Genomic DNA, 52,097 nt, shown 5'->3' on the forward strand with positions numbered 1-52,097 from the left:
TCACAACAGGGGCACACACACAGTTTGACATAGCCATACATACATACATACAGTTGACCCCCTTGGTGACCCCATCTCTGCAAGGCTCCACCACCCCCAGCCCCCATATCTGCTCCCCTCCCTGCCTCTGCAGCACAGATGGCAGGCTCTTTCCTATGCTAACAGGAGATTTAGTCATGATTGTTCTAGCCGCCCCTCTGTGTGATGGATCTGTCTCCATGATAAAGACTTGGTCCCTGTGGTCCATTTACATGTATTAATTAAACCCATAATGAGCTGGGGTGTGCAGGTATTTGCATGCATTCTCTAGCTATTGTGTAAACTGAAAAAGAATGGTGTGTGTTTGGATTCCCCACTGTTGAGATGGGTAACTGATAGCCAGGGTGAAGGAGCAAGTACTGACACACACACACACACACACACACTCACACACACACACACACACACACTATGAGGAGTTTGAGGTGTGGTGGTTGCCTTGGGTTGTTGGCAGTTTCAGAGATTGGCCAGTAAAGGGGGGGATGAGGGGGGGGAGGGGGGGGATGAGGGGGGAAAAGGTGAGGGGACTCATAGTGATGCTAATGACAACAGAATTTGCTATTAGCTCAGATTATTCCCAATTCCATTTGAAAATGTGAAGCACAATAGACTAGAAGACAGTGGAATTACAACAACGTATTTATATTATGAACCAAATAGTAAAACAAGAACAAAAAGGTTGGAATGAATGTTCATTAAAATATTTTTTTTTCCATTGAAAAATAAGGAATTTACAGTCTCACACCCACAAGGTGTAAATAACCAAACAATTTAACAATATGTAAATATCCTCTTTTACATTTGACAAATTTCAACATTAACTTGAACTGGGACTGGAATTGGAATGATCTGGTTACTGACATCTAAGGGCGCAGCTGTGCTGTGATAGGGCTGATGACATTCCTCAAAGCATATAGACCTTCTACAAGTTTTGTGCTGCATCTACATCAAAGTTTATTTGTATAAGAGCTTGTTGTCTTTCTGTCCCCAGGCTTCAATCAGGAAAGTCTTACTGCTGTGGCTCTGGCCTCCACAACACACTAGGCAAATAAAGACTAAATGGGGAAAATGCATTTTTTTTTTCTTCTTCTTCATAATTATACCAGAAGGGAAATCCCTCTAAATAGCTTTGGGAGGGCCAGCAGTCCTGGCAGTCAGATCAAACGCTCCCAGAGCAGAAGCCATTCACCTCAGTTCAAACATCTCCTCCCCTCTCAGCTGCAGGCCCTTGATAGCCCTCCAGGAGCTCTTCCATGCTAAGCACCACCGCCAGGAACATCACACCAAGACCAGCCATGACTCCACATTTCACTCATCTGACAACACAACATGTCCGTTGTCGACTCTTCATAGTACTGTAGATCAAGGTGTGGCCCACTACATCGCGTTCTGCGGTTGACCACGGCCAGCTGTTTGTCCCTCTCCCTACACCGTAGCTCCTGAGGTCTTGCTCTTCCTCAGGTAGACCTCTGAGGTTTCATCTGGAACTAGATGGCTGAACCCAGTCCTGAAGGAAGCCAGCAGGCGCCCTGCATACACGGTAAAGGCAACACAACTTAGGTTAACTACAGCCATGCCAACACTAGAAACGATGACTTTCTCCACCCAGAGATAAAGATAAAAAAAATCTTGCTTCTCTCTGCTTTGCCTAAGGCTTCAAAACAGCATCTGTTTCAACGCCAAAGCTTTTTTTTATTTTTTTTATCAAGAGATTAAACAAGCTTTCACTGAAACCACCGCCTCAGATCTCTGAGCACGCAAACATGCCTTGGTGTCTCAACGTGTCTAAGCGTGAGATATATACAAAAAGGTTTTTCTACTGCTACTGACCTGTCCAGGTCTTGTGCTGGCTGAGGCTGAAGCTGGTGCAATGTGCCTGGGAGGAGCAGAGCAGGGCGGCCTCTCTGGAGCTCTGGACGGACAACAGGCAGCCCTGGTGACTGTAGGAGCCCCAGCACCTGTAGCCCACATCCCCTGACGTCCTCACGCCCCGCATCACACTATAATCTGCAGAGGACACAAGGAGAGGAACCAGTTAGTCAGTAAATTGGTTGGTTAGTGGTAGTCTGAGGGTTTGTCGGTCGGCAGTCAATAGTCTACTCATAATAGCGGTATGGACTGTGGGGTATAACTCATCTGGTTAGAATTAGCTCTAGCCATGAATTTGACACACAAACACACACACACACACACTGTCAGAACAGAGGTCCACTCAGCCACAGTGGTGTGGAGGTGGGAGAGTGTCACATTACACACACTGGTATTCCTACCAATCTCTACCTAAATGGCCAGGAAGTGTGTGTGTGTGTGTGTGGCGTACTAACTAATGGGAGACCAGCGCATTTGTGAACCAAACAGAGGGTGGTTCTAGAAGTAGAATGAGGCCTGTCATGGATGGAAGACAGGCCTCAGCCACTGACTGGGCCTTAACCAAAACAGAGAGGGGGAGGAAGGAAGGAGATGGGGAGAGAAAGAAAGAGACCCTTTCCTTTTTGGTTTAAATGGATGAATGTATGCATTTTCTTGTTCTGTCCTGTTATCCCTGGCTGACAGGGTGTCATCTGGGTGTAATAAATGGAATCTGATGTTGAGAGAACAGAACCCTCGGAACAGACCAGACAGAAAATCACTTTCAGCTGCTACACATCTGCACTGTGCAGATTCAAACCTGCTGAATCTTACACTGAACTGAAGTTTCTGCATTGTCAGAGCACAGCATAGCACAGCATAGATCTGCAGGGTCACGAGTGATATGGATGGCTGCTGTTCAGCCAGATTAAGTGTACAATGTACTTTTTTGAGTTGTATTTATGTGTTTTTACTGCACAGCTCCATGTTAGACTGAAACATTCCTTCTTAGCTCCAGACGAACGCTGCTCAGACCAGTCCACTACTGATTATTTATCCTATTGCTCTGTATAAACATTCCTGCAGCTGGGGCATGGAAAATACCAGAGCAGGAATTCAGCCAGTCATCTCATCATTAATATTTCATAGACCAGAGTGGAGAGGTATGGAGGGAAGTAGGTATGGAGGGAGATAAGTAGGTAGGTATGGAGGTATGGAGTGAGTGAGTGAGTGAGTGAGTGAGTGAGTGAGGGAGGGAAGGAGGGAAAGAGGGAGGACACTTTCAGCTTCCCTCTGACATCACTTTAAATGAAGCAGTATACACCAACATAGTGCTGATGTATGGGAATATTTGACTGTGTGTTCTACTACAGTGGACGGTTGAACATGGTTTACTGAAGCCAGGGTTGGTCTAGTACACACCGGAGTCTGGAGGCAGGGGAACTAGAGACCTACCTCTAAGTAAGGCAGGAGACAGGTTATCAAGGTGTGTCCCAGACTGGTAGAGTTGGAGAACTTCTTCAAAGGCTTCCAGAGTTCTGTTAATACCAGCTTGTAGCTCTCCTGTACAAACATGTATAATAGTTATTTTCATATGCTAATTGGACATTCAAAGTTGACCAGTGATGTCATGTTGCTGTGTCTTTTTCTTCACCTGTGGAGTTCATGATGCGTTCCACCAGGTGTGTGAGGGCGGATGGAGCCTGGTGAGGCAACAGGTAGGTGAAGAAATACCTGGAGGTAGGGAAATACACACACAAACATGTGGGTCAGATAGACACCTGGTAAAAACACACTCTAGGGTGTTGGAGCATGTTGAAAACCTGTCTGAATCTAACCGGAAAGGGTCCCCTCCCCCCTCCCCTCCCCTCCCGCCCCCCTCCCCTCTCCTCCTCCTCCGCCTCCCCCTCCCGCCCCCCTCTCCTCCCCTCCTCCCCTCCTTCCTCCCTCCCTCCCTCCCTCCTCTCCTCTCCTCTCCTCTCCTCTCCTCTCCTCTCCTCTCCTCTCCTCTCCTCTCCTCTCCTCTCCTCTCCTCTCCTCTCCTTTTTTAATAGTACAGTAGTGTTACCTGTATGCGTTGTAGAGGTTTCTTCTCTCGTTGTGGCCCTCACACAGGCCTTGGGGGGAGCAGGACAGGTTGAAGGTCCTGAGGGGGAACTGAAGCACACAGTCCTGGTCGCTCCGGCACTTTGGCTCCCTCACGCTAGCGTCATCCAGGTCGGTTAGCTTCAGCTCTCCAGAGACCAGGACAAACTGGCGTGGCTGGAAGTCCAGCAGTACCACAGAACCCAGCGGAGAGACCGACAGGTAGTGGAGCAGACGTGCCAGGCCCAGACACACCTGGAGAACAACAAAAACTGCGTTTTAAACAAATCAAGCAATTACAGCATTCAAAAAAAATCATGTGATATCCCACATACATATTCAATTACACATACACAACTTTCAGAACATTACTCAATTGTCAGTCATTCTAGCAGTAAGTGCTTTCTTTGAAGTTTGGACACAGGCCAATGCGGCCATCCTTCTTTGCATAGAACTCATAGAAAGATGAGAGATGAAGGGGAAAAAAGTATCAAGTTGGCATGGCAAGAAACAAAATAAAGGAGTAGCATCAGCCCTGCATTGACAGAGCATAAAATTATTCTGTCACACTGCAAACATAGCTGCAGCATTAGGTAACGCTCTGCTCTTGAAATCACCCAGTGAATTGGAAGAGCTATAAAAGCAGAGTTGGGTGTAACCCAAGCCCTCTGTGGATTAGTGTGTACCGCTGGGTCAAAGACACCAGGCCGGCAGGGAGAAATGATCTTCTGTCCTCTATCACTCTATAGAACTACACACCTCCCTAGGCAGCTGCAGAGAGAGACGCTTTGGAACAGTCAACACTGATCAGCAAGATCAGTGTTGCTACCTTGTGTCTTGATACATGCATGTTAACACGTGCACTACTGTTCAACTATAATGACATCCCTCTTTCACTTTCTAACTCCCGCTCTCTCTCACACACACACACACACACACACACACACACGCAGTGTGATTTCAGTAAGATACTAGGGGCTTAGCCCGGAGGAGGGGTGTGTGTTCAGATCCCCTTGGCTGCCCCACAGGCATCTGTCCTTCAGTGTATTTGATCAACCCTAGTTGAAATGGATATAGTGCGTGTGTGTTTGGGTCTGTAGTTAATCCACTCCAGGCTCTGAGTGTTGCCCTTCCCCCGCCACAGGTATGCTAGAGATGAACAGAACATGGGGACAGTCCTGATGAGTATGAGAGCTTATGGAGGAGGGATGGATGGTGGCTCCTACCCTGAAGCGTTCCTCCCAGGGGCTCTGCAGTAGCTGGATCATCTGGAGAGGTGAACCCTGTTCTAGAATTGCTGTGATCCTTCTTCCTCCTCCTCCACCACCCTCCTCCTCCTCACAATGGCCTTGAAGCTGTGGACACAAGTGGGCTGCCATTTGAGTTACAGTGGAATTTGAGTAGAGTACAGTAGTGCTCAGTGTGCTTGATGGAAGTTGCCTGAAGATACAGCAACTGGAGGAGAAACCTGCTCTTAATTCTATTATTGTGAGATACAGTATCTGTTTACATTTTTGGCTGCAAGTCTTAAATAATGGTTTGATTGAATAGGATCTTTATAGTTCAGACAGATGCTTCTTGTTGTCAGACACACAAAGGCTTGTTGTGTCACTTTGAGCTGCTGATAGGGGTCACGAGTGTTTAAATTTAAATTAAATCACACGATGGGTTGGTTATACCCCGCGTGACCCAATGTGGCTTTGCATCACATTTTATTCGTACATGTAACCGAACAATTGAGCCGTGACCAGACTATAGTGCCGTTGGGTTATAGTTGAAACATGGAGGTTGTTTTCAACTTACCTTAATTATGTTCCTATGCTGCAGTTTTTGCAGCAAAACTATCTCTTTTTTCAGTTTGTAGGACACGAGCTCGTGACAACCCTCTGGGTCTTTGAATTCCTCGAGACATCTGCCCATGTCGGCCCCCTGGTCATTCACAAACTTCAGTGCAACAGACTGGCCCTCGGACAGAAGCACCTTGAGAACAAGCTTGGTGTACCCAGACCCCAGGACCTCCACCGCTCTCATTTCCACAAGTTCACTGCAGCCAATTTCACCGCTATATGGAATAGATCCTTCAGAAACAGCTGCATTCTCGGAATTCCCATTCACTCTTTTAAACGTTGATGAAGGATCCCGCGATATAGATTCTTCCCAAACCATCTCGTCTTCGTTTAATATTAGAAACGGAAGAATTTCTTTTCGTCTTTCGTTAAGTTCATAAACTAACAAGCTGCGCTGCACAGCCAAGTCTGCATCAAGATTTTCCTTGGTGAACTTAGCGTCACGGGCTTTGGAATGCCAATTGTTCACTAAAAGTGTTAGAGACATTACGACAAAAGCTAACAACACAGCCGCACAAAGAGGGTTTCCAATCTTCGACATGTCTACCGGTGGAACGCAGGAGACTCATTGAAAACTGTCATTTCGGTCAGTCAAGTGCTCTGCAGGAGTCGAAGAGGGGCGGTATCTGGGGAGGGGTTAACGGATGTTTCACCAATGAAATGTAGCACGCTATCTGTCTATGACCCCCGGTTTACAGAGCTACAGGTTTTCTTAACAAATAATATGGCAGCATTTGCCTGTGGCATATATTCTCGAACCGATTTCAATTTATTTTACAAGTTCTCAGTAATATGAAGTCTGTAGAAACAAATTATTTTGATTTCTTCTGAAATTTTAGAGTGGATTTTTTTTTTTTTTTTACAGTTGAAATTACTTTAGAAAGAAACACTGTTGACGGCTAAAAACCAACTGAATACGTTTTGTAGTTCACATGAATAAATGAAATAAAGACAAGTGATCCAGGCAGATGAGTCAGGAGGTGGTGGATGGGTGCTACAGTCTCAACTGGGTTATCTGGAGCTTCACATTTACATGTATGCATTTAGCAGACGCTTTTATCGGAATCGACTTCCAAAAGAGAGCTTTACAAAAGTGCATAGGTCACTGATCATAACAACGAGAACATTGCGGGTAGCCAAAACATGAAGCATACCCAGTGAAACCAAATAAATACCAAAGGGAAGAACCATAAGAGCATGTAGTTGAACAAGTTACAATTAAACAACATGAACCTCAAAAAAGTGCAAGGGTGTACCTGTGGGGAAAAAAAGCAATCAGCAAAAAATTTATTACACAGCAAGTGCAGTAGTTTTAAATCAGTTACAACTAACCAACAAGAGCAACAAGTCTCTCAATAAGAGTCATTGTGATCCTGGAGGAAACATCAGGTCCAGCCAATCATTCGTAAGTACCTTTGTTCTCCCGGTTTACCTATTCTATCAAAGAGGGGGTGAGACTCAGGCATGTAATACAAGTGAAACGTAGTAGCTAATCACCTATTGACTGGATTTAAGTGTATGTTGTGTTTAACTGATGTGAAATAGTTGTGTAATGTTGGTGATTGGCTGATGGGCCTAAAATGTGTTTATTTTTCTCCCAAGCCTCAGTTGAATCAAACTAAATGTTTATGTTATAATATGATGCAATTAACAACGGTCAGCATGTGTGAATCCACCATTGCTGCTGTCAGCTATATTTTATTATATTATTGTAACGTCAAAATATCCAAAACTATCTTCCCCAAAAAACATTTACCCAAAATATTTTTTCCAGAATGAACAATTGAATCCTAAATTAACTGTGCTACTTAGGGAGGGAGGGTGTTGGGGTGGGCTAGGGCTGGAGTGAGGTAGGGTCTGGTGAAGGGGGTTCAGGGGGTGCTGGAGGGGTGTGGGGTCTGGTGAGGGGGGTTCAGGGGGTCCTGGAAGGGTGTGGGGTCTGGTAAAGGAGGTTCGGGGGTCCTAGAGGGGTGTGGGGTCTGGTGGATGGGGTTCAGAGGGGGTGTGACTTGGTCAGCAGGTGGGACTGATGGAAAGGCACGGAGCAGAAGACCCGGTCTGAGGCCAGCAGAGGGAGGCTACCTTGAGGGTTGGTGATCACAAACCTGTAGGACACACGACTGTTACCTCTACAGAACACCCTGTCACCAGCAGCATGTGCACCTCATCATGCTCCTGCTGTTCCATCTGTATTGTATTTTGCTATGTTCCACTGTGTTCTATTGTGTTCTAGTGGGTTGCACTGTATCCTCCTGGGTTGTGTTAATGTGTTGTTGTCCAAACCTCTTCATTAAGCGGTTTGGAGGGTCTATGAGTCGATACAAGCCGAAACAGAGGATCTCCAGGGAGTCTAGAGCCTGGATGAACAGGTCTCTGTACAACACACACTGCAGAGAGAGAGAGAGAGAGAGAGAGAGAGAGAGAGAGAGAGGGGGGGGGGGGGGGCGTTAGGCTGACAGAGAGACAGGTAGAGTGAGTGTGAGCCTATGTGTGTGTATGTGCTTGTGTTCTCAGTGTGTGTGTGTGTGTTCAAAATGTGTGTGTGTGTTCTCAGTGTGTGTGTGTGTGTGTTCTCAGTGTGTGTGTGTTCTCCTTCACCTGGAACTGACTGAGAGGTTGCTCATTCAGGGCCAGCTGGGCCAGTTTGGACCTCTGGCGGAGCGCCCATAGCTGCGGGGTCATGACCCCTTCTCTCAGCTGGTTGTCCCTGATGAGCTGGGCCTCCAGTAGGGGAGTGTCCCCGCCCGTCACCAGCGTGGACACCAGCAGTGGGACGTTGGAGTTGAAGTATGTCTGGATACATACACAACACACTCAGCTAGCATCACGTGCTGCTGTATGACATAGTGACTCAGTCCCTGACTCTAACCCTGACCACAATCCTAATCTGCCACATAAAATATGAAATGACAGTCTATGAATGTTCAGGTCTGGACTTCCTGCTGGAGAGTTTTGTAGATCGACTGTGTATGGAGCTAAATGTGTGACTGAACCCTGTGTCGATACATCCAGACTGAACCCTGTGTCCATACATCCAGACTGAACCCTGTGTCCATACATCCAGACTGAACGCTGTGTCCATACACCCAGACTGAACCCTGTGTCCATACATCCAGACTGAACCCTGTGTCCATACATCCAGACTGAACCCTGTGTCCATACATCCAGACTGAACCCTGTGTCGATACATCCAGACTGAACCCTGTGTCCATACATCCAGACTGAACCCTGTGTCCATACATCCAGACTGAACGCTGTGTCCGTACAGACTGATGAGGTCATGGGGATGAGCGCAGAGAGAGTACAGGCACTTAAGCCTCCTGGTCACTCACGGCAGCCATAAGGGAGTCGAGCACGTCCACTGAGAAGACCTTCCCCACGGAGAAGTCCTCCGTCAGAGGAAAGCTTTCTTCCTCCTCCAGACCGTCCGTGTCGTTCATGAACATAACGTTTGACGTGTCCCCTAAGGGGTGAGGCCAGGCAGGAGGGAGGAGAGGGAAGTGAGACAGGGCTTTGGAAGGACAATGACAGCGTGGTTCCCGGAGAGTGGGGTGAGAGGCGCAGTACCCAGTTCCGCCAGCAGAGGGACGGCCTGTCGGGTCAGGTTTTGGGGGTGGAGTCCCTGGGTGTCGCCGGAAGAGCTATCTGTGGTCAGGCCCTCTGTCTGCAGGCTGAGGCCGTCCAGGGTGAAGCAGGACAGGAGCGTCTCAGTGTCCCCGGTGGATCCCGTCGCGGTCAGGATCACTGTCCGTGCGCAGCGGGTCACCCCCGCCGCACACAGATCGTCCAGACACAGAGGAGAGCCCTGGGGTGGAGGGGAGGGGGGGGGAGGGGTGAAGGGGGGTTGAGTAGGGAACAGATGAAGCAACAGGACGTTGAACCAGAACCCCACCACACACACACTCCCACAACCACACACTCTCATCCAACCGCACACACAAACCCACATTCCTCCTGCCTCCACTCACAGGCAGGAAGTAGATGTGAGGGAAGTAGTGGATGTCGGGCCACTCCCTCATGAAGTAGTCTCTGTCCCCCAGGAAGACCACGGGGGGCAACTCAGGCCTGGTCAGGCTGCTGGCTCTCAGAGGCATCATGAAGGCCCGCAGGCTCTGCAGTCTGGAGCCACGGCCCCCAAAGACACAGGCCACCACGTGGTCCTGGAGGGCCAGGGCACTGGCACTGTCTCTGGTCTGGAGGGGCAGGACACACACACGCGCAAGCACGTTTGGTGTGAGTGTGTGTTTGTGTGGGTGTGTGTGTGTGGGTGCGCATCCCAGTGCATCTCACCAGGGTAATATCTTCCAGGGAGACTGGAGGACACCAGTGGAACATTCCGGTGGAGTCGAGCGTCACTTGATCTTCCGTCTCCAGCTCATTGGTCCAGTCAGCGTTCTCCTCCTGATCAGGTCTGTTGGACAGAAGAACGGCAGCACACACACACTCATGTGGACCTCATCATCACACTCATCAACGTGTCCTCTACGCTCACCGGCACTAGAGATGTTAGATCTGGAGCTCAGGTGAGAATGCAGCCCGAGACAGAGGAAGAAGATCCCTCGGATTAATTTATTTCACATGAAATCTTCTCACTAACTCATCTCATGGTGGACCTCTGTGTGTGTGTGTGTGTGTGTGTGTGCGTGTGCGTGTGCTCTCGTGTGTGTTCTTACATGATGGGAAGTACTCCCAGAGATGGGCGCCGTAAATTCGTGGCTGAGGTCAGAGTGTCGTCTGGTGGAGAGACACACACACACATGAACACACACATGCACGCACACAAGCATGCGCACACGTCCAGACAGACGACAGGAACACATTCGGCAGAAGGCAGCGGCACAGAGCAGGGCGAGGCCAGACACCAGTTGTGAGAAAACGGAGACAGGCAAGAAGCTGGTGTGAAGCCCATCCAGCTCGATCCCAGTGGGATCATCTCTCAGGGTTTGTTCTTACCCTCGTCAAACTCCGGACACTCACACGGTCTCATCCTGGACAGCTTTCTAACCCGGCTGTGACAGCGCTCACAGTAGATCCTAGCCCTGGAGAACACACACACAAACACACACAGGTGGACAGGCGTCATGGCTAACAGGATGTGAGTGAGTCCTGGGGTGAGAGCAGCTCCCAGACTGACTCTACCTCCTGGCATCGCTAGCATCGCTGGCCACCAGGAAGCCCAGAGTCCCCCGCTTGATTTTGATGCACTTCGGAGGATTCACCAGAACACTAGTGAAGTGAAGGAACAGGAAGGAATAGAGAGAGAGAGAGAGAGAGAGAGAGAGAGAGAGAGAGAGAGAGAGAGAGAGAGAGAGAGAGAGAGAGAGAGAGAGAGAGAGAGAGAGAGAGAGAGAGAGAGAGAGAGAGAGAGAGAGAGAGAGAGAGAGAGAGAGAGAGAGAGAGAGAGAGAGAAAGACAATATATTTTTTGTTAGGCATGATAACATAAGACACAACCAAAGTATCTTTCGAACAGGAAATGCACAGGGTGGAAACAGGAAGTCCCGCACCTCATCTCGTTGTCTTCGCCGTAGGTTGCTATGCCGATGAGCAGCAGGCCCAGTTTCAGGAAGCAGAGCCTGAAGTACCCAACACACACACCACACACACATATTCAACAAGCATGTTTCTGTGGGGAGAGGACTACAGTTCCCACGATGCCTCTCCCCTCTGGCTGAAGCTGGGCTGCAGTGACTCACTTGCTGGCTTGGGCGAAGGTCATGCCTCTGAAAGGATAGGAGAGGTGCTCTGTGTAGATCTCGTTGTACATGCCCTCTCTGTAGAGGTTCTTCCACGAGTCACCTTCCTGCTGCAGGTCAAAAAAAAAACACAGAGAGCCGTCAAGTCGTGTGTGTGTGCTGGGTGAACTGCAGATAAATGGATCTTTTAGGGTTCAATGAAGTTGTTTGAATCTGAATATATCTACAGAGTCTTTGACCCGTGTGTGTGTGTGCGCGCGTGTGCGTGTGTAGCCATGCAGACTTCTTACCTCCACCTCACTCTGCATTGTGAACAGATTTGCTAGCAGGCTGGACAGTCCAGGGAGCCTGCAGCTTTGTGCCATGAAACCTAGCTTCAGCTCCATGGGACACAAGGCTGCATCGCCAGACGTCCAGTTCCAGTCTGGAACCTTCTGCACCAGGACCTGGAACACACAGGGGCAGGAACACTTGACACCCTCACACACACCCTCACACACACACACAGACCAGACTGTCTGTGGAAGGTATTACCTTGCTGCTGGGCTTCAACATTTGGACGATCACCCTGGTTTTGGGATGATAGATCTTGACGGTCATCACACTAGATGGAGACGTCACAGGAGAGACCATGTTGATGTGTGGAGATCTGTGTGTGTGTGTGTTCCTTTGTATTCATGTGCACGTGTGTGTGTAGATCTCTGTGTGTGAGAGCGTGTCTGTGAGTGTGTGTGTGCGTACTTCTTCAGTGTGTCGATGTCCTGTTCATCTGGGTCGGCAGCAAAGCGGTCAGAGAGAATCACACAGGCCTCTGCGTTGCTCATCTGCCAGGGTTAGAGTGTTAGAGTTAGACACACACAGCAAGATTGGCCACTCTCCAACACTTTCACACAACATCATCTCCACCACAATATGGATATTAAATATCGTACTGACGACAGGACCAGCCAACCGAGAGCAATCAATCATGTCTTCCTTCAGAGTCTGCCTATGTTCTTAAACACACACACGGTGTGTGTGTGTGTGTGTGTGTGAACACACTTACCATGACTCTCTCCTGGTCCTGTCTGGTCTTCATCAAACCCTGATAAAACTTGATTTGCCCGGAGAGACTCACAAAAAAATCCTCCAGTGCAGTGTCGGGGCAGAAGCTGAGGGAGGAAGGGGGGGGGGGAGACAGGGAGGAAGGGAGGGGGGGGGGGGGGGGGGGGGGAGAGAGACAGGGAGGAAGGGAGGGGGGGGGGGAGAGACAGGGAGGAAGGGGGGGGGGGGGAGAGACAGGGAGGAAGGGGGGGACGACCCAGAGAGGGTGAGACCGAGAATTCAAATATAAATTTGGATGGAAAGACTGCCAGGAATCCGTGATTGGGAGCTGGACCAACAACCATTGCAGATAATCCTGAAACTGGATGTGTTTGGGGGGGTCAGATAAAGTGGTTGAAGCTGACAGAGGCTGTCAGAGCTACTCACTCCCCCAGGAAGAGAAGGTCAGTGTTCACCTCCCCCCGGTCCTCATGGAAGAATTCCCTCACAAACGGCTCAATGTTGCTCAGCGAAAGGTGTCCACACACTACCACATGTCTGTAACACACACACACACAGAACATCAGTGTGAGACACAGAAAAAGGGATGGTCTTTGAAGCACATGAGAATCTGGAGAGGGAGACTGAATAGGTCTGCCTTGTATCGACAGATGACTCACGATTTCCCCAAGACACTGGAGTATTTTCCGTTGAAGCGTTTTCTGTTTGCTAGGATCTCCTTCACCTGGGGAATGAAGCTTGCAAACATCCCCTGTAGACGACACCGTGGATGAGACAGGAACAGACATGATGGAACAGAGAGAGTGAGATGAAGGTGCAGGAAGGAAGCGGGGCGTACCAGGTAGATGAAGATGAACACGGTGATTAAAACTTGTCCTGACGTGGTGTACACTAGGACGTCACCATAACCCACTGTGGACATGGTCACCGTTAGGAAGTACACAAACAGGAAGTAGGGACGGCTCGAGGCGTTGGATTTTTCCAGCCAGGGGTCTCCGGAGCTCTCCACCTACAGCAGGGCAAACCAAGAGGAGAGACACACCTTCTGATTCTAACTTCACAAGCTTTTAACTACTAAAACACCAGTCATGTTTATGATTTGGCACGTGTTACTGGAATCAAGTCCTCACCAGGTGAATGAGGCCGGCATAAAAAAACAGGGTTCCCACGAGGACAGCCCCCAGCCGACACAACTTCACAACTTCACTGTGGTACCACAGAAGAAGAAGAAGACCAGAAGTTAAGCATCACGCCAACCTAGAACAGTTCTATGTGATCCTAACACAAGGTCTTTGGTTCCATCGGTTCCTACTTGCTGGTCAGGATGTTCAGCATGCGCAGGACGGCTGGGAGCTCCAGGATGTACAGGGCCCGCAGGAACCTGAGGCCTGCGGGAGGGGAACATCATGAGAACCAGGGAGGGAGGGAGGGAGGGAGGGAGGGAGGGAGGGAGGGAGGGAGGGAGGGAGGGAGGGAGGGAGGGAGGGAGGGAGGGAGGGAGGGAGGGAGGGAGGGAGGGAGGGAGGGAGGGAGGGAGGGAGGGAGGGAGGGAGGGAGGGAGGGAGGGAGGGAGGGAGGGAGGGAGGGAAGGAAGTGAGGAGGAGAGGAGGGAAGGAGGGAAGGAGGGAGAGTCTTACCAAGCCAGGCCCGACCGGTGTATAACGTAAAACATGATGGTGCAATTGTGAATATATCTGCTATTGTTTTGTAGTCCAACCACATGACCATCAGATCCTGTGCTGACAGAAACTGAAGAGAAGAGACACAATGTCTTCACACAGGACACACAGTAACTCATAACACCCAGAGGCCATCAGAACCTGGGAGCTCCTCATCTACAGTCGACTGTCCACCACTCAGTTCCACCTCATGCATGTAACTTAAAGATGAAAGGTATTTACGACTATTGGTGTTGTATATCAGAGGCAGTTCTTACCCTTAGCCCAAAATGTAGGAGGTAGATGCTGTTAAAAGCCAAGTCAATCAGCAGCAGGGCGTCCATTTCCTCCACGCAGTACTCAACTGGCCTGTCAGGCACAACATCATACATGAGAGACAACCTGACTCTAAAGTTCATCTGGTGACCAGGCAGAGGAGCGCGCTCTGTACTCACCTGGTGACCAGGCAGAGGAGCGCTCTCTGTACTCACTTGGTGACCAGGCAGAGGAGCGCGCTCTGTACTCACCTCGTTGTGAGGATCAGGTAGATAATAAACGATCCAAGATTTAAGACAAACATCAACACGGTCTGGACAGAGAAAAGGTGCCATTACATTATTATGGTCTGTAGGGCTGGGGGGGGGGGGGACTGGAATCCAGTGGGCTTACCAGGATCTGTCCATGTAGATACTTGCAGGATACGAGGGTTGATGCGTTTGCTGTGACATTGTCAATCAGACGGCTGAAGAATGTACCAGATGGCGGAGCGATGCACTGTTTCATAAACAAATACACAACATGGTTTGTGAATGAGATGGGTTTAACACTAGTGGCTCTTAGCATCACCTCATAATCCCTCCTCCCCTCCCTGTAAGACCTAACACCCACTACTGTAGCTCACCTTGCCATTAGCCTCGTTGCCTTTCTGGCTCAAGAACTCGTGGGATGTGAAAGCTGGCTGAGTCCACTTCTTCAAGAAGATAAGGATCACACCTTGCACCAGAGTGACGAGGCAGGAGCCCACATAGAGGTCCCATATCGGTCTTCCTCTGTGCATACAGTGGTCGTAAGATATTTCCGGGATGGATGCTCTTGGCTTATACATCGTATGTTTATGATTTACTTCACGATCTGTGTTGAAATATAAGAAAAAAATACATACTAGTTAGTTCTGACCAAGCAGTTAATTAATTAATTTAAAAGTATCTCCCTATCTGTTATCTAATTTGTTCTCAAAGGATGTGATGGCTAAATATTGTCGCCTACCTTTCGTATCGATGACTTCGCTGAAGACAGTTTGAACAGATTGCGAATGAATCAAGCTCTTATATAGTTGTCATCAACTCAAATCAAAACAAAATTAAACAAGTTGTTATCAACTCAAAACAATAGTACACGACTTTGTTAAAACTCAAATCAAAACAACAGTTAAGAAGTTGTCATCAACTCAAATCAAAACAAGATCAAAACAAGTTGTTTCCTACCTGGAAAGCGGATTGGCTGACTTTACGTTCTACAGTGTCAGTATTGTTTTGTTGATAATTTAGTTGCTAGATCTAGCAACTTCTCAGACAACAGTGGAAACAGTTGTTTTTTTTTACTTTTAGTAATTTTTGAAAAGTGACTCAAACGCAAAAATGCACGCATTATACAAAAAAAATATTATGAATGTATTAACCAATATGAATTGTTTACATTTATGCATTTAGCAGACGCTTTTATCCAAAGCGACTTCCAAGAGGGAGTTTTACAAAAGTGCATAGGTCACTGATCATAACAACGAGATGGCCCTAAACATTACAGGTAGCCAAACATGAAGCATACATTGTGAAACCAAATGAGTCCCTAAGGGAAGAACAATAAGAGCATGTAATTAGACAAGTTACAATTCAACAGCAAGAACCTCAAAAGGGCAAGAGTAAGCCTGTGGGAAAAGCAAGCATTATATTTCACAGCGAGCACAATCATTTTAAGACAGTTACAACAGACCAACAAGAGCAACAAGTCTCTCAATAAGAGTCATTAAGATCCTGGGGTCACAATCTGTCTTAACTGTGTGCTGTTGTACTCCCGGAACAAGTGTGTCTTGAGCCTTTTCTTGAAGGTGGGGAGACAATCAGTATCCCTGATGGACGTGGGGAGTTTATTCCACCATTGGGGGGCCAGACAGGAGAGCTTGTGTGTGTTTGTGTGTACTTGTGTGTGTGCGTGTGTTTACATGTATAGGCAGCACTGAGTCCTGTCTACCAAAGTTCAAAACAGCTACCCTGCGTAATCTCCCATTTAGTCATCTGTTTCGACTTGTTCAAACCTGGGTTATCTTCCTCTTGGTAGTATAATCACCTTCAACATGTTTTTGTTCTTTATTTAGGCCAAGTGAATGTTTGATTCTAAATAGTAAGTGAGAGTTCCTCTCTGTCATCGGCTTGTCTAACCTGTTGAATTGGCCACATGGTTCTGTTCTGGTGACGAGGCTAGGTTTGAGGCTGTCCACTGACTGCTAATGATGTATAGGCCTGGAGGGAGGGAAGGGCATGCATGAGGGAGGGAGGGAGGGAGGGAGGGAGGGAGGGAGGGAGGGAGGGAGGGAGGGAGGGAGGGAGGGAGGGAGGGAGGGAGGGAGGGAGGGAGGGAGGGAGGGAGGGAGGGAGGGAGGGAGGGAGGGAGGGAGGGAGGTTGTGTGGAAGAGAAGCGGACCCAGCAGACCAAAATGAGGACTGATCAGCAGAAAGAAGACAGCTCCCGCTCTTCCTCTCTTCTTCTCTCCCTATCTTCCCCCAACACCTTCCTCCGTCTTCCCATTGGATACCTTTGCATTTTGTACTTCTGGCGCATGTCACAACCCTTCAGTGACTTCTTCATTCAAATGGGAGGAGAGGAGCCTTTTCATTTCCTGAGGAGCCATGAATAACAAGAGCAGTTCCCTGCATACAGCGATGCCGAATATATGTAGGCTACAGTGCTTAGGTCAAGTTTTCCAAAATGTTGTGTTTCAGACTCATCTTAAAATTGACTCAATTCATTTGTGAATACCTCAACAATTACACACAATACAAAACAATACAGTTTGGAGTGTTTAAAAAAATGTAGCCTATAGTGGGGTGTTGTAGAAAAAAACATCATATGTGTTGTGATTATGGGTAATGAATGATCTGTGATCTTGCCCTAGGACACAACGGCATTTTGTACAGCCAGGAATCGAACCAACAACATTCTGATTAATAGCCGACTCCCTAACCGCTCAGCCATCTGACCCCCTGAATCTGTTGAAATTGTTTATTTCGCTCCATTTAATTCATTCACTCATTCGTTCCCTCGCTAGGTCTCTCTCTCCCCTCACAATCTCAGCCACTTGCTTCGCCCCTCCTCTCTCACCCTCTCTCGACGTGAATGTCTAGTGTACATGTGATGTGAATGAAGGCACCAAGAGCAGACTGTGGAAAAACAACTAATCAACAGGTGGCAGCAAAATACATTTAGGAAGTCCCCCATTACCACTGAATTCACATCTCTCTTTGGACAAATACAAAATTACGTGTCACTACTGCAACGTTCGGAGGACTTTCTTTAATTTGAGATTAACAGGAAAATTGTTATTTGTATACTGAAGCCGTTTAGTTGTATACTGAATCCGTCTAGTTGTATACTGAAGCCGTCAAGTGTACATGATAATTTGTCTGCTTGCATGACTTTATAAACCCACGCAGGCACACGTTGCCTAGGGATCTCATATCTCCTATTTCTTAGATCGCCCCTGATCCGTGAGCAGCATCCAAGCCGTAAATAACCCATTTCCCTCGCCTCACCAGTCCCCGGAGAGAGCTGCCAGCCTGCCACAGAAAATTACCATGGCTGTCGCTTTAGACCCACCCCGAGGCCCATCAGAGCTTGCACAGCGCACCGTCAGCAGAGCAAGACAACATCTTCACCACCCATTCTAGTCTTCGATTTGTATTACACACTCCTAAGCAACCCATGAACCCCCGAAATTCACCCCCCATGTCATTTCTGTTATGTATATCCTGGCATTAGATGATTCTTACTGTACATTGAGGGGATCTAGTATGTGTAACCAGAGTAAGTTTCATGCATGTGATACGTTCCTAGTCAGAGTTAGCAGGGGTGCATTGCATTCACATCAAATGGAAAACCAGGCCTGCCCTGAAATGCACCCCCATGTACTTTATGTTCTGTATATCCCAGCATCAAATTATTCTTACTGTACATTGAGGGGACTAGAATGTGTAACCAGAGTAAGTTTCATGCATGTGGCACTTTCCTAGTCAGAGTAAACAGGGGGTGCAATTCTTGGCAAGACACAAGAAATAAATCGCCAAGATTTCTGGCAAGAAACATTTCACTATTTGATAAGATTGGTTTATGCGCGCGTTTTCGCAAGGGGGTGCTTTTACAGGCGGGGAGGCATCTGGTGGCACAACACCTGAATATCAAATCCGTCATTGAAATTATATGAAATTGTTGATACGAGACACGTTTAATGTCGATGGTAATTATTGACACTGTGTTGCTGCAAATGTAAAACAGGTGGATTATTGCATCAATGATGGGCCTCCATTGTATCCATCACACATCCGCTAGCACCAACCCTGGTTGGACAGCGACCGTTCTGTTCACGCTTTGTGTTCTCAACAGCAGCGAGCTTCATCACACCGCGTTGTCCAATAGGATAAGCTTCGGGCACATTTACTCATAACATCCTTTTGGTGTAGCAGAATATAACCGATAGCCTAGTCATATTCTCGCGCACATGACTATAGTAATTTCCCATATGGCTTGGTTTTTATTATAATCGGTTACGGTTGTTGTACAGCGGATTGAGAATGGATGCCGTGTCTATCACCGGAGAGAGCTCCGATGCTATTGTAATGGATTCTCCACGAGCTCAGAGACCCACACAGAAGGTTTCTCAATGGTACGTACTGTATTTTACTTATCTATTTTGTTTTCATAGCCATTTCTCATATCGTGTGAATATGAATGAAATAGCTTTAAACAAGAAATGTGTGCGGACACATTTGTGTCTCCTTGTCACGTTCGCAGATATAAATCAATCTCCTCTCGTAAATGTGTTGTTGTTGGCAATAACATTCACTGTAGATTGCATAAAAATGTGAACTTCATATCAACGTCTGTGATAACGAAGTTAACATCCCTCTTTCTACATGGTTGAACCAGTTTACACAATTGACCTCCTGAGTCAATTATCTTTTTGTGTTTGTTTCTTAAAATTCTGCATATCTGCTCAAATCCGAACAGGTATAGGCAGCGTTCACACCAGATTTCAGGTGCCTTTATCTCAGCAGCTAACCTGTTGTTTTGTGGTAGGAGAACTGAGGTGAAATAAAGCCTCATCCAATCAGGTCATATTCAAATTCCTACTTATGATCCTCACCAGTCTCCTGGTGATCCAGAGCATGTCAGAGCTGCCTCTCCTGTAAAACACAATCAACATAACGAGATGCAACTCAGCACATGACAGAGGTAGGCTCATCCTGTCCTGACAGATCACAGGCAGTCAGGTGCTCTTTGCTGGGTTGGCTCACCAGACCACTGCAAACCGTTACTGGGTTTCAGTTGTCAACCTGTCAAGTCTTCTCCACTGCATGAGCTCAGGAGGGAATTTCAATGGCAGTTGTACCCTGGTGTCATTCACGCCTCAAGGACACCATAGCCTGCTAAGATCATCAGATCTCACGAAAGGTCATCAGACAAGTGTGGGCTCTGAACCAATCAACTCAAACATTCATTCAGAACATTGGGTGTCACAGTATATTTAAACGTGTATTTTAAAATCACGTTGATGCGAAATCTGTGAGCAAACAATGATCCGTTCTCAGTAATTGCGAGGAAAGTGAAAACAGGGTTAATGCTTTCAGGGTTAATGTCATCCAACAATATCTTCTTAGCACACAATTTACATCACTGAATATAGTTAAGTGATTCAGTACCACGTTCAATTAATGCAGTATTGGTTGAATTGATTGGTTGTTATTCATTTCCCTGCAGGAGGGTAAGTAAGACCCTCCTGGATGTATTTTAGTCTCTTTCTGTTTAATTATTAAACCACTCCATAGACTGGCTGGCTGTTCTTGTGGAGCCTCACACTATAAAAAACATCACCTTATGTTTAAATGAAGCTACAAATGCATAGCCTGGCTCTGCCCTCCTACGTACTTCCACTCAATTTAGATTTTGCTTCTGTACTAGGTCTGGCCATGAGGTACGTAAGTCAGATGTCTCCGGTTAATTTTCTACCGGCCAATCAGCAAACAGAGGGAGTGGCTGAGAATGATGACGTTGATGTTGTGCAATAGTTTGTGTTGTAGTTCCGTAATAGCAGCGTAGAAATATGCTAGCGAAGCCATTCGGTCCGTTGTAGCAATGCTGCCGAATATCCATAAGCTAAAGCTGGAGTAAGAACAAGTTTTGCTGAGTTTTGTTTGTGGCCATGATGTTGTGGCCCTTCTCCCCACGGGGTTCGGGAACAGTTTGATTTTCCAGCTACGGCAGCTAGCTCTGTTACAGTAGTGGTGAAGGAATTGGCTAAGGTGAACGCTAGTGATTATGGGAGATCAGAGTGGCTCTGGGCAGACCCAATAGTTTTAAACTTCAACAGAGTACCTGCCTACAAGGAAGTCAACGCTTGTCAATGGAGCGAGGCCAAACTCTCTGTACAAATGAAATGTACGAGAGTGTGGTTAGGACCAGGCTAGCAAATGCATCAGTTCATCTGACATTTTGTAATCATCCGTTTGTAATCATCCGTAATCATCAGTTTATGCGGTCCATACAACCTTCATTTTGCAGTCTTCGGTGTGTCACTGTGCTACCCAGGGTTAGGCACAAGGTCTGTTCTAGTTGGACAGCTCCAGACCTGTTCTGTGAGTCAGTCTGGAAGCTTCTCATAGCCTGGTGAGGTGCCATGATACGCCCACAACCTACGCTGACGTGTTGACTCCCAGAACTCTTGCACATGCCATCTGCAGGGGCTTCTATGGACAGATCCCACTCAGCAGGTCTGAGTCATGTCCAATACACCAGATAGCCACGGTAGCCTGGCCATAAACGTAGATGTTCTGTTGATTTACACAGTATGTATCAGTATGCTATTGGTGTGCTATAATACAATTGGCAGATCACTTGATTTACTGCTCTGCTATCACCAATACTGTTTTAACAATTTTACTGTCATGTTGCCATCAAGTGTTAAGTGTCTCAAGTGTTTTCAGCTACAGCCTGCCTCCCTGAAAGGTTGGTAATGCCAATGAAGCATTAGAGGGTCTGGGGATCACACTCACTGTTGACTTGCTTGGTCACCATGGTGATTAAACAGGAAGAGGAGCTTGGTTCACCCAGCTATGGAAAAACAATCAGACTTAATGGCCAGCCTTTTTCTCCTATGATACAGCCTGACTCTGTGATTGTTATGGTTGTTGTGACTCTTAATCAGTGAATCATTAAAATGACACATTACATTAGTATCTGAGTCATGGCCTGAGTAATTCCTGCTGCTTGTAATGTCTTTTAATTAACCTCACTTAAAGCTCACTGACCTTTTGTAAAACTGTGTACCAAAAGCTCATAACATGGTGTAATTGATAATGATCTAATGATGCTTATTTTATTCAGTTCATCATATCAAGTTGAAGGGATCCCAATCAACAAAAATGAAAAACACTTCAGAAGCAAAGCGAGTTAACTATGGCATTATTTAATTATGATTTTATCATAACATCAATAATTAACACATTCTGCCTCTGAATGGAATGAATGAATGGAATGCATAAATAGACAATATACCAGAATAAATGCTACGCACTCAAAATAGGGTTAACCAAGGATAGACATGGTTGAACCTCTAGAAGTTCTTTCAAATGTGGGTAGAGGAAACCCACAGTGTGGAGACAGCAGCATCTCTGTATCTCGGTGCACCTCTCTGATGCCTGCCTGTGCCAATGAGTCACCCAGTCATCACATCCAGAGGCGCTGTCCCCAGTCCAAGGCTTTGTTTGACAGGCAGCATCCTCCAGCCATGGTGATGAGCAGGGCCTTGGAAGTGGAGGTCCGTCTGTCCCTCTAATTGGGTCTCTTCCAGTAGTGCAGCAACAGCTTTTCCCCATCTTTCCTCTCACGGCTGTTAACAATGTCTACTCAGACACAAGGACAGGATGAACAGGCCTTAGGATGTCATTAATTCCAACAAACCTTACGCTGTATTATAATCACTTTTAAGTTGACCTTTCTGTACTACCACCCCTAGACCGAGAAGTTGCATCATACTGAAGTGGTTGTGGACTAGTTCTTGATTGGTTGGTTGATTCATTGGTGAACTGACTGATGGATTGAATTCATTTGATCATTAAGAGCAAACTTTCTATGGCACCCCTCGGGTGAGATGTGCTACACTGTAACACCAAGACTGAATTCTACTGGAATTATAAATATCCCTACCCCCTCTGCCCTGTGTTCTCTTCCAGTGAGATCCCAGAGCTGTCTCTCTGTCCTCCTGACAGTGTGTGTGTGCAGCTCCAACTAGCTGACAGCCTCCCCAGACCCTGCTCCTCCTCCTCTTCCTCCTCCTCCTCCTCCTCTCAGCTTTACCACCAGGTCCCCCAAGGCCCGCCCTATCACCCCTCACCCCAACCCCCCAGCCGTCACCCACCAGAGCACGGACACTGCTGCCCACACCACCAGCCAACCAGAGGCACTGCCTGCCCCAACACTCACCCAGTCACGGACGGCTCTCACCCAGACTGCTCCACTGGCCTCAGCATCGGTGGTAAGACGGGTCATGGCAGAAGTCCCCCTCACGTTCCGTCTTGTAATAACGCTGTGCGGTGTCATTGGCTGCAGGGATCACAAGAGGGAGGAGCCCACAAGCGAAAACAAAGACATGTGGTGACAGTCAGGTATGGGTTCGTCTGCAACACAGCTTGGTTCAAGATGGATACATCCAGATCCATTTTTGGATGGATGTCAAAATGATTGAATGGATACATGAATAAATAAATAGATAAATTCATGTATTTATTATCGGATGGAGATGAAAGCCAAAGCACAGACAGATTCGTTACCAGACCAGTCATGTAATTTTTTTGCTTAAACCTAACACTCAAAAACAATGTGATGTGCTTTCTTCTGTAGGGATGAGGGACTCCACTGGATTCCTAGAAAGTTAGTACAGAGCATGTTAGTCCAATAGCATGATAGCATGATATATATGGCTATTGCACGAAAATTGAACCATTTTTTTCTTGTTACATTTTACCATTATATACTAGTAAGTACTGGCCTCTAAAGTCCACTAAACATAATTGTCACTGCCAGCCTCTGTTCTTCTATGCTGGTTCTGATTGACAGGTAATCAGTGAAAGTATTCTTCTGTGATGCCAGCTGGCAGTTACATTGACACCGAGCCGGTCTTGTTCTACGGTGCTTGCAGCTACTCCCAGTTGGTGGTGGAATATCCTGTGGTGATGATGCTGGGATGTGCCCTTGTCCTTCTGGGATGTTCTCTAGCAGGCCTTCTAATTGGGCCACTACCTGACTTCTCGGACCCGCTTATGGTCAGTTCCCACTTGCCAACACACACACACATGCAGCGATACACACACGCATACACTCTCTCTTCTTTTTTTCCCATGTTGACATGAGTGAAGCTACACGTCAAAAATTATGTAAAGGGACCAGACTGTGATGCTAAATCAACCATTTCTGTTTTTACCATGTTTAATGAAGCTCTAGAAATGTAATTACATACAGTGTGCTTGCAGTAAAATAGGCATGCAACAAATGTGCATACAGTTGCAAAAACACAATGTTCTTATGTGGAGGAGAGGAGAAGGTATTACAGATCGGTACCATGGAAAATCCTGACTCAATGCAGCTTTCATTGATCCACAAAACCACCTTATTGTTTGTGGAAAACCTTAAATAAGACACAATGGATAAACATTAGCATTCCCTCTGCTGCACCTCAAGCACATTTAATTTACATAAATACTGTGTTTTCTTAATGCTTATTAATACAGAGCACTGTATCCATTAGCGACTTGTGTCCGCACTTACACTGTGCCTGGATGCTATAGTTTGGGTTGTGGTTTTTGTGTGGGTTGATGTGGTGGTGTGGGGAGTCAGGTGGCTGAGTGGTTAGGGAATTGGGGTAATAATCCAAAGGTTGCTGGTTTGATTCCCGGCCGTGCCAATGACGTTGTGTCCTTGGGCAAGGCACTTCACCCTACTTGCCCGGAGGGACTGTCCCTGTCCTTACTGTAAGTCGTTCTGGATAAGAGCGTCTGCTTAATGACTAAATGTAAATGGTGTGTGTGCTAATGTTTTTGGTGTCTGTAGTTGATACATTTTGGCGTGCGTTTGATGTGTGAAGATGTCTGTTGATGTATGTTATGGTTGTATGTTTGATGTTGTTGTGTGTGTGTTCACAGGGGTTCGAGCCTCGGGGAACATACATAGGACTGAGACAGTCCTCGTTGGAGAAGCTGCTGGAGAACACGGGGCCTGGTAGAACTCTGTCTGTGGTTCCACAGCTGAGCACATACAGGGATACTGGGAGGTACCTTAAGAACAGAATAATATCAAATAGAAAATTGATATGTTGAGCTTTTCCTTACACTGAGGTTTCACCATTTCATGTGCCAGTGGCAGAAAGAAGAGCCAAAGTATATTTTTCTCCCTCCCTCACACACACCCCTGTTGGGTTATGTAATTAATCCTTCTAAAAAAGGCAACACTTGGCTCATGTTTACAGCCACAGATGGAGCATGAAAACACTTGTCCAGGCAACTTGGCTCCCAAAGTGCATCATTAAAACTGGAGCGTAAATACTTGAATGAAATGAAAATTAATTTGACAAAAATAATCTGTTCTAAATGTCTTCCCTGGTTGAAGGGTTAAGAATAGAATCAAATTCTCGTTTGTGTGTGTGTGTTTATAGCAATGTGAATGGTGATGAGGCCAGTGTGAGGCAGGAGAAGTCCAGACTGCGCTCCAAGAGGATGCTGGATAAAGACCCAGATCAGGACACCTTTCTCTGTCATGCACCTGGTAGGAAAACACTTCAAACACACAATGAAAAACACCCAAGCACGCTATATATACAATACACTGGACCCTCCTTGCAAGCATGTTGGCTTTGTGTAAACGCAGATAGCAGACTGTGGATGATTTCATTGTGGTTGTGTGTGCCTAAATCACACCTCGTACTATGTGTGTGTGCAGGAGAACAGTATGCTCAGCTGGTGTTTCGCTCAGGGAACTCTGCCAGTCTATGGAGCCTGAAATCCATCACCACCATGTGTGAGATGGAGCAGACCATGGTATGTTCTTCTCCTCCTTTACTTCCGGCTCCTCCACCTGACTTCTGCCTCTTCTGCCCTGCTCCTCTCCCCTTTTCCTGTAGCTGCTCCTCTTCTGCCCCTACTCCTGCGTCTTCTTCCTCCATCAGCTTTTCTTCCTGGTCTTCCTCATCTTGCCCCTCTTTCTCGTATCGCTCCTATCTTCACCAGCCCCGCTCTTCTAACCCATGCCGCCCCTCCCCTATAGCTATAGTATTATTAAGGAAAAACTTCAATCCTTTGTGTTTCAGATTCGTTCGCAGGCTCATTTCCAGGGGCTGTGTCAGCAGCAGCCTTTGAAGCTGGAAACCGAGGCAGGAGGGGCGGCCCGGGGAGGTGAAGGGGGAGGCTGCTGTCCCAGCTGGTCATTGGGGAATTACTTGGCAGTCCTCAGCAACACCTCCTCCTGCCTCAGCCTCAACTCCCACCATGTGTCAGAGTCCCTCAGCTTGCTGCGCTACTGTGCTCCCTTCTACCACCACGGTAGTCTGTCAGGAAGCTGCCACCACAGACCCAAGCAGGGGAGCTGCGTCTCGGTGCCCACGCGATGCAAGCACTCCCATGCCGTGTACCAGATCCTTCACTTCCTGGTCGATAAGGACTTCCTGGGGCCGGAGACTGTCCAGTACCAGGTTCCCTCACTGAAATACAGCCTGCTGTTCCTGCCGGTGGAAAAAGGAGAGCACCTTATGGACATCTATATACGAAGCCTTGAAGGCCAGGACCTGACTTACAAGAACACCACAATCACAGGGATGGACCTGGGAATCAAGCAGACTCTGTTTAAGCACTACCTGGCTCGGGACTCCATCTACCCTGTCCTGGCAGTGGTCTCCCTCTTCTTTACCATGGCTCTGTACCTGCGCTCACTTTTCATATCAGCGCTGGCTCTGGTAGCCGTCACAGGTTCACTCTTCACCTCCTACTTCTTGTACAAGGTTGCTTTTCGCATGGCCTTCTTCCCCCTGCTCAACCTCTCTGCTGTTCTCATCCTGCTGGGAAGCTGCTCCAATCATGCCTTCACCTTTGTCGACTTCTGGAGCCTTCAGCTCTCCCACAACCCCCCTGCCTCGCTGGAGAAGAGGGTGAACCGGGTTGTGCTAGAAGTTGGGTACTTGACCATGGCGTCGGGCCTCACCTCCAGTGCTGCCTTCTTCTGTGGTTACCTGAGCAGCATCACGGCCGTCAGGTGTTTCTCCATCTACCTGGGGACAGCCTCTCTGATCAGTACCCTGGTCAACCTTGTCTGGCTGCCCTGTGCACTCGTCATCAGAGAGCGCTTCTCAGGGATGAACTCCGCCTTGGACGATGCCCCTGGCTGGAATCCCTGCTGCTCCAAAAATCCTGGAGGATTCTGGGACACAAGCTCGAGGAAGCGCTGCCTCTTCAGTCTAGCTCAGAAACTAAGGGGCTTGAAGAGAGGATTGGCAGAGACCTCCAACCTGTTGTTTCTGAAAATTCTCCCTTGTGGGGTGGTCAAGTTTCGATACATATGGGTGTGCTGGTTCGCTGTGCTGGCGGCAGGGGGCACCTACATCTCTTGTGTGGATCCTGGCATGAAACTCCCCACCCTGGACAGCAGAGCCACTCAGCTGTTCCGCTCCAGCCATCCGTTTGAGAGGTACGACGCAGAGTATCGTCACATGTTCATGTTTGAAAGACAGAGAAATGGCGAGGACAAGCCCCTGACACTGACCCTGGTCTGGGGGGTCATCCCTACTGATAACGGGGATCACTTCGACCCTAAAAGCAACGGCTCATTAGTCCTGGACCCAGAATTCAACATAAGCAGCCCCGAGGCTCAGTTGTGGCTCAGGGAGCTTTGTGAACGGGTCCAAAACCAGAGTTTCTATTCCCCTACTTCATTGTCTGAAGAGGAGGAGGGGCGGGTGGACAGCGTCTGCCTGGTGGAGCAGCTGGTGCGCTGGGTGTCCATCCGACGCTGCTCAGAGAGTGAGGACTCCCGGCAGTTTTGCTGCAATGACATTCCCTTTCCCTACCCTGCTGCTGTGTTTGAGCAATGTGTGGGTATGATGGTGGCTGAGCGGCACAGCCACGCTGAGGGCCATCTGTCCCCCGGAGGAGGAGGACTGTTCTTTCAGCCAGACGGCAGGATAGCAGCCTTGGTTCTGGCTTTCCGAACCATACACTTCTACAGCTTCAACTTCAGCCAGACTAGTTTGTACTACCGGGACATGGGGGCATGGTTTGCCGGGGAGATGTCTGAAGCTCCCCCAGGACTGAGGCAGGGCTGGTTCATCAGTCAGCTCACGCTGTTCGACCTCCAGCAGAGTCTGAGCTCCGAGACCCTGGTGGTTGCCGGCGTCTCCATCGCCCTGACCTTCACCCTCCTGCTTCTGACCACCTGGAACATTCCGCTGAGCATCTACGGGATGGCGGCCGTGGGAGGGAGTGTTTTTGTCACCGTGGGTCTGCTAGTCCTGCTGGAGTGGCAGCTGAGCGGTGTGGAAGCTCTGTTCATCTCTGCTGCGGCAGGCCTTTCTGTGGACTTTGTGGCTAACTATTGCATCTCCTACAGCTCCGCTCCGCACTCGGACAGGATTGGCCGAGTGGCTCACTCTGTGAAGAGGATGGGCTGCCCTGTGGCCGTAGGTTCTGGAGCGTTCTTCTGTGTTGGGATCGTCATGCTTCCCGCCACCGCCCTGCTCTTCAGGAAGCTGGGGATATTTCTCTTCCTCGTCAAGTGTGTGGCTTGCGGTTTTGCCACCTTCTTCTTTCAGTCTCTCTGCTGCTTTTTTGGTCCTCAAAGGAACTGTGGGAAGATTTCTCTTCCGTGTTCCTCGGAGAAGGTCTCTGAGGGCAAGTTGTCCTCCCGCTCCACAGCCGACCCAGCAGCCTCCACCTCCACCATCAATGGGGCGTACGGCAGGTCAAGGGTCAGACGGAACTACAACAAAGATGGCGGAGGATATCTCTACCCTAACCACCAGCGCCAGAGACAAAGACAGGGACCTGGAGAGCAAGAGTCTGAGCAGTACGAGCTGCAGCCGTTGGCCTGCCAGCTGAGTGACAGCTTTGAGAATAGCACCTGTACCAGCAAGCTGTCCAACCGTCCCTCCGTGTTGTCCGACGACATCCAGTTCTGTGGCCCGGAGGTGGAAAGGAGGGAGGCAGACGCAGACAGTGAGGACGTGTGTAGCAGACACCCCCACAAAGGCTGCCACCCTCCCCCAGCTCTCCAGACCTCCTCTCCCTACAGGGAGAACACTCTGCGATCAGCAACTCCTGCAAGAGAGCTGACCAAGGACCAGCTCCTGTGTAAGGCCTGCCGGGGGGGCCAGTCTGCTGGGGGGAACCGCTGGAGCGTGACCATGTCCTCCTCCTCCAGTATGGAGGATACCATCATCAGCCAGACCCTGGAGACCATGGAGCAGCCCTCTATTGCCTCTAAGGAGATGCACACTGGGGGCAAGCACCACCCCCACTCTCGACTGCTGTCTTCCCAGTCCCAGAGTTCCTTTGAGGGGCTGGAGGACTCCAACGAGACCTGCCTCAGTGACATCGAGCCAGGGCCCTCCCAGCCCCATGTCTGTGGCCATGAGGAGGGCGAGGGGAACGGGGAGCCGCAGCCAGGACACCTGAATGGACGGAGGGATGCACTCCACCTCTCCCTCAGGGAGACCGTCTACGAGACTGGGGCTCCAGGCTGTGGGCGGAGCCGTTCCAGCCAGGGAGAGGAGCCTGTCATCCTGCCCAATAGCAAACCGGACCTGCCTGATGTGTGGATCAAGAGAGATGGAGCGAGGGAAGACACAAGTTGAGGGTTTAGAAAACATGTCCTGTTTCTACTTCTGTAACATAAAAATGCCAGTTTAGTATTACTTATCCAAGTTTAAATGTTCAGTTGGGATTTTGTGCAAACTCCAAGTGACAAACACGAATAGTGTAAATGTCAGCAGAACAACAGTTAAATATTCATGCTGGGCTTTTGAAAACAGATGGTGCTGCATGGTATTCAATAATCTCTAAAAGAGTCATTAATTTTTTCAAATGCAAATGTCCAGTAGCTTTAACTGGGTTGTATTCAAAATAATCAATCTGACACATTTCTGACTATAACTTTTATCTTGCTTTCACCACTGTAACTTCACTGTTACAGCACCAGAGGAAATGCCACACAACATGAGTGGTCAATTACCTTAAAAGTAATATCTAAGCGTTTGTTCCACCGGACACTTCCGCACTGCGTACTATCACTAATACCTAAGAATATTAATCATAACCAGAAACTGAGATAATTCACTTCTATCCTTTGACTTGTATGAAGAAAAGGCCACGCAACACCACCAAGTAAAGTCACCGCTGTTTATCATGTTTCCTGCTGCAGTATGTATCTCTGTGCCTATTCTGCTCTGACAGGATCCATAATCACACCTTCATAATCATAGCCTCTACGACACAACAAACTTTCGATTTCAATCTGTCAAATACACTGGAAACACTTGAATTGTGATACCCAGTGCAATAGAAAAGTGCCAACATTGAAGTACTTCTGACTAGAAATGGATCAATAATTGATCCAGGCTTACTGCACATCTTGGACCAGACAAGCTCAGTCAACGATCTCTGGCCTTCATCTATCTGGGTTTGAGCCAAAACTATTTGTACAGATTCATGGACACTGAGATCAAGTGAGTGCGACTCATGAAAACAAACTTTTACGAGATATCATATACTACAAGAGAAAGTGCTGCTTTGTTTATGATGAACATTGCTTGTGCCTATATCACATGTTGTCAGTAGCAACACAACAGCACTACCAAAAGGCACTTCTGAAATGTACTCGACATCTATCACCACCGCAGAATGGTGGCAGGCTTCTGCCTGTGGTCGCATAAATACATGAGTTAGCTTATTTGCCATGTCAGTAGTTGTGCCATTATCATTGTACATGTTTTTCAGAAATGGGGTCAATCAGAAATGACCCCAGGTTGATGTTTTACTCAGTGTCAGAGCTAAGATATGTAGCATTAATGTTATGCAGTTACTAAAAAGAGAATATTCTGTTCCACTGCACATCCAGCTCAAATGTAACATGTGTTTTCTTGAAAGTATACCCACACAATGGTGTATTTCTATGTGCAGCACGTGCCAACTCTTAATGACAGCAGTTTTCTATGGCAACTGAAGTCTCTGTGTGATGGTTAAGTATGCAAGGTAAATGTATTTTTATTCAGTAAAGTTCAATACATTTGTAATTGGTCTTCAGTGTTGATGTAAAGTCTTAACCAGACTACTACGAAGCAGGATTTGGGGTTAGCAAGGTAGCTTCAAGTTTAACTCTGGGTTTTCAGTTTCACGACAGTGGTTTGCTTTTTACCAGTGTAGATCGCCACAGTAACTTATGCTGCACACCTAACCTGCCCGGAGTGGATTGTTCGAGATAACAGATCAACACGTATGAAAGCAACAATCTTTGAAGTGTATATAGACCAATATTATCCTAAAACAGAGAACAGTTAAAGCACTGAAGCCGTATTACTTACTTACTAGATGACCGTATAATGATTTGTTTATAAGTAAGCCTATTTACTGGTCTGAATTAGGTTTTGTATATATTCTTAATCTTCTCAAAAGACCTTTTAACACATTAATGGAATACACTATTGTAATAGTGCCTTAAGATGGGGCTGTAATTTTGGTAAGCCTATTAACTTAGTCGGCAAGTTTTTACCAACTTTCCGCCTTGCTTTTGGCAGAGGCAACTGTTTTTTTTTTTGCCTGGATTATATTTAAAAATGTATCATTTGTTTAATATTGGAGTTTGCTTATCTTCTGTACAATATGCGACTCTGACAGACTTGTCCATTATTGCAATTGGCCCCTTATACGTGAACACACAAAAGATTGGTAAAACCTGGGTTGAGTTAACAAGTTGATAGCCACTGTCGTGACACTGCTTAGCGTGATTGCAGTTGTAAGGCTCAGTGAAGCCAGCTTACTAAAATATATCTCTGGCATATTGAACTTGCTTCGTAGTAGGCCTACAGGCAACATTTGATTATTGTGTAAGAAAGTTGAGGTTTGAAACAGTGACTTTCAAGTGTTTAACAAACAAGTTGTCTCACTTATTTAAGGTCTTTCTTTCTCATGGAGTACTCTTGGATGATCTTTTGTTTTTAGCCACTAAGCAAAACATTCTGCTTGAAGGAATGAATAACACAGCTTCATATTGATGACATGAGGTTGCAACCACTATTAGACTTAAGGAATCGCAATGCTGTAAATTTTCCACAAGGTGGAAAGTAAAAAAATAAAGTGTATTTTTCCTGGTTACAGCTTTATTTTGGTTGTTTTGTTTGAACAAAATTCCTTTTGATTTAAAATGACATCAGAAATAATGTGTGATAGAAATCCCCCTAAAAAAACTATTATTCCTCTTATGAAAAAAAATCAAACAAAATCCTCAAAACTGTAGTTCTAATTCTTAGTCTTCGAGAGCCAAAATCTGTGCAATTTCAATGTACCAAACATCACTCAATGTTAATTTTGACCACACTCTCAAGACTGATAAAATATTACTTATGTATTTACAACATGACATCAAGTTGAGCTCTAGTCATCAACCCAGTCTTCTTTAGCCCAGTCAGGTAGGCAGGTCTGGTATTCAAAGTCTGGTCCTTTGTAGCGTAAAGCATGCAGATACATGATCAGCTCCTTCTCTGTAGGGTCGGGCCTAGTGATCTTACACTCACTACACAGAGGGTCTCTGTCTCTGGGGCCTGAGAGGGGTGCTGGTGCACACCCTGACAAGGCTCCATCCTTGCCTGCACCGTGCAAAGGGCGCATGTCATTCAGGGTACATTGAGTAGACACAGGCTGTACTGGATGTGTCTGAAGCTCAGTACATTCATTGCTGACATTTCTCTCTGTTTGTGAACTACATCCCCCAGACTCATCAGGCCTGGTCAAGCTAGTATCACAGGCATTCTGTAGGTCTTTTCCATTAACTCCAACTCCCATAATACCCTCCTGCAAGAGGCTGCTGGCATCCTCAGGTAGGTCTAGAAGGTGGAGGCTCTCCTTTGAGCGATGCTCATCCAGCAGAGCCTTCAGCAACTCATCGTCACTCAGCCCAACCAGTCCCCCCTTGGCCCTTTCGGGGCCCCAGGCCGAGGAGCCATAGATGGGGTCGTTGAGGATAGGAAACCCTAGGAACTGGAGGTGGACACGGATCTGGTGTGTGCGCCCAGTGAGAGGCATGCAGCGAACCACGCTGTTGCTTCCGTTGTAGCTGAGCCTCTGAAAGACAGTGCGGCAATCCTTGCCGAGGGGGTCCACCCGGCACAGCCCCACCTTGAAGGACACAACCAGGATAGGCTCCTCACACACCACTTCAGCCTCTGGAAACTCCCCCTCCACACGGCACACATACTCCTTCTCCAGCTGATGGGGAGAGCACACACAACACTTGCCATTTACAATTCTCAATATGTGAGCCATGCGAGACATTCCACAGTGACCCATTTTGTTTGAAAAGGAAACCAAACTTCCAATTGCTGCAAAGGAAAGGTATTTGAAAAGGCGTATTCAAATATATATATCTGTCACAGGCTGAACAGATAGTTTGAACAGATAATTCAAAAGGAAGGGAGTCTCACCTGTCTGTCTCTGACCAGCTTGTCCAGTCTCTTGGACACCTCTAGGGTTCGAGCAAACAGCAGCACCCCGGAGGTTAACCGGTCCAGCCGATGGACGGTGTGGAGGCCTGAGATCCCCCTCTCCTTCCCCAGAATGAAGATCACCGTGTTGTGGCGGAACCGTCCGCAGGGATGCACCGGCATTGAAGCAGGCTTGTCCACCACCAGAACCTCCCCGTTGTCCTCCAGGATCTCTAAGGGCCGGCCCACAACCGGAGGCTCATGCCGATGAACTGTGTTCTTCATGAGGTCATTGTTCTGGGGAAGGGTTGGAACATATTATGAGACACTATACTATTTACGTGAATTTATGATTGATACAATACATTAAATGATATTCTTGGAAGCTCAGTTCCGAGGCAACATACCCTGAGTGTTATCGACAAGTCATTTACTGGTTCCTCGTTGAGACGGATGCGTCCCTCTTTGGCTGCTGCTTTGTAGTAATCTAAGGATTCTGCTCTGAACTCCTTGCTGAAGACTTCTAAGAGGCTCTTCCCGATCCAGCGGCCCTTGCAGTAAGTTTTAAAGTCAAAGTAGTAAGGTCGCACTTTTCGCAGACCACCTTCGAAATAGTACGAGGTTTCATCGAAGTGTTCTTGGCTGAAGCCTACCCCGGGGTTTCTCTTCTGAGGAGGTGGGATGTACCTCTCCCCTGGTTTCATGTTCTTACCACCACCTCCTCTCCGTCTCTTACCACGACAGTCTTTTTCTGTTTCTACCCCCTCTTCGCTTTTGCGCTTAACAGTTCCAGTCACTTCGTACTCCTTGGTCGTTGAAGTGATTTCGGAGATGTTTTCCCCTGCATCGGTGGCTTCTATAGTCTCCATCTGTTGTGTTGTCATTAGTGTCTGCTGTCTGTACGATCGTGAATATAGAAGGAACGCGTTTCTTTTGTGACAGACTCCAACATCAGTATACTGTGTCACTTTCCAATTCACATTCCCGTCGATGATTGTAACATCGCATTTAGGCAAGGTGCATCGACGGCGTCCAAAGGACAACTTTAACTGCATACAATCTATCTTATTGTATTGAGAACCATACACATTTGTTTTTATATAACGAAGGAACAAACCGAACAATGAATCTAACTGTTTCCCTAAGACGTTCTTTAAAACTACAGTTTGTATGGTAAGCGATAAATTATGTACCCTTAAAGTGGGAGTCAGCACACTCACATGCATCTCCCAAAGGTCCTTGGTGTTTTCAGACGCTAGATGATGACGTCAAAATGTAGTCTTCCGTTAATAGCCTGGCTAAAAAATTTAAGTCTGACTCAAAAAAGCTGTCATGACCAGTGACCACTGCATTCATACTTGATCATAATAAGCACATCATAATTTTATTGCACTTTTATTAATAAACAATATCGTAATAGTCAAAGTTATTTTCATTCTTTTCCCAAAATAAAGTACATTTAATTCTCATCTACAAAGGTGGTTCTTCTATTGTAGTCATATAAGGGAATTAGGATTAGGTAATCAGACTATGAATGCTGAGATTCACAGCAACAATTGAAATAAAATGTATTCATTGTACACATGCATCAGCTTTACATCACTTGGTAAGCGTTGACTATATAATTCCGTTCTTGTTTGTTTCCATCACTGGCATCAGGATCCTTTAGGATTACACAGGTGTCTGTCTCCACATTCACCTCACAGATGAACAAAACATTCAAACTACCAGACAACGGACAATAATCTATCAGGGAAGATTAACACATGGCAAGTTTGAAAGTCCATAACATGAACAGATGAACTTGTAAATCCACAGTCCTTGGCTTCTCTCCTCATCTCATAGTCCCGGGTCTTCCAGAGATGCTACAAGGCAAAGAGGCAGAGAAGAGCAGGCAGCTGCTAGCATGTTCTGGCTGCTATGCATCAGACTGGACTGTCCTATGGGACCCCAGAATTGCAGCCCCAGCACCACCTCCTGCAGGGGCAACCACACTGCAATCAGAGCTCACCCCTGAGGGGGGAGAACAAACACACGTGCGCGCACACACACACACACACACAGATAATCAGGGAACCAACTCTACTGTGCAATGATCAACAAAGTCCAGATATAACCACAATTCTCATAAAAAGGTAGACACCTGTCAATAATACATTGCTATGAATGTCAGTATTAGTCGGTAGAGTACATACCCAGGCCACTGGCGTCGCTTATCAGTGAGGGGAACATAGATGACCCCCATTAGGGCTTTTCTGAGGAAGGTTCCGTCTGGCTGGCGGTCGTACTGCTCCAGAACTTGGCTCCCTCCGTCTGGACCCACCGGGAGAACCAGCCTCCCTCCAGGCTTCAGCTGCTCCAGGAGCTGCCAGAATGAAGAAGAGTTTAACTTTGGAAATCACACACACACAATCAAATCACACAATATCCAAAAAAACAGTTTTAATAGTGTGAAGCATCAGGGACAACGGTTTTGACCATTGACCAGCATTATGAATTGCTGGTGATCCATGCAGAGAGCCCGGTTTCTGTGTAGTGGTGGGAAGGAACACGGGTGCTCACAGCTTTGGGGAGTGTCGGCGCAGCTGCCCCCACGTGTATGGCGTCATACGGTGCTCCTTCAGGGTAGCCCAACCTCCCGTCCCCCACTAACATGACAACAAAACGAATATCATGATGCAATCTAGTCAAATAATATATACATAATTTTTAATTCAGTAGAAACCACTTTCATTTAGGGATACACGGAAATTTAAGCCGGTGAAAATAGCGAAAGCATTTGGTTTGTCCATTTTCACCTCAAACTATAAATTGTTTTAACATTTGTGCTTTACTAACCTCAAACCTTTTTCAGGTTATCTGAGTTTTATACCCCAAAAAACAATATAGTCATTTTTGGTTTGGGTTTTATGTGCATTCAGAATTTTTTATTTTCAGCCAAAACATTTAATTTTGTAGCATCATTAGTTTCATTTTCAGGTTATTAAGACATAAGAGAAGTGTCTGCTTCTGGTGGTTGCCTGCATCCTTCTAGGCACTGAAGTTCAATATACTCTTACCAAGGTCACATGACTCACTCACCCACAAGTTTAATGCATCCTGAGGAGAGCAGCTTTGGGTCGTCTGCCTGCACGTTTCTCACAGAGGCCTCCACCAGCTCCTTGATGTGCTCGATTCCCACCACCTTCCCCGAGGACCCCACCTAGGGAAGGGGGGCAGAGGAATGTGAGGGAAGAGACAACACAGGGTAGCACTGAGGCAGATTATACAACAGTTTGTTCCGAACAAGTAATTTGATTGAACAGGGTATTCCTTGAGTACTGATATTTAGTCATATCAGCACTGGGTCTTTTAACTAAACATGAATCGCTCCACTGAAATGATCAAGCGTTAGACGCTAGGGTGCAGGAAAATGTTTGTGTGTTGCTTAGCAACAGTCCAGTCCCAGTCCAGTGGTGGAACTATTTTGTGTTGGCAGAGCAAAATAAATGATTAAATAAACAAATCATAATCCGTTTGTCACTTTGTAAACTAATGGTGCTTGTAGAACTGAAGCAAAATCACACTTGATATCATGCGTTTTTCATGAAACCATATACATTTTGACAATAACAGAACGTTAGTTTCTGTTCTTTATTTATACAGAGATTTATTATGGAGGTAGGTTAGAGGTACAGTAGAATTTGCAGTAAAATTTACAGCATGCATTCAGGACTCTGGAACATACCATCCTGGCAAAGCAGGCAGTGAGATATCCACTCCCAGAGCCCACATCCAGGGCTGAGGCCCCTTCGATTAGCTTGTCACTCAACACCTCCAGAGCATGTGCATGCTAGGGAAGAACAAGTCAACATTCAGTCACGTAATTGATGTCAATGTAATTGACAATTCCAAAATGTAATGAATTATAATGCCATATGATATTCAATAACCATTCCTTGTTTAAAATGACAATGCTGCCCAGACCACTGGTTAAATAAGACTACAGATGAGAATTTGAAAATATGGATTTTGTCCGCATATGCAAACATATGTGTTCATACTGTACATGTAAATGTTGTGGCTGGCTCTAGATGGTAAAATACTTACCATGTGTGGGGCGCTGATTGTTGCCTTGTACCCTTGGTAGACAAAGGGAATCAGAATGCTAACCATTTTCTAACCCATATCCTGGTATAGACTATATCTCAAAACATGTTACAATGGTGTGACATGAGTAACTGCAGTATTCTCCTACAAGTTATAAGGTAAGTAAGTGTGCCACTGTAAGAACGTTACCGATAGATTGAGGAGAGTCGGAGTAAGGGTAGTCCTCAGAGTAGATTCCCCTGTCTGTGGCCAGCATGGCATCAAACACACGATCACTGCGGATCACTCCATGATCTAAAAAGGTCAAGGGTCAGGTAATCAGGATTTGTAACAGAGATCAATGAAAACCACTCCACGATTCTGAAAACTCAACCCAGCCCTAAGCTGCACTGAACTGGATACTGAAAATCTCAACAATGGATGAACATGCATTTACAATGTCATAAAGAGTTGAATTATTATATTAGTGCGCTATAAATAGTATAATATATGTACATGTACTGTTGTCATTGTCGACTAATGTGTTTCTAAGCTCTGTGGCTCCAGAGATACTGTGTGGTTTTACCCCGAAGTCGACTGATGAGTTCAGGATGTGTCTTGCCACTGGACATCCAGGCCATGGTCCTGGATAACAGCACACCCATAGGGACTGCCACTACAGCCAGACGCAATACTGCTGAGTGCATTTCACATACACCGTGCCTTCCTTAACAAACACACAGACAATCACAATGACAGATATTTATACAAAACTAATACAATCAGTAATAATCAAAAATAGGTGGTTAATGTGCTTTGAGAATGTAGTGTGTATGTAAGACCTAGTGTTAACTATAAGGGAAGAAATGCAGAAACCTCTATTACTCTCCATAACCTGTAATTAACACTTCCAGAATGCAAAAAGTAGATGTATAGTTTACCAACTGATAAAGATATGGATCAAAATGCGAGGAAGGCTAGATAGCCACACTATCATAAGGTTAAAGCCACCAAGCCAACGCTGTTGCAGCCTGCATATAATCAACCAATAAAACTAGGTTCATATGCAACGTTGTCAAACATTAGCATCTTATAGGTAATGTATCAAAATTAGTTTGGTAAGAAATGCCAAACTTCAAAAGATCATAAAATAATATTTTACCTTGGTAGCTGCACCACCAAATAATGCCCCAGCTGGGACAGATTTCCGCGTCCTCATCGTATCTAGCCAATCACATTTGGATAAACCACCTAAAATATTAAAGAAACCAATAGAATCCCTACATTATTTGACAGCCAGGTACACAAGCCAATCAGATTAGTCACAACAAAGCCTAGCTCCGTACCACCTCTCCCTTGAAGAACATGACCATGGACACACTGAGCTAGCAAGCTAGTTTAAATAATCAAATCCTTTCTGTTCTGGAATAAAAGTAAACGGCACTGGCTTGGCAGAAAGGTAAGACAATGCTGTTAATGCTCCTAAAGTGTACCCTAAGGAATGTTTTGCGGCTACATACCCAGCTTGATAGCCTAGTTATAGTTTGCAATGCTAGCAGTGGCATAGCATTTGCGTGTTAGTGCAACTCCTCTGTTCATTTCAATTCATTTGTATCAATTTACTAAACACAGTATCGTATAAAATACTCGTCCGTTTTCCAAGCTATTTGTAGTGTGTCTTTAGCTTGAAAACACCTTAAATGTCAACGTTTGACTCACCGTCTCCTAAATAATGACATTATCATTCATTTAGGTGAATCTGAGTGTACCACTATGATTGACGACTTCGAAAACAAGGAGGCTCGGTCCAGCGGGGAGCTGTGGTCTGAAATCTGCTCGACTCTGCCTGACGTTGAGGAGGCAGGTCGGGGTGACGAGGCCCAAGCACAGTTCACAGACTCGTTCCATCCCTCGTCGCGGATCGGACCGCTGCCTAACGGCATCTCTGCCGGGTCATGGGAACCCATGGAGGATTCCGATATCTACATTGCCAGTTTAGGTAGTACAAATATATTTTCCTTCATTCTGCCTTAACAGCGTCTATTTCCCTTTTACCCAATCTTCCATTCTCCCTTCCTTGTCATCGCCCCTTCCTTCCATGACTCCTTTCTTCCACTTATTTTTCCTTAATTGTTGTTGTTTTAATTTTCGTGATGTGTACAAGCTGGCCTTATTAATATCCTGGAATTGAAAATATGTAATGTGTCATCCAGAGAACCGCCTGAGGAGACTGAAAGGCCAATCCTCGGAGGTTACATCCAGGGAGATGCTGCGCTCCTTGTCACAGGCTAAGAAAGAGTGCTGGGACCGGTTCCTCCATGACGCCCAGACCTCTGAGCTCTTCCAGGGGGGAGAAATTGATGGCAGGTGAGCAGGCGACAACAGAGTAGGGTGCAGGTCAGAGGAGCGACAGAGCAGTGTGAAGGACCTGACACTGCATTCTAATATATTTCTCTGTAGGCCACTACCTCTAGTAGGATCCGTACCCATGACTGAAGGAAGTATCTATTTCCATGTATTCTTCAAGTTGTTAATACAGCTCAATACCTTGTAGATATGGTGCAAAATTGACATTTTTGATACTAGGAGACTGCCTCATTGTAGAACCATATGTTTAGTAACGTCCCCCCTCTCTCTCTCTCTCTCTCTCTCTCTCCTCCCCCCTTCCGTGCCCCTCTTCCTCTCCTCTATCCCTCTTCCTCTCCTCTATCCCTCTTCCTCTCCTCTATCCCCAGTGCCCTGGAGCACCTGAAGCGCTGGCTGCTACCAGAGAAAGTTGCCATTAGTGCTGAGGAGCTAGAGTTCCTTCTCCTGCCCTCTCACCAAGGAGAAAACGGCACCTCAGAGCCGGAGACCAGCCCTGGACCAGACACCACAGCACAGTCCCATCAAGCCGGACCCCAGGAGCAGGAGCAGGGGGAGGGCAACCGCAGAGTACTGGAGGACGACTGCCCAACACCAGAGAAATAGACTGGGAGGAAGATGATGATGAAGGCTCTGCTGGTTGGTGCTCAGACTTTTGAATGCACAGGGACCATGATGTAAATGTTGTTATGCAGGACTGGTGGGAAGAAGTGTGTATTACCCTCATCTCAATGTTCATGTGTTATCTGTTTGTGGTTGAATCATATTAGAAGCGATCATTTTGGACAGATCATTGCTAAACTTGCATATGACTGTTAGGTATATTTGTTGCCATGTTGATTTATTGAAAATGGGAACTGTTAAGTGTTCAAATGTTCATTTTAAAACACCATTACTTAAATTAGGCTAAACTGTAATTTTTTGTCAAACCATATGTATTTTTAACCCTGCTGTAATTATTGTAGATTAGTTAAAATATTTTCTGTTGAACTGATATGTACCTGCATCGAACAAGTTGGAAGAGATGTAAGGGTTTAAAAAATAAAATAAGGAAACAAAGAATTTTGGCCATAGTGTACAGTAGCCTACTTGGAAAAGCCGTAATTTTTTAAATTTTTCCTGTAATTTTGTGCTCTACCCCAGAAATAATCTAATTTATACTGCACAACCCCCACCTTTCCGCTAGGAGGTAGCACTGAGAGTCAAAAAGGTGAAGCGACAAAGCACCTGTTGTGAAATGCACAAGTAGCCTACTCTTCTATTTTAATAGGAGAGCATTTGAGCTTGGAAGCTGTTGTACGCTTTCTTTCTGTGGTAATGCTAAGACGCTAACTAATAATAATGCTCCTCGTGACATAGTGCTCATTTTTGTGTAGTAACCTATACTGTCATCATGATAAAATTGTATTGTTTAATGGAAGAAAATCCTTCAATTTTTGTCTCCGGTCGGATCTGGTTGTAGCTTTCTGTAGCTATTCGAAAGTTTAAATTAATAAACACCTTTTGTTTCATTCCTGTGATTTTTGTTCGACAGTTGTATTTTCCTAGTCTTTCTAACTTACGTCTGCGCATCCCCTCCTCACTCCCAACGCCCCCCACTGCCTACCTCTTCAAAGCCTTCGTCATTCAAGCCTAGGTTTAATAGAAATGTGTGCAGAAGAACATTTGGCTTTAGCAAATGCTTTATCCCGAAGACGATTATTATCACCAACTGAAACCACCTGCCTTTAGAACTGACCCAAAACCTGGCAGACATTGTAATACTTATCTGTGCTGTCAAGTGATTGTGTGTGCTATCTGCATAACCTGAGTTCCTTTTGTCTCTTAGAAGAGACAGAAGTTTGGAAAATAAACAGAACGGAGCTGCCTAGTAGCAGTACAGACGCTTTGCAGCAAGCACAAGGACGTTCATGCTCACACTGAAGTTTATTTTGCAACTGTGTCCGTTTGGGCATATTTAGTTGGACGTCTTGCTAAGACTTTAAGGTAAGATTAAAACTGCAGCTTCAGAATTACGTTTTGGAAACCCTCAAAATTTTATTGAGATTTTCTAAAAATTTGAAAATTATTTGATTATTAATTTGTTTAAGTGCAATTAAATTCTGCAAAGCACATATGCCTTTTTGTGGAAGGGATATGTTGATGTGATATTTATTATTTAGCATCAGTCAGAATTAATACGTTTTATAATCTATAATAGATTTCACAATTGACCATAATATTTTAAAAATGATAGTTTTTTAATGTATGGCTTCACACGCTTTTATTTTTCCCTAATGATCCCTTATCCTTACTGAACAACGAGGCAGCGCTGTAAATAATTTTGGTGAGATTATATCGGAGTTTGGAGCCTGTATGAATCTGGCATGAATATGCTATTGTTTAACATCCTAAAATGGTCACAGAGTTTTCTTCTGTCATTTTGAGATAGACCAGTTCTTGAGCTATGCCTTTCTCAGAACCCTTGCAGTCATGAATGGATCACTGCTCTATTCACTTCAGTGGTGCCTTTGTAACTGGACAGGTTAAAAACGTTAGACCCTTGAATACACAACAATACCAACAATGTATTTATGAACACGGTTTTATTGGTATTAACAAAGTTTAAAACAGGAAACTGTCATCCTATAAAATACTAGCAGAGGAAATAACACAAGAAAACAACTCATCAATTCACAGTTAGAACAGGGTGGCCAGACTAGGCGCCGGCAGTGGAAATGGGTATTATCTGCAAACCTGTAAAGAGGGCTATAGTAATCTAACCGACCGTGTGGTAACCCTATAGTGGAAAACGTCAAGATGTGCAAAGTTTAAGCAGTGATCCCCACTGAGATCAGTCTGTGCAAAGCGTGTAAACAATGACACTGCAAACGTACGTGCAAAAACTGCAAACAATCTGGCACTATAATAGCATGTGCAATATGCAAACAGCTGGAGGCTAAATGAGCCAACAGGTAAGATCACCACCCAGTATGACAACACAGAGCCCCAGGTATGAAGATAATCGATATAAATATGGTGACACTGCGGGCAGCCAGTGGAAAGTCTAACCACAATTTAAAATACACAATTCCCTACTCTAACGGGGAACGGATTCGAAGGCCAATCACCGTTCGACAGTACTCACGGCCCAACCCACGGCCTAGCCAACCGAAGTCCAGGAGGAGGTTGAGGGACAGATGCGAGCCTGTCGGCCACGCCTACGAGGCACTGACGTTGTTCCCCCGTGCGTTAGCAGCCCAGCTCAGACTGGGGAAACAGGAAACTATAATCCACACCAACAATAGTTCGTCTCGGGGTAGTCGTCCACACTGCTGATGGCGTCTGCTTCTTCTGTGTGCTGGGGAAGTGCAGGAGGTGTATAATTAAACGCAACCAAATGTAACGATCACGGTTGCAGTTGTTCTTACACACATAAAGTAATAGCGGGGCTACTTCCCTTTATGGCGTGGAGTTGAGTGCGTTGAACAATCTGATGGGGCTTGGAGGCACCGTGCTGACCGATCATCCAGGACTCGGGGAAGAGGGCGGCTGGCTCCGGATCTCGCCTCCGTGTGTGGAAACCGTTGTCGTCCGTAGTCGGGTGCGAGCCCTGAGAGGAGATCTTGGTTTGTTCTTATGCCTTTACCCAGCCAATCCCGTAGGTGGTCAAATCAGCCCGCCGATAAGGAACACCTGTAGAGAGATGTCACGCAAACACCGACACAGCAAACATACAGAACGATATCGGCTGTCCCGCCCCCAAACATGTGTTCAAATGAATGACATTTGCTCCCGTTACAATTCCCCCCCACATTAACAGTGGTCGTCCCGAGCACTACTGTCTGGTTCAATCCTCAGGGCGGTACCGTGCTGGAGGTTGACCCCGATTGTGGCGAGCTGGGTACCTTGGTGGGGTACCCGTTGCGGTTCCTTGATGGTGTGTAGGGGTTGGGCCATGATCTACAGGTACATTAAGAGGAACTACTAGATCGTATACAGGGGCTTCGGGGGCCGGGGCGACTGGAGCAATGGCAGGAGGTGGCGTTGCTGTGGAGGCCGTTGGCGCTGCGGCCGGTCTCAGCGGTGCGGCTGTGGGTTCCTGCTGCTGTTGTGGCATCAGTTGGTGGCGTGCCAGTGGGATGTATGGCCAAACCGGTTCTGGTTGCCAGGTGTCGTTTCTATGTGGGTTCGCAGGGGTGTGGTTGGTTGGTGGTGGATCACCAGGACAGGATCTCAAGTTGTTACGATGGATTGTTCGAATAGGACCATCTTTACCCTCTGGCCGTATAGCAAATACTGGCCGGTCCTGGTAAGGCTGGGAGACGACTACAAAGGGTAATGGGAGCCACTGAGGGGCCAATTTACCTTGAGCCCGACGGCGAAAATTTCTGATTAGCACCCTCTCTCCAGGTAGCAGCGGCAAGGTACGGGCATTGCGGTCATACCGTTTTTGGTTCCAGTTTACACGACGCTCCGCATTTCCCCGTACTGCGTCATAAGCTTGTAGAAGTGAGTGATAGTGCGTTCGGACCCACCCGTCTAGATCAGCTCTTTGTTGAGGTGGTGCGACTTCATGTAGCATGTCCACTGGAAGCCTGGCGTGGCGGCCAAACACGACGTAGTGTGGTGTCATCCCGGTGCTAGCGTGGGAGGAATTGTTGTATGCTTGCAGGAGGGCTGGAAGATGAACTGGCCACTGGGCCTGGTGCTTAACCTCGATTGTGCTCAACAGGGACAGAAGTGTGCGGTTAAGCCTTTCGCAGGCCCCGTTGCCCTGTGGGTGGTACGGGGTAGTATGTACCTTCCTGCAGCCATACATGGCACATAGTTGTTGCATTAGGGCCGACTCGAATGCTCCCCCTCGGTCGGTGAGGATCCGTTCTGGGCAGCCAAATGGGAGGATGAGAGCAGTCCACAGTGCCTTCACCGTTGTAGCAGCCGTCTGATCCTTCGTGGGCACGGCCAGTGCGTAGCGTGAAAACAGATCCGTGATGACCAAAATATATTGGTAAGGGTCCGCGGGCCTTCCGAGTGATAAAAAGTCCAGGGCCACAGTTTCAAATGGAAAGCTGGACGGAATGGGGCACAGGGGGGCTTTTGGTTGTTGCCCCCGCTTTCCTACCACACAGGTGGTACATTCGGTGGTCCATGCCCGGGCACTTGCACTCATTCCCACCCAAAAGAACCTCCTCCTAAGCAAGGACATCATCTTGTCGCCGTGAGCGTGACCTGCCGCTCTGTGGTATTCCTCCCATATCGATCGAGCTTGGCCCTCTGGGATGACAATTTGTCTTACTGGGGCCCCAGTGTCAGGTTCAGTGACGTGCCTCACCAAGGCTCCATCTTGAAGCTCCAGATGGTCCCACTCTTGAAGCAGGCGACGGAGTTGTGGGGACAAGGCCGAACGGTTACCGGTGACTGGAGGTTCTGCCTCTAGCCTCCAGGCCTGGAGGAGTCGTAGGTCTGGATCCTCTATTTGACGCGTCGCCCATAGGTTTGAGCCAGGGCAGGGTTCTACTGACGTCGTGCACGCTGTGGCCTGTGTGGTGGTGCTGGTGGCTTCTCCTGGAAGTCGCGACAAGACATCTGCGTTTCGGTTGGCCGTCCCTGGTCGGTAGCGTACTTCGTACGAGTAGTTGGCCAGTTGGGCCACCCATCGTTGTTCGGTTGCCCCCAGTCGTGCGGTCTGCAGGTGGACTAGCGGGTTGTTGTCTGTGAACACAGTGACTTGGGCCCCCCACAAGTAGTCTTTGAATTTGTCTGTAATTGCCCACTTCAAGGCCAAGAGCTCCAGCTTGAAGGAGCTGTAATTTTTGTCGTTGCGCTCAGCCGGAGCGAGGCTACGGCTTGCGTATGCTATGACTCGCTCTTTTCCATCCTGGACTTGGGACAGGACCGCTCCTAGGCCATCCAGGCTGGCGTCTGTGTACAGCTTGAAAGGCAATTGGAAGTCCGCAAAAGCCAGTATGGGGGCACTAAGAAGAGCCTGTTTCAGGTTGTCAAAAGCAACTTGGCAGTCAGCTGTCCACTGGATTGGGGCAGAAGGTCTATTAGCCTGGCCCTGTAGGAGCTGGTGAAGTGGAGCGGCGACTTTGGAGAAAGCAGGGATAAATCGCCTGTAGTACCCCGCGAAGCCTAAAAATGACCTCACTTGCTTGACGGTCGTGGGCGCAGCCCAATCGCGGACAATGGCCGTCTTGTCTGGGTCGGTTGCCACACCCTGACTGCTAACCACATGCCCCAGGTAGACCACTTGCTTCTGGAACAGATGACACTTACGGGGTTGTAGTTTCAGGCCATGTTCTTGAAGGCGGGTAAATACCTGTTCTAGGTGTTGTAAGTGGGTGGGGAAGTCGGGCGAATAGACTATGACGTCATCGAGATAAATCAAGAGGTGATCGTACACTTGTGAGCCGAGGCAACGTTGCATTAATCTCTGAAACGTAGCTGGCGCATTGCAGAGTCCAAAAGGCATACGTTCAAAGTGGTAGAGGCCAAAGGGTGTAGTGAACGCAGTCTTCTCCTGGTCCTCTGGTGCGACATCCACTTGCCAGTATCCGCTCGCCAAGTCGAGCGTGGAGTACCATTTGGCTTGGGTTAGGCTCGTGAGGGACTCCTCAATGCGCGGCAGGGGAAAGGAGTCTTTGTGAGTCACGGAATTAAGCTTGCGGTAATCCACACAGAATCTCCACGACCCGTCTTTCTTTTTTGCCAGGACCACTGGAGCTGCCCACGGACTCGAACTTTCTTTCACCACCCCACTGTCAAGCATGCCCTGCAATAAGGCCCTCAACTCTGGGTAGAGGTTTGGAGCGACAGGGCGGTAGCGTTCTCTTATTGGGGGTGCTGTGCCAGTGGGTATCTGGTGGGTGACCACTGAGGTCCTTCCAAAATCTTCATCGTGTGCAGCGAATATGTGTGACCACTTCTGCAGGAGGGCCTTCAGTTGTGCTTGTTGATAGTCATTCAATTCCTCCCCACGTAGTGCCAGTGCCGGGTGCTCCTCGGTTGAAGTCTGCCCTACGTGCTGTACATCGACCTCAACTATCTGGGGACCAGTATTGCGCAGCACCAACTTCGACCGCCCTTGTACATCTCTGGGGTCAATCTGGGTCACTGTAGCCAGGGGGCGTCGTTGAGGTAGTTCCAGCGGGAAAGGATTAGGGTTGCAGATGCGCAGGGGGACCCTCCCACCACGGGTCCAGCTCAAAGATCTGGCCACTCTCCATTCGTGCCCATGGTCTTCTAGGTCTTCAACCAGGACCAGGCAATCCTGTAGGCCAGCTGCTTGTGGAACTTGGGCCCAGATAATAGTCTCTGTGGTAGGAGGTAACCTCACTGGGGACTGCCGCTGGAGTCTAGCCACCCCTTGTAGCTCCATCTGGCCCATCGACGTATCCGCTTTCTGGCAAGCGGCAAAAGCTGCATCCCAAGCCTTCTCTGCATGAGGAGAGAACACAGATTTAAATGCCGTCACTCCTGGGTGCCCCCTACGGAATACCTCTGTCCAACAATCCGCCACCACATTCATTCCAAGGAGGCCATATTCTGTGTTTATACAATCATCCCTCACAATAACCACACCCTTTTTCTTAATGTCTATTCCCCCAATACTAAAATCCAAGACAGCATAACCCACATAAGGAATACGAAGACCATTGGCCGCTTTCAAGGTTAGCCATGGTATACCACTGGGATCTTGTATGCACTCCCCCCCAAAATAGTGCTGGAACAGTGTTTGGCTGAACATGGTGACTTGGGAGCCAGTGTCAAGTATAAATGGAACCCGTTGCCCTTGAACAAACACTTCCACTTCAGGGCATTTGCCCACCATTGAGGGCCTTTGTGGGGGTACGATCTGGGGCCCCTCCCGGTTCACTCGCCCTGCTGTGACCGGGGATACCGAAAACCCGGCTGGTGCGGCCGTCGCCGTGGGCAAAACCTCTGAATATGCCCAGCCTCCCCGCAGTCGCGGCAAATGGCTCTCCCTTGGCCATCCCATTGGTAAGACGTATTATCCGGGGGGGCAGACCCTAGCCGCTGTCGTCTCGGGTCATGTTCTTGACGCCAAGCCTGTTGGGGGTTTGCACCCATGGCCGGCAGTGCTGTAGCACCGGTGGCTGGTATGATGTTTAAACGCCCTTGCAGCTGTTCGACGATGGATTTACTTAGGAGGCTCACCTGTTCTGTCAACTCTTGACGCAATTCGGCTCGGAGGGCTTCCTTCATTTGCTGCCAATCAGAGGTGACCGTTGAGGGCCTCTTGGATGTTGTGGCAACAGTTGGGCAAACTTGGGCTTCTTCAGTGTGGCCCAGTTCACGCTCCAATGCTTTTGCCTCTGCACAGACCTGGACAAATGTAAGCGTTGTGACCCTTCTGAGCTGTCTTTGCAGTTCTTGTTTGGCTAATCCCTGCCTCAGGCCCATGGAAAACTGGGTGCGCAGCAGTTCGTCATCCGAGCCCGCATCCTGGGGGTCTCTTGCTCTCCACCTGTGATGCAGCTCCCGCAGCCGAAGAGTGAACGTGCCCACATCCTCTCCAGGTTCTTGTTTACAGTTAAAGAACTGTACTCGCAGCAGGGCTACTGGTTGCTGGCCCCCATACAGCCTCGCCAGGGCGTCCAGAATCTTTACATCCGTATTTCGATCAGCCTCTGCCAACAGCGCCACCTCCCTTTTTGCATTCCCTTCCAATACGCTCAACAAAAAGTCTACCCGCTGTTCGTCATTTAGCCCCTGGGCCCGAATAAAAGCCTCAATTTGGGTTCGCCAATCTAGAAATTTGGATGGTTCTCCTTCCCCGCTATACTTTGGCACCCATGGCCCACTCATGAACCATGGCATCATTGTGGGCACTACTTGGGGTTGTGCCCCCGCTACCACTGGCTGCCCGCCATTATTCATATTGCTGTGTACGTCAAGGGTCCTGCCGACTACGCCAAATTTGTAACTGGACAGGTTAAAAACGTTAGACCCTTGAATACACAACAATACCAACAATGTATTTATGAACACGGTTTTATTGGTATTAACAAAGTTTAAAACAGGAAACTGTCATCCTATAAAATACTAGCAGAGGAAATAACACAAGAAAACAACTCATCAATTCACAGTTAGAACAGGGTGGCCAGACTAGGCGCCGGCAGTGGAAATGGGTATTATCTGCAAACCTGTAAAGAGGGCTATAGTAATCTAACCGACCGTGTGGTAACCCTATAGTGGAAAACGTCAAGATGTGCAAAGTTTAAGCAGTGATCCCCACTGAGATCAGTCTGTGCAAAGCGTGTAAACAATGACACTGCAAACGTACGTGCAAAAACTGCAAACAATCTGGCACTATAATAGCATGTGCAATATGCAAACAGCTGGAGGCTAAATGAGCCAACAGGTAAGATCACCACCCAGTATGACAACACAGAGCCCCAGGTATGAAGATAATCGATATAAATATGGTGACACTGCGGGCAGCCAGTGGAAAGTCTAACCACAATTTAAAATACACAATTCCCTACTCTAACGGGGAACGGATTCGAAGGCCAATCACCGTTCGACAGTACTCACGGCCCAACCCACGGCCTAGCCAACCGAAGTCCAGGAGGAGGTTGAGGGACAGATGCGAGCCTGTCGGCCACGCCTACGAGGCACTGACGTTGTTCCCCCGTGCGTTAGCAGCCCAGCTCAGACTGGGGAAACAGGAAACTATAATCCACACCAACAATAGTTCGTCTCGGGGTAGTCGTCCACACTGCTGATGGCGTCTGCTTCTTCTGTGTGCTGGGGAAGTGCAGGAGGTGTATAATTAAACGCAACCAAATGTAACGATCACGGTTGCAGTTGTTCTTACACACATAAAGTAATAGCGGGGCTACTTCCCTTTATGGCGTGGAGTTGAGTGCGTTGAACAATCTGATGGGGCTTGGAGGCACCGTGCTGACCGATCATCCAGGACTCGGGGAAGAGGGCGGCTGGCTCCGGATCTCGCCTCCGTGTGTGGAAACCGTTGTCGTCCGTAGTCGGGTGCGAGCCCTGAGAGGAGATCTTGGTTTGTTCTTATGCCTTTACCCAGCCAATCCCGTAGGTGGTCAAATCAGCCCGCCGATAAGGAACACCTGTAGAGAGATGTCACGCAAACACCGACACAGCAAACATACAGAACGATATCGGCTGTCCCGCCCCCAAACATGTGTTCAAATGAATGACATTTGCTCCCGTTACACCTTCATCTCTGTCTGGTTCCATAATTGCCTCATGCAGAGTAGCCAGGAACCCTATGATCCGTGTGTTCATGTTTATTCAGCACTCCTCAGTGAGATCAGTGAGGTACCTCTTAATTGGCTGATGTGTATGAGCTCTGATATCTGCCCTAGTTTGCTTCTTGTCCAAAATATTGTTTTTAATAATGGCACAGAATTGTCAGTAGGACATCTCGTTTAACCAACAGTGGGATCTCATTCAGTATTTATAACAAAATGCACAGTAAACTGTGCTTTTCCCCAAATATGGTAAATCGTGAGTGTGCGTGAGTGTGCATGAGTCTGTGCGTCTGCATGTGTGTTGAAGCCCATCAGGACCATTTTAGTCTCCAGTGCATGTACAGAACAAGGCAGACAGTACAGCCAAAATGCAGACCATTGTTCAGTCCTGATTATTGACCTTAACACAGGCTGCGCTTAAAGGTCTAGCGTCAGAATTCAGTGCAATCATTCTAACAATGGGCTCGTCAGGACAGTGTGATATGAAAAAGCTTTTAAGCCCACAATAGGATGTGCAGGACTGAGTCATCTTAAAGGCCATACAGGTCGTAGTTGAGTAGTTAATTGAGACACTTGGTCTCGATGATGATGACCCCTTTAGCAGTGATTTACACTCCCAGTCGAAATTCCCACGCCTCTTTGTTCTGTTTGCCTTTCAGTTGAAAACATCCTCTGTGTTTAGGAGGCACTGCACCGTGATGGACCTGGTAAATGTTCAGAAAGACTCTTGGGAGGACACATCTCTCCATGCCATCTCATCCTCCTCTACCCCCACTCCCACCTCCTCCCCGTCTGTTCACTCCTCCACCAACTCCACCTCCTTCTCTGGAGTGGACCTGCTGTTGGACCTGAAGCTTCTTTTCATCCCCCTTTACTCAACGGTGGTTTTGGTGGCCTGCTGTGGGAACCTTCTCCTCCTCTTCCTTATTGGTTTCAACAAGAAGAGTCACAGCACCACCAACTTCCTGATTGCAAACCTGGCGTTGGTCGACCTGGTCATGTGCCTGTTCTGCGTGCCCCTCACTGCATTCTACGCCTTTGACAAGCGAGGCTGGATATTCGGCGGCTTCATGTGCCACTTTGTCAACGTCATGCAGCCTGCCACCGTTTGCGCCGCTGTCCTCTCTCTCACGGCAATCGCGGTGGACCGGTATGTGGTTGTGGCCTATCCGATCCGCCGGCGTGCCGGTGGGCAGTTCTGCTGGGGTCTCGTGGTGGTGATCTGGCTGAGCTCACTGGCGCTCTCCGCCCCAACAGCTCTGCACACGGCCCACCTGGACCTCAGCGCAGCGGGCCTCAGCATGACCATCTGCGAGGAGTTCTGGCCTGACCAGGACCACGGACGCCTCCTCTACTCCTGCTTCCTCCTCCTCTTCTCTTACTTCCTGCCGCTGGCAGCTGTGTCTGTCTCCTACTGTGCCATTTCACATCACCTGAGGCAGAGGACAACCTCTGACCTGGTCGCCAGTCACAGGTGCAGCCAGGCGACATGGGGGAAGAGAAGGAGGAAGACCTTTGTCCTGCTGCTGGTGTCGGTGCTGTGCTTTGCCTGTTCCTGGCTCCCCCTGCAGGTGGTCAATCTCATCCGTGACCTGGACCCAGACTTCTCCATCCTGGGGAAGAGTCACGTCAACCTCATCCAGGTGTGCTGCCACCTGCTGGCCATGAGCTCCGCCTGCTACAACCCTTTCATCTATGCCTCTCTTCACAGCAAGTTCCTGTCCTACTTATGTCGTCACTTCCTACCACGCCTCAGGGGCGGGGTTCAGGGGCAGAGCAGTATTACAACGTCTCACAGACTGCCACGCCTAAACACCTTCTCAACAATGGTGGACATCCCTGTTGCTGTCGGTAAAAAGATACCTCAGGACAGCTACTGAGGGTCTTAGAAGGTTCTTGGAGCTGACATGATAGACATGGTGGGTTGGTTGACAGACGACATCCATGGACTGCTATTGCGGACTTGTACAAGACTGCTAAAGACAGGACCTTAGTCTGTTGGAGTCAAATTTGAGTTTCTATACAGTACCAGTCAAAAGTTTGGACACATTTTCCCAATTCCCCGTGAACTTTCTTCTGTCTGGCCTCAGAAGACACTAATGACTGTATATCAGGTTATAGAACCTGAAGCACGTCCTGCTTTGGCCTGGTAAAGAATTGAATATATTCCTGTCCTGCCAACCAATTATTAAATATATCCCCTAAAAGCAGTATTAAAAT

General features: G+C 47.5%; 7 protein-coding genes across 10 annotated transcripts; 3 read left to right on the plus strand and 4 right to left on the minus strand.

The window, feature by feature from the left end:
- Nucleotides 1–665: 665 nt before the first annotated feature.
- On the minus strand, nucleotides 666–6,378 carry pkdccb (protein kinase domain containing, cytoplasmic b). Its single transcript, XM_084678099.1, has 7 exons — nucleotides 5,776–6,378; nucleotides 5,199–5,327; nucleotides 3,956–4,227; nucleotides 3,542–3,621; nucleotides 3,343–3,450; nucleotides 1,870–2,046; nucleotides 666–1,568 (listed from the first exon to the last, which is right to left on the minus strand). Exons 1-7 carry the CDS (start codon nucleotides 6,358–6,360, stop codon nucleotides 1,465–1,467), a joined length of 1,455 nt encoding a protein of 484 aa, XP_084534225.1. The 5' UTR covers nucleotides 6,361–6,378; the 3' UTR covers nucleotides 666–1,464.
- Nucleotides 6,379–7,242: 864 nt separating this feature from the next.
- LOC146299934 (calcium-activated potassium channel subunit alpha-1a-like) lies at nucleotides 7,243–15,645 on the minus strand. 2 transcript variants are annotated; one of them, XM_084678077.1, is made up of 27 exons: nucleotides 15,483–15,645; nucleotides 15,118–15,347; nucleotides 14,886–14,990; nucleotides 14,744–14,805; nucleotides 14,495–14,585; nucleotides 14,196–14,307; nucleotides 13,871–13,946; nucleotides 13,689–13,764; nucleotides 13,397–13,567; nucleotides 13,218–13,309; nucleotides 12,985–13,095; nucleotides 12,560–12,665; nucleotides 12,256–12,338; nucleotides 12,049–12,118; nucleotides 11,805–11,960; nucleotides 11,515–11,624; nucleotides 11,326–11,394; nucleotides 10,959–11,045; nucleotides 10,773–10,858; nucleotides 10,493–10,553; nucleotides 10,110–10,230; nucleotides 9,788–10,012; nucleotides 9,387–9,624; nucleotides 9,152–9,282; nucleotides 8,418–8,612; nucleotides 8,103–8,206; nucleotides 7,248–7,924 (listed from the first exon to the last, which is right to left on the minus strand). In XM_084678077.1, the coding sequence occupies exons 2-27, from the start codon at nucleotides 15,319–15,321 to the stop codon at nucleotides 7,813–7,815; spliced, it is 3,054 nt and encodes a 1,017-aa protein (XP_084534203.1). In that variant the 5' UTR covers nucleotides 15,322–15,347; nucleotides 15,483–15,645; the 3' UTR covers nucleotides 7,248–7,812. The 2 variants fall into 2 exon arrangements, with proteins under 2 accessions (XP_084534213.1, XP_084534203.1); XM_084678087.1 differs by lacking the exons at nucleotides 14,886–14,990; nucleotides 15,118–15,347; nucleotides 15,483–15,645 and having other exon boundaries at nucleotides 7,243–7,924; nucleotides 14,672–14,790.
- A 3,412-nt stretch (nucleotides 15,646–19,057) lies between these two features.
- On the plus strand, nucleotides 19,058–29,370 carry disp2 (dispatched RND transporter family member 2). Its single transcript, XM_084683365.1, has 8 exons — nucleotides 19,058–19,149; nucleotides 22,715–23,146; nucleotides 23,382–23,411; nucleotides 23,680–23,803; nucleotides 24,680–24,807; nucleotides 25,189–25,298; nucleotides 25,473–25,570; nucleotides 25,840–29,370. The coding sequence occupies exons 1-8, from the start codon at nucleotides 19,058–19,060 to the stop codon at nucleotides 29,368–29,370; spliced, it is 4,545 nt and encodes a 1,514-aa protein (XP_084539491.1).
- A 1,353-nt stretch (nucleotides 29,371–30,723) lies between these two features.
- On the minus strand, nucleotides 30,724–34,453 carry rpusd2 (RNA pseudouridine synthase domain containing 2). The gene is made up of 3 exons (XM_084678109.1): nucleotides 33,618–34,453; nucleotides 33,211–33,507; nucleotides 30,724–32,995 (listed from the first exon to the last, which is right to left on the minus strand). The coding sequence occupies exons 1-3, from the start codon at nucleotides 34,434–34,436 to the stop codon at nucleotides 32,165–32,167; spliced, it is 1,947 nt and encodes a 648-aa protein (XP_084534235.1). The 5' UTR covers nucleotides 34,437–34,453; the 3' UTR covers nucleotides 30,724–32,164.
- A 119-nt stretch (nucleotides 34,454–34,572) lies between these two features.
- pcmtl (l-isoaspartyl protein carboxyl methyltransferase, like) lies at nucleotides 34,573–39,051 on the minus strand. Of its 3 annotated transcripts, none has more exons than XM_084678121.1 (10): nucleotides 38,998–39,051; nucleotides 38,441–38,529; nucleotides 37,865–38,005; nucleotides 37,489–37,593; nucleotides 37,300–37,331; nucleotides 36,938–37,042; nucleotides 36,292–36,412; nucleotides 35,773–35,858; nucleotides 35,406–35,575; nucleotides 34,573–35,187 (listed from the first exon to the last, which is right to left on the minus strand). In XM_084678121.1, exons 3-10 carry the CDS (start codon nucleotides 37,983–37,985, stop codon nucleotides 35,151–35,153), a joined length of 777 nt encoding a protein of 258 aa, XP_084534247.1. In that variant the 5' UTR covers nucleotides 37,986–38,005; nucleotides 38,441–38,529; nucleotides 38,998–39,051; the 3' UTR covers nucleotides 34,573–35,150. The 3 variants fall into 3 exon arrangements, with proteins under 3 accessions (XP_084534247.1, XP_084534266.1, XP_084534256.1); XM_084678140.1 differs by having other exon boundaries at nucleotides 34,573–35,223; nucleotides 38,998–39,019; XM_084678130.1 differs by lacking the exon at nucleotides 38,998–39,051 and having other exon boundaries at nucleotides 37,865–38,001; nucleotides 38,441–38,509.
- ccdc32 (coiled-coil domain containing 32) lies at nucleotides 38,600–41,153 on the plus strand. Its single transcript, XM_084678151.1, has 4 exons — nucleotides 38,600–38,737; nucleotides 39,032–39,277; nucleotides 39,492–39,645; nucleotides 40,014–41,153. Exons 2-4 carry the CDS (start codon nucleotides 39,052–39,054, stop codon nucleotides 40,246–40,248), a joined length of 615 nt encoding a protein of 204 aa, XP_084534277.1. The 5' UTR covers nucleotides 38,600–38,737; nucleotides 39,032–39,051; the 3' UTR covers nucleotides 40,249–41,153.
- A 9,422-nt stretch (nucleotides 41,154–50,575) lies between these two features.
- prlh2r (prolactin releasing hormone 2 receptor) lies at nucleotides 50,576–51,757 on the plus strand. Its single transcript, XM_084683181.1, has one exon. The coding sequence runs from the start codon at nucleotides 50,576–50,578 to the stop codon at nucleotides 51,755–51,757; it is 1,182 nt and encodes a 393-aa protein (XP_084539307.1).
- Nucleotides 51,758–52,097: the final 340 nt, after the last annotated feature.

This window comes from Hypomesus nipponensis, chromosome 3, assembly GCF_054491055.1.
Source record: "Hypomesus nipponensis isolate SF chromosome 3, ASM5449105v1, whole genome shotgun sequence".
NCBI classification, from domain to species: Eukaryota; Metazoa; Chordata; class Actinopteri; order Osmeriformes; family Osmeridae; genus Hypomesus; species Hypomesus nipponensis.

Bases quoted from the DNA above. Each gene is read 5' to 3' on its own strand.
- pcmtl (XM_084678121.1), bottom strand. From the start codon at position 37,985: ATGCACTCAGCAGTATTGCGTCTGGCTGTAGTGGCAGTCCCTATGGGT. The intron at 37,594-37,864 runs GTAAAACCACAC...TGACCTTTTTAG, and splicing joins ACTCATCAGTCGACTTCGGG to ATCATGGAGTGATCCGCAGT. The intron at 35,859-36,291 runs GTGAGTGAGTCA...TTGTCATGTTAG, and splicing joins AGGATGCATTAAACTTGTGG to TGGGGGACGGGAGGTTGGGC.
- LOC146299934 (XM_084678077.1), bottom strand. From the start codon at position 15,321: ATGTATAAGCCAAGAGCATCCATCCCGGAAATATCTTACGACCACTGT. The intron at 13,765-13,870 runs GTAGGAACCGAT...GTGGTACCACAG, and splicing joins CTGAACATCCTGACCAGCAA to TGAAGTTGTGAAGTTGTGTC. The intron at 11,625-11,804 runs GTAAGAAGTCTG...TTTGACCTGCAG, and splicing joins CAATGCAGAGTGAGGTGGAG to CAGGAAGGTGACTCGTGGAA.
- disp2 (XM_084683365.1), top strand. From the start codon at position 19,058: ATGGATGCCGTGTCTATCACCGGAGAGAGCTCCGATGCTATTGTAATG. The intron at 19,150-22,714 runs GTACGTACTGTA...GTTCTCTTCCAG, and splicing joins ACACAGAAGGTTTCTCAATG to TGAGATCCCAGAGCTGTCTC. The intron at 24,808-25,188 runs GTACCTTAAGAA...GTGTGTTTATAG, and splicing joins ACATACAGGGATACTGGGAG to CAATGTGAATGGTGATGAGG.
- rpusd2 (XM_084678109.1), bottom strand. From the start codon at position 34,436: ATGCATGTGAGTGTGCTGACTCCCACTTTAAGGGTACATAATTTATCG. The intron at 33,508-33,617 runs GTATGTTGCCTC...ACCCTTCCCCAG, and splicing joins ACTTGTCGATAACACTCAGG to AACAATGACCTCATGAAGAA. The intron at 32,996-33,210 runs GTGAGACTCCCT...TCTCCCCATCAG, and splicing joins AGCTGGTCAGAGACAGACAG to CTGGAGAAGGAGTATGTGTG.
- pkdccb (XM_084678099.1), bottom strand. From the start codon at position 6,360: ATGTCGAAGATTGGAAACCCTCTTTGTGCGGCTGTGTTGTTAGCTTTT. The intron at 5,328-5,775 runs GTAAGTTGAAAA...TTGTGTCCACAG, and splicing joins AGCATAGGAACATAATTAAG to CTTCAAGGCCATTGTGAGGA. The intron at 3,622-3,955 runs GTAACACTACTG...CCCTACCTCCAG, and splicing joins AACCTCTACAACGCATACAG to GTATTTCTTCACCTACCTGT.
- prlh2r (XM_084683181.1), top strand. From the start codon at position 50,576: ATGGACCTGGTAAATGTTCAGAAAGACTCTTGGGAGGACACATCTCTC.
- ccdc32 (XM_084678151.1), top strand. From the start codon at position 39,052: ATGATTGACGACTTCGAAAACAAGGAGGCTCGGTCCAGCGGGGAGCTG. The intron at 39,278-39,491 runs GTAGTACAAATA...TGTGTCATCCAG, and splicing joins TATCTACATTGCCAGTTTAG to AGAACCGCCTGAGGAGACTG. The intron at 39,646-40,013 runs GTGAGCAGGCGA...CTCTATCCCCAG, and splicing joins GGGGGAGAAATTGATGGCAG to TGCCCTGGAGCACCTGAAGC.